Below are 60,948 nucleotides of genomic sequence, written 5' to 3'. Positions count from 1 at the left end.
CACAGCACCACTTCCGGCTTTTTTTCTTTTTGCTTATGTGGCGCTGGGGAATCGAACCCAGGGCCTCAGGCATGCAAGGCAAGCGCTCTACCACTGAGCCACCTTCCCAGCCATGATGACTGAATTTTGAACAGACTGACCTGTGTGTATGAAGGAGGGCAGCCTCATTCAGGTAAACTTGAACCACATTAGGTCAGTTTCTGGAGCTTGTAGATTTTTCTGGATAGTCCCTCCTGTGGCAGGTCAGGGGTCATGAGGAAATTAGTATCACAGAAGAGAGGAATGAGTATTGATTGGTGGTAATTTTATCATTGGAAAAAAAAAATCTTACAGACTTCTACCAGGGCTGTCTTTGAGCCTCTATCCTCAGATCTCAGCTTCCTGAGTATCTAGGATTACAGGTGTAAAGCACCAGCACCTGGCTGTTTATCATTTTTGTAACCCCAATAAAGTAAGAAAATAGACCCCCCCCAATCTTCTAAAGAAAGAAGAAACTTCTGGAATCTGGAAAGAGTGATGTCATTATGTGAGTTGCTGGCAGCTTCTAATCTTGGTCCAGTCTTTGCAGTGACTAAGTTCTTCCACCTGTGACCCTCCAAGGCATGATGTTTCTTTGCTTTTCACCCCAGGAGTTAGCTGCTCAGACAGGTACAGTGAGCTATCCAAGGTCCCACGGAGCATGAAGGTCTTAATTTGCCTCCAGGGCAGGTCACCCTGGAGGCCGGAAGACATTGTTCCTTGGCAGAGCCTTCCCTCTGCTCCCCTCGGGCCATGGCTCTGCTTCCCTTCCCGGTTCTGTTCTGTGTTCCACCACTCCCTTAGACTGTGCCCTTCCCAGGGAATGCAAAATCAGAAGCTGGAAGGAAATAAGGGAGGATGAGGAAAGTGAATCTAACCTTGTGTGGACATGGGTTGTTCCTGGAGAAGCTGGAAGGGGAAAAGGAGCATCTCCAGGAGACCTCACACCAAGAGAGCCAGGCGAACCCCATACTTACAGCAGGCTTGGGTGGAACATGCCTCAGTGGTCAGACATAATGCCTCCCGGATCTCTCTTGCTTGATCCTGTAGAAGAAAAGTATTTTCAAATGTTAGCGAGAACAATTTTATTCTTGGAGATACAATGGTTACTTTATGTTCCTTCCACCATTGAAAGTAGACTATGAGGCTGGAACCTCTGGCAGCCTGGAAGGCAGAGCCTCAAGAGGACTGACAACTGAGGGTCATCTTCCTTTACCTCTTCTTTCCAATGCAGTGCTTGTATAACCACTAAAATTTACTGATCAATTACTATGGGACAAACAATAAAGCTTCTATGGTCTGCTCATTTCAACCTCACTATTACTGTTTCCCTCTTGATGAGGAAGCTGGTACCCAGAGAGGTTAATTTGTATGAGGTCACTCAGCTAAGAAATGGTAGAATCAGAGGGCTGGGCATGGTGGTATACACCTGTAATCCCAGTTGCTCAAGAGGCAGAGATTAGTAGGGTTTAGTGAGACTCCATTTCAACAAATAAGGCAGACATGGTAGCACGGTGTCTGCAATCCAAGCTAACCCATCGGCATAGGCAGGAGGATTACAGTCCAAGGCCAGCCTTGGACAAGAAACTGAAGAACCTACTGGAAAGTTAAAGCAAACAAACAAACAAACAAACTTGGGACAAGGCTCAAGTGGTAGAGTTGCTGCCTCATAAGCATGAGGCCCTGAGTCAAACACAAAACTAAAACAACAAACTAGAAGAGCCAAGATTTGAGTCTGGGAAGTTAGCATTAGACCCACACTCATCACTCTACATTTTTCTTTTTCTTCTTTCTTTTTTTTTGTCTGTCATGGGGCTTGAACTCTGGGCCTGGGCTCTGTCCCTGAGCTCTTCAGCTCAAGGCAAGTGCTCTACCACTTGAGCCACAGTGCCACTTCTGGTTTTCTGAGTAGTTTATTGGAAATAAGAGTCTCATGCACATTCCTGCCTGGACTGGTTTTGAACCGAGATCCTCAGATCTCAGTCTTCTGAGTAGCTAGGATTACAGGCATGAGCCACTTGTGCCCAGTTCTCTACATTTTTCTTACATGTAGGGTACTCTGTTGCTCAGGGCAAGGACTACAAGAGAGAACAAGACAGTTAAAACTCTCAAGAAGCTCTTTGGAGGAATCTCCAGCTGTGGGTTTTCTGACAATTTGTCTGGGCTTCAAAAGGCAAGAACAAACCATTCCCATTTTAATTCATCAGAAAGAGAAAGGCAAAAGAGAGGAGTTGTCTGGCTAAAGGCGATGGGAAGATGTACTCACACCCCAGACTGTGGGCCACACATCTCCTCAGCCCTCAGATGGTCTTTCTCTGTCCCAGAGTACTCTCTCTTTAGAAGACTCAGAGTTAGTGGCAATATCTAAACAATCAGCCACAGCTTCTCTGGAGCTGGACTTCCAGATCCTAAGAACACTGGGGAGCTCTAGATAACACTTGGTGAATCGAGAACAAATAAGACTAGAGGACAGATATTTCCTTTGGGGTTTGGTGACTCTTGTATGTCCAGATACAGTGTTCCAGGCAGGCCCAGGGGTAAAGGTAGATTGTGGGGTTGAAGTGGGAGGAGCATTTGTGGGTGTGTACCGAGAAGGAGATTCACAGACATGGTGATAGAGAATGTGCAAGGTAGATTGGGAGTGGAGGAGAGCTCTTTGAATCAGAACTTCTGAGGGAAAGTATCTTTGCTAGAAAATGCCATCACCTTGCAAGAGCAATAGAGAAGACAAAAGAACCATCCTAGTAGTTGGTGATCAGGACTACATTGGGGAAGCTCCTCACTTTTTGATTCCTTGGAACTTATTTAATGAGCAGACGATTCCACAGTAAGCAGAGCAGCACTGAAGATTTTCTGGGCATTCCTCCTGTGTTGTACAGAAGTGGAAACAGTTCTCCGGTTTCGATCTGCAGGGTGGAGGTTCCAAAATCTGCCCTGGAATGGAGAATAGGGAAGTGAAGGGCATAAACACCAGGCTGGAGTAACAACAGTCAAAGCCCTGGAACCTACCGCCCTCACCTCCCTATACACTGCCCTATGTGGTTCCAGTGAGGAGAACCCTGTTCTGTTCTGTTCTCAGCTACTGCCTTCCGATGAGTTCTGAATAGAACATCAGGATTTATGTACTTGATCAAAGTACAGCAGCATCCTGAACCCATCGGCTATTCACCACCCTTGTAGGTCAGATGCTATGTCCCTGTAGAACTTAGGTCCATTTCAAGGGTAGGTATGGCATGTGTGTGTCTCAGTACTGACTCACAGTGTGGCCTTGAGCAAGTCTTACAGCCTCTTGGTAATAATTTATCCTACAGACAACCCAGGTTGTTTGTGTATAGGAAGAAGTGGGAGTTTTGGTTAACAATGAAGATCTCCAGTAGCCAGTGGCTCACATCTGTAATCCTAGCTACTCAGGAGGCTGAGATCTACTAGCCCAGTCAGGAAGTCCATGAGACTTATTGTTAATTATCCAGAAAAAAGCTGGAAGTGGAGTTGTGGCTGCAGTCATTGCCAGGCTTGAGCGAAAAAGCTAAGGGACAGCATCCTGGCCTAGAGTTCAAGTCTCAACATCAGCTCTCGCTCTCTCTCTCTCTCTCTCTCTCTCTCTCTCTCTCTCTCACACACACACACACACACACACACACACACACACAAGCCACACAACTAATTGAAGGCACTAGGTTAGAAAGCAACAGGTGAGTTCTTCAAGTGGCTCTTTCATCGTGAGAAAGGTAAGAATTTCAGAATGGGATATAAAGATTCAGCTTTTCCTTATTCTCCAGTGCCTCACTTCCTTTCTATGGTTAGAGAAAAATAAAAATAGTCCTGTTGACAACCGATAGTATTTACAGTAATTCTTTCTAGGCACTCACCATGGCTTATAAGAGTGCTCTATGTCCATATACATCATTTGGTTCTTCTCCCAACTATCTTCATAGCATTCTATCCGTTATGAGGCTAAAACCTAAGCCCCAGACACTTTGCCAAAAGTTATGCAGTTATCAAACACCAGCTCTAAATCAGAACTAAATCTTGCTGACTATAAAGCTTTGGACATTTTTTTTTTTGTTGTTGGTTGTGAGGCCTGAACTCTACCACCGAGCCACCTTCCTAGCCCCAGGTTTTGACTGTCTATTTTTCTACAAAATGTTCTGGACTATTGAATCCTCTCCTCTCCACAGAGCCTGCTTCCTTCCCCTGGGCCCAGACCCAGAACCTACTCAGAAAGTACTGCTTGAGACTCCCAAGCACCAGCTGTGGTGTTAGGCTGAGCACCAGCAGGATCTGGAGAGATGGCATGGGCATCATCGTGCTATCAGGGTGAGTGGCTGAGTCCTGGCTGAGAAGTGCTGGCTTTGACCAAGCCTGGCTGTGTGAAGGAGAGAGGGAAGAGGCCCCAGTGCCCGGGAGGGGGTTGGCCTTTGTCTCTGTTCTGATCTAGGAGGGCCTGGAAGAAACCCAAGCACCTCCCAGCCACATCCACTACCGGACCCAGTAGGCTTACCAAACCCATCCTTATCTTGATCTTGTTGTGTTTCTCATCAATATAGAGGTCTCTCTCTCTCTTGTCTGTCTGGGAATGGAATCCAGAGCCTTTGCATCAGGCAGGTACTTCATGGTTATTTCTTTTGGGTTGTTGCTAAAGGAAGCACACATGTCTTTTGGTCTCAGTCTTTACCTAGTTAGCATACTCTCCTTTCCCATTGCTGAGCATTATTTCTTTGGTGTGTTTTCTGGTCTTATCATCTGTAAATAATAACTTGTACTTTTCCTCTTCAACTTGATGCCATTCTCCTTTTTTTTGTTTCTAGTCCTGGGGCTTAAACTCAGGGCCTGGGCACTGTTCCTGAGCTGAAGGCTTGTGCTCTGCCACTTGAGCCACAGCGTCACTTCTGGCTTTTTCTGAGTAGTTTATTGGACCTAAGAGTCTCACAGACTTTGCTGCCTGGGCTGGCTTCAAAGCATGATCATCAGATCTTAGCCTCCTGAGTAGTTAGGATTACAGGCCCGAGGCACTGATGCCATTGTGTGTGTGTGTGTGTGTGTGTGTGTGTGTGTGTGTGTGTGTGTTGCCAGTCCTGGTCCTTGAACTCATTGACCCTGAGCTTCTTTTTGTTCTACCACTTGAACCACAGAGCCACTTCTGGCTTCATTCTGTTTACATGGTACTGAGGAACTGAACCCAAGGCTTCATGCATGCTAGGCAAGCACTCTAGCACTGAGCCACATTCCCAGCCTTTGATGCCATTCTTAATGCTGGCCAGCCTTCCCTCCCCCCAAATCCCACCCCTTGGGGGCATTGAGTAGAAGTGGTAATGGTCTTCATAGATGGTGTTGAATATCAGCCCTTTATCAATTTTTATAAAAGTTTTGTGTAAGATAAAGATAACTAGGCCCAGTTTTTATATTCTTTTGAAGTGACGTCTACATCGATTAAAATTAGATTATTTGAGTCAAACACAGGTGGCTCACACCTGTAATCCTAGCTACTCAGGAAGCAAACATTTGAAGATTGAGATTCAAAGCCAGCCAAAGTAGGAAAGTCTGCAAGATTTCTAATTGCCAATTAACTATCAAAAAGCCAAATAATGGCGGTATGACTCAAGTAGCAGAGCATCAGCCTCAAATGAAAATAGCTCAGGGACAATGCCCAGGCTCTGAGTTTAAGCCCTACTACTGGCACACAAAAAAATTTCTTTTTTTTTTTTTTTGGGTCCGGTGGTGGGGCCTGAACTCTGGGCCTGGGCGCTGCCCCTCAGCTCTTCAGCTCAAGGCTAGCGCTCTACCACTTGAGCCACAGCGCCACTTCCGGCTTTTTTTGCCTATGTGGTGCTGAGGAAGCGAACCCAGGGCCTCATGCATGCAAGGCAAGCGCTTTACCACTGAGCCACCTTCCCAGCCCCACAAAAAAAATTCTGTTAACAAGAGAGGAGGTGACACCTCTCAGATCAATTCCACATAAAACAGGGCAGGGTTAAGTAGGAGGCAAAGGGCAAGAAACACGGAGGCTCTTACTTTTTCTAGGCTTGGTCAGCAGAGGCAGCAAAGAGCTAAGGTCAAACTCTTCCATCCCACTCCATATCCAACTACTCAGGAAAATCTTTGCCCCCTTTGCCAGACCTCCACTCACCGTTTTAGTCACCACACCACTCTAGACAGGTCCAGAGAGGGCACCATGATTAGAGCAGATGCAAGGTAGATGATGGGCTGGACGGGCATACAGGAAGGGGCTGAGCCCAGACTAAGGAGGCCCTGGGAGTCCGTACCTTTCTGTACACTGAGCATTTCCCATGGCATTGTTCAGATTCCAGGCTGTGCCACAGCCAGAGACCCAAAATGAAGGGTGACACGCTGTGGTGAGAGGTGGATGGAGCAGGGCTGAGGGAAAGAAGACAACTGTCCTCTGGTTTATGAACAGCCACAGAGGCTCCCAGGGCAGACACAGGCGTAGAAATGCTGTGGGTGTGGGAAGGGGCACTGGACAGGAAAAGGATGACATAGGGAGGCAAGTTGATGCCATCACGGCGGGGAGCAGGAGGGCGTGGGAGGGAGCTCGCTGAGCAGGCACACGGAGGCCAGGCCAGTGGGGAGAGCAGACAGGACCATGCTGAGTCCATCTTCCCCTCGCCCCTACAGGTCCAGAAGGTGGAACGGGGGGGGGGGGGAGGCATCTCGGGGTGCTCTGAGCTCTCAGGCTGTGAGTATAGAGTGAGCAGGTTGCCTTCACCAGGTCTTGTCTACGAGGGAAGACAGGTCCTGGGTACAGGAGTGTGGACAGGGTCCAGGAAGGGCAGCAGGGCCCATTGGGACCTAAACACCACCCATGCCAAGGGTTTGGCCAGGGGCCCAGAACAATCCCCTGGGGGTGGTGGGGTGCTGTGAGTGGACCTGCATCCTGGGGGCTGGGGCAGCATCAGTGGAAGGAGGATGCTGTCCAGGCAGAGGGCCCCATCCCCCAACTCCCACCCCTTCTCAGAAACCCAGACAACCAGCTCAGAAACCCAGGAGCCTTCCTCAGGAATCAAGAGGTGTGAGAAGCGCACCAGCATCTATCTGTGCAAATACCCCTGTGAAGTCCAAGAAGACTGTGAGGCAAGCAACGTGTGCTGTTCCACCTTCTGTGGGAACGTGTGCATCAACACCCTGTGAGTGGCCGGGGCTGAGCTTCCTGGGACTCCCGGTTCATCATTCCAAGGTGCAGTGCCCCCAACCCACCCACAGCGGAAGCAGGAAGACGTCCACTGCAGGGCCTACCACATCACCAGGCCAGACGCCCGCTCTCTGTGGAAACCCTGTGTTCCTGTCCAATAAACCAGAATGAAATGCCGGGGGATGCGGTCTGTGTGAGTCCCACTGCTTGTGATCAAAGGACCCACAGAGCTCCCCACTGGCCCCCACTCCTCAGCCTGCTCTCCCCTCCCTCCCTCCCCCTTCCCCCTCTCCCTCTTTCCCCCTCCAGATTTCTCTGCTTTCTCCCTTTGGTCCATGAACCCATCGGCCCCCAGGAGGCTCCATTCTCTGGCTCTGCTCTCTGAACCAGCTCTCCCTGGGGAAACTGCCCCAAACAGCAGGGCACAAAGCTCAGGAGAACATTGCTCAGCCTGGGCTCAGAAGGATCCGGCCAAGCATGAGAGTGGTGAGGGTAGATCCTGCAGCACATGGAAGGCCTGGTTGTCCCTGCCCCACCTCCCTGCACTTGGCCTCAGTACTTTATTCTCCCACATGTGCTCCTGAGCTTCTGATTGGTTCCAAGGAGGATCAGGAACCCATGGAAGTCCAGAGATGCTCTAAAGGCCACAAGCAAGGGAAGCAGTCTGGAGTGCCCGGGGGAGGATGTTTCCTCACTGTGTCCATCACTTGAGGCCTGGGGCCTGCTTGTGAGAGCCTGCCTACACCTCCTCCTGTCCACCACCACTCAGAGTGGCCACTCTGATGGTGGGGCCTGGGTTGGGAGTAGGCATTGGATTGCCCAGGGCCTTCTATGAGCTGAATGTCCCCTCTGTCCCCAGCCCTCTTCTTCACAGTCTCACTCTTTTTTCTTTTGATCCAGAGGCTCTCAGTTTCAGAGGTGTTACTCCATCATGGCAGGAGCCTCTGGAGTCAGACTGATTTGAAGTCACAGGGTCAGTCGTGGAGCTGGGGTCCAGCTCTGGGGTCTCCAGGCAGGGTTAGACGCTGCATCTATTGGAGTACATGCTTATAGGAACCAGCTTGGAAGGTTGGGCTGCAGGTACTGGTCTAGCATTGGACAGGCCTGGAGGACTGAGTCGGCCTGGGATAGGCTGAAACCTCAGGGCATTGGTGATGGCTTAGAGCTATGTGGGCCTGTATCCTGTCTCTGCAGGAGCTAGCCTGTAACCCTAAGTATTAGCCTGATAACTAGGGGTAGTAGGGTAAGCCTGATTCTGAGGTAGGCCTTCAGCCTGGGGTTATGGACAACAATATAGTACTGAGAACAGTCTAGGCCCTGGGTTTAGGGACCCAATGGGCCCTTTAATGGACCTAGAACCTGATTCTCTGGGTGCCAGCCTGACACAGCCTGAAGCCCAGGGCCTGTGGAATTATCCAGGCAATGTAGCAGATTTGGAAATACAGTCCTGGGTCCGGAGGCTAAGGTATCTACCTGGTTCCAGGACAAATTTAGAGGCTCAGTCTGAAGGTCCTGACCTAAGACCACAGGGGGCTGTTTTGGCCTGCTGGATAGGCCTACAGAAAGTGTCTGCATGGGGCATCTGAAGGCTAGGTCCACAGGTGCCAGCCTAATGAGTGGGGCTATACAACCTGGCGCTGAGGGTCACCTGAAGCCTGAGGTCACTGGGGCTGGCCAGCACCGAGGAAACTCTGGAGCCCAGAGCTACCCAGGTTGACATCATTGCACCACCACCACCAGCTAAAACCTCAGCTCCTCTCCTCTATCAGCTGTTCACAGATTAATCTCATGTTCATGTAAAGTCCTTTTAGAATGGTTACAAATACATCCAGTAAGGAACATCTTTCCCAGAGGGCTGCTCTTTAGAAATGAAATGCAAAAGGCTGCTTGCCAGTCTTCACGTTAAAATGATACATGAGAAATGAACTCCGAGGGATGAGAAAAACTGTAATCTTGTACACATTGCAGGATGGAAACAATATTAGGAGTTTCAACAAGAGCAATCAAGGATTAGTATTAAAGAAACACACACACACACACACACACACACACACACACACACACACACACACACACACACACACACACACACACAAAACCACCCAGGTGCCAGTGGCTCACGCCTGTAATTCTATTCAAAAGGCTGAGATCTGAGGATTGGGGAATTGTGGTTCAAAGCCAGTGCAGATATGGAAAGTCCGTGAGACTCTTGTCTTCAAAAAAAAAAAGGAGGAAATGGAACTGTGGGTCAAGTGGTAGAGTGCTAGCCTTGGGCAAAAAAGCAGCTCAAGGGGGCTGGGAAGATGGCTCAGTGGTAGAGCGCTTGCCTTGCATGCATGAGGCCCTGGGTTCGATTCCTCAGCACCACATAAACAGAAAAAAAAAAAAGCCGGAAGTGGCGCTGTGGCTCAAGTGGTAGAGTGCTAGCTTTGAGCTGAAGAGCTGAGGGACAGCACCCAGGCCCAGAGTTCAGGCCCCACAACCGGACCCCCCCCCAAAAAAAAAGCAGCTCAAGGACAGCACTCAGATTCTGAATTCAAACCCCAATACTGCCCTTTCCTACCCGCCCCCCCCAAAAAAAAAGCCAGACTCCCTGTCCCTCCCCCCCAGGAAAAATAGACTAATGTTCCCAAATGCAGACCCACAGAACTGCTCTGATGGCTCTTAAACATCTCCCAGCTACCACACGTGGTCTCTCAGTGCGAATTTAGAGTTCTAGCTTTCTATGTTGAGAAGCATTTGGTCTGCCTCTGAGTTCTGGGACATTACTTCTCAACAACTGTATCTACCTCCGATTGTGTCTACTCTGAATCATATCTATAATAGCCCATTTAGAACAGGCAGACACTCTAATTGCCTGGTAGATAGGATGGAGTCAAAAAGCCACCTGACTCTCAAATCTTGGTATTCTTCTCCCTCAAGATGGCAGCTGTGGAAAGCTTCTGTTGCAACGTCAGTACCACTGTTCACCTAGTCTGAGATACACTTTTCTTCCTGTTTGTGTCATTCTTTTTTCGAAGAGTGGAGTCTATATGATTTTTTTGTGGAGGGTCTCTGTAAGAGAAAAAAAATGTAGGTGTCTTAGAGACCAGGGAGCTCTTGAGAAACAAACATTCAACCCACCAGCCCAACCAGGAAGAAATATCTTAATGGAGCCAGGAGCTGGTGGCTCACACCTGTCATCCTAGCTACTCAGGAGGCTGAGATCTGAGGCTCATGTTCAAAGCCAGCCCGGCCTGGAAAGTCTGTGAGACTCTTATCTCAAATTAACCACCAGAAAACTGGAAGTGGTCCTGTGGTTCAAGTGGTAGAGCTCTCTCTTTGAGCTGAAGAGCTCATGGAAAGCACCCAGGCCCAGAGTTCAAGCCCCATGATGGACAAAAAAAGAAAAAGAAAAAAAAGAAATATCTTAATGGACCAACATATGTTGTGTGGTTCTGAGCGGTGAATAGTTGATTCATTAAATGACCTGCCAGAGCCGATTGGGCCCACAAAAAACATTTGACTATGGAGACAGTGTTTAGCAATATGGACAAAAGTTAGGAAAATAGCAAACTATGAAAGTACTATGTACTTTTCATAATACTTAACTACTATGCAAAAAGGACAATGCGAACATTCACTGTGTTATGACAGCAATTGTAGGCTCTAAGCTGATGTGTTGGTTTTATTTGCCAGGAAAATTTTCGAGGTTTGGAGAGTCAGTTGTTTTCTGTTCATTTTTGTCTCTCGGATTTGAAAAACCTCAGGCTTCTATTTAGGAATAGTCTCTGTGTAGAGGACAAACATCTATGAAGCTACAGCCTCGTGCAAACTCGTCCATCTTACCTCGTTATATAAACAGATGAAACCACAATCGGTCCAGCAGCACACATGAGTTTTGAGGAAACATCGAAAGGTCCTAGAACACTTCTGGGAACATTCATCCACCTTTGGGTATTTCCAGCACTGCTCGATGAATTTACCCCCTGCAATTGAGATAAGACCATAAGTAGCTGACAAGGCCTCACAGCCAGCCACAGGAAGAGAGGCCCTTCGTAAATTTAACAGCATCTTCTAGAAGCTGAGCCCTACATCCCCACCAAGGCATCTATGTCTGCCTTCTAAGAAAACTCTCTTGCTGAGCTTCCTCAAATTCAAGCTACTGCACTGTCACTGCCTTCTCTGCTCCTACAGGACTTAGCTGTGTTGCAGGCTCCTGGGTTTCCTGTAGCCTCCCAGCATTCATGGACCCTCCTGTAAGACCTAGACTTACTTAACAGGAGATCCGAGGCCTGAGATATAGCCTCTCCCTTCATTACAATACCCATTTCTTTCCTTTTCCTTCCTCCCTCCCTCTCTCCCCCTCTCTCTTTCTTTCTCTCTCTTTCTCTTTCTTTCTTTCTCTCTTTCTTTCTCTTTCTCTCTCTCTTTCTTTTTCTCTCTCTTTCTTTCCTTCTCTTTCTTTCTTTCTCTCTCTTTCCTTCTTTCTCTCTCTCTTTCCTTCTTTCTCTCTCTTTCTTTTTTTCTCTCTCTTTCTTTCTCTCCCTTCCTTCCTTCCTTCCTTCCTTCCTTTCTTTCTTTCTTTCTTTCTTTCTTTCTTTCTTTCTTTCTTTCTTTCTTTCTTTCTTTCTTTCCTTCTTTCCTTCTTTCTTTCTTTCTTTCTTTCTTTCTTTCTTTCTTTCTTTCTTTCTTTCTTTCTTTCTTTCTTTCTTTCCTTCTTTCTTTCTTTCTTTCTTTCTTTCTTTTTTTTCTTTCTTTCTTTCTTTCTTTCTTTCTGTAATGGAGCTTGAGCTCTGGGCCTGGGCACTGTCCCTCAACTCTTCAGCTCAAGGTGAGTACCCTACCACTTGAACCATAGTGCCACTTCCAGTTTTCTGAGTGGTTTATTGGAGATAAGAGTCTCACAGACTTTCCTGCCCAGGATGGCTCTGAATTATGGTCCTCAGATCTCAGCCTCCTGAGTAGCTAGGATTATAGGCGTGAGCTACCATGCTCGGCCTCTTTCTCCTTTTCATTGCTAACTCCAATTGTGTACCTCTTTGACTCTCAATTTTGGGAGTAACCAAAGTCCTCAGGAACAGCACCTGACCCCTCCAAAAAAGAAAGAGAAAAAAGAAAGAAAAAAAAACAGAGTGATTTATGTTGGGGGTGTTGCTTAAATGATAGAGCATCTACTTAGGAAGCAGATGAGCTCTGATTCAAAGCCCAGTACTGCCACACACACATTAAAAAAAAAAAAAGACTAAAGAAATATCCATTTGGCGCCCATCAAAATAAACACAGAGCACAGAACTTTTAGATGTTTGGGAAGGTAGGAGAGCTCTATATTGGCACCCAAACCCCAAGGACATTGGGGGAAAATTACATCCTTATAGCTATGGAATTTGAATGAGTTGATAAATATTCATTGCTATTTTCTCTCTCTCAAAGAGAGAGAGAGAGAGAGAGAGAGAGAGAGAGAGAGAGAGAGAGAATGTGTGTATATATACTGGGGTTTGAGCTCGGGGTCTGGGTGCTATCCCTTAGCTTTTTTACTTCAGGCTGGTGTTCTACCACTTGAGCCACAGCTCCACCAGTGCCCAGCACTCGTCGCTGGGTGAAAAGGGCATTGAGGGCTCATCTCGGGAGCTGTTGGATTTGGGCATGCATACTGAGGCATGTCTTCTCCTTCCATGGGTAGTCCTGAGCAGGCAGGCCCTAAATCAGATGCATCAGACATGATACCTTCTTACGAATCCAGAAACTAGCAAAGCCCCCTCTCTCTTGGTTTTCCCAGGGCCATCTCACCACCTACTGAAGTATTTGCTCTTCACTCTGCTCAGCACAGACGGCAGCAGCAAACAAAGGAACACCATGCTCAGGGTTATCCGGAGATTCATGGTGCCACCTGCATGCATCTGGATGCATCTGCACAGGCAGTGGGAGAGACAGTTCTCTTCCCAGACACCGCTAGAGATCAAGAGACATAAATGGGGAAACAAAGAGGCTAAGCAAGAGGATGTCTCGCTACAGAATGCAGAATGCCCTCCACTTTTTTTTCTAGTTATGATCTCTTGCCCTGGTCTACCCAGCACCCAGCACCCAACACCCAACACCCAGCACCCAACACACACCTAAGTGGGCCTCTGGCATTTGCCAAATGCAGCTTTTCCATCTCGCACATCTTGTTTTCCTTTTTCTATATAAAAGATTGTTTTTTCATTTTAATTTGAACTCTTTTGAGGCAGTTGTAGTGGTAAAGAGCCCTTCAAATTTTGCTTTGAATTGGGGCTTAAACTCATGGCCTGGGTGCGGTCCCTGAGTGTTTTTTTTCCACTCAAGGCTGGTGTTCTACCATTTGATCATTGCTCAATGTTTTTTTTTTTTTTTTTTGTGGCTCATTGGAGATAAGGCTCACAGACTTTCCTGCCTTGGCTGGCTTCAAACCACAATCCTCTGATTTCAGCTTCCTGAGTAGCTAGGATTACAGGCGTGAGCCACTGGGACCTGTCTTCAATTTATTTATTTATTGTCAGTCATGGGGCTTAACTCTGGGCCTGGGCACTGTCCCTCAGCTCTTCAGCTCAAGGCTAGCGTTCTACCACTTGAACCACAGCACCACTTCCAGCTTTTTCTGCTTATGTGGTGTTGAGGAATGGAACTCAGGGTCAGGCATGCAAGGCAAACACTCTACCACGGAGCCACCTTCGCAGCCCTCAAGCCTTTTATTTTTTAATTTATTTTTTTGAGTTAGGTCTTACAGTTTAGCTTAGAATGGCCTTGAACTCAATGCTCTTCCCTCCACCTTGCAAATGCTGGGATTATATACATACACCACCCTCCTTGGAGTTATTCTTTTATCTTTTGATTGACATATAATATTCGTATGTATCTATAAAATACAGTTCATATTTTTCGCTTTATTATTTATTTTGTGTGCCAGTACTAGGGCTTGAATTCAGGGTGTAGGGGCCATCCCTTAGGTTTTTTTGCTCAAGGTTGGTGCTTTACCACTTGAGCCACAACTTCACTTGTAGTTTTTGGTGATTAATTGGAGATAAGAGTCTCACAAACTTTCCTTCGCAGTTCATGTTTTGATTCAGATATGGTGCCGGGCACCGGTGGCTTACCCCCTGTAGTCCTAGCTATTCAGGAGACTTGAGATCTGAGGATCACAGTTCAAAGCCAGCCAGGGAAGGAAAGTCTGTGAGACTCTTCTCTCCAATGAACCACCAGAAAAACGGAAATGGTGCTGTGGCTCAAGTGGTAGAGCGCTCACCTTGAGCTGAAGAGTGCAGGGATAGTGCCAAGCCCAGAGTTCAAGCCCCATGACTACCCCCTCCCCCCCAAAAAAAGAGTAATTGGTACAGCCATCAAATTAATAATGGCAAATAATAATGGCAAATAATGGTAGATTCCTCTCTTCTAACTACTCTGAGATATATAATGTATTTTTTTTTTTTTTGTCGGTTGTGGGGCTTGAACTCTGGGCTTGGGTGCTGTCCCTCAGCTCTTCAGCTCAAGGCTAGCGCTCTACCACTTGAGCTACAGTGCCACTTCTGGTTTTCAAGTGGTTTATTGGAGATAAGAGTTTCTCGGACTTTCTTGCCCGGGCTGGCTTTGAACTGTGATCCTCAGATCTCAGCCTCCTGAGTAGCTAGGATTACAGGCGTGAGCCACCAGCGCCCGGCTGTATTTTCTTTTTTGGGGGTCCGGTCGTGGGGCCTGAACTCTGGGCCTGGGTGCTGTCCCTCAGCTCTTCAGCTCAAGGCTAGCACTCTACCACTTGAGCCACAGCGCCACTTCCAGCTATTTTCTTTTTGCTTATGTGGTGCTGAGGAATCGAACCCAGGGTCTCAGGCATGCAAGGCAAGCGCTCTACCACTGAGCCACCTTCCCAGCCCTGTATTTTTTTTTTTTTTGATTGTGGGGTTTGAACTCTGGGCTTGGACACTGTCTCTGAGCTCTTCAGCTCAAGGTGAGCCCTCTACCACTTGAACCATAGTGCCATTTCTGGTTTTCTGGTGGTTAATTGGAGATAAGAGTTTCACTGGCTGGCCCAGGCTGGCTTTGAACTGTGATCTTCAGATCTCAGCCTCCTGAGCAGCTAGGATTACAGCTGTGAGCCACTGGTGCCCAGAAATAATGTATTCTTAACTTTGCGTAGGGCAACAGAACTTGTCATCCTCTTGAATAACAGTCACACTGATTGACAAGACTTTATCCTCCCCCTCCTCTCTATTCTCCCATCCCCAGATAACTACTCTTGCACTCTCAACTTCTATGAAATAAACTTTTTAGATTTCACTTTTTTGTGTGATGGTCCTGAGGCTTGAACTCAGAGCCTAGGTGCTGTCTCTGAGCTGAACTCTGGGCCTAAGCGCTGTCCCTCAGCTCGTCAGCTCAAGGCTAGCATCCTACCACTTGAACCACATCTACCACTACTTCTTCTTCTTCTTCTTCTTCTTCTTCTTCTTCTTCTTCTTCTTCTTCTTCCTCCTCCTCCTCCTCCTCCTCCTCCTCCTCCTCCTCCTCCTCCTCCTCCTCCTCCTCCTCCTCCTCCTCCTCCTCCTCCTCCTCCTCCTCCTCCTCCTCCTCCTCCTCCTCCTCTTCTTCTTCTTCTTCTTCTTCTTCCTCTTCTTCTTCCTGCTCCTGCTGCTCCTCCTCCTCCCCCCCTTCTCCTCTTCCTCTTTCTTTTGTGGTTTATTGGAAATAAACTCATAGACTTTCCTGTGTGGGATGGCTTTAACCTCAGATCTCAGCTTCCTGAGTAGCTAGGACGCCACTGGCATCCAGTTTAGATTTCACTTATGAATAAGATCAGGTAGTATTTGTCTGTTTGTGCCTGACTCATTTCACTTAAAGATGTTGAGAAGATCCTCACATGTTATTACAAACGACAAAATTGCGTGTTTATATGGCTGAGTAATGCTCCATCATGTATATATACCCTCATTTTTGTTATTCATTCATCTGTTGATGAGGTAACACAATATCTGACTTCAAAGTATACTACAGAGCCATAGTAACAAAAACAGCATGGTACTGGCACAAAAGCAATGCAACAGAAGACCCAGAAATGAATCCATATAGCTACAGCTACCCAGTCTTCAACAATGGATCCAAGAGCACATATTGGAAAAAAATACAGTCTGTTAAAACAAAGTGGTGCGTGGGCTGGGAATGTGGCTTAATGGCAGGAGAGCTTGCCTAGCATGCATGAAGCCCTGGGTTTGATTCCTCAGAACAACATAAACATAAAAAGCCAGAAGTGGTGCTGTGGCTCAAGTGGTAGAGTGTTAGCTTTGAGCAAAAGAAGCTCAGGGATAGTGCCCAGGCCCTGAGTTAAAGCCCCAGGACTGGCCAAAAAAAAAAAAAAAAAAGTGGGCTGGAAAGATTGATTATCTATGTGCAGAAGGCTAACAGTAGACCCCTACTTTTCACTCTGAATAGAAATCAACTCCAAATGAGCCTAAGATCTTAACGTAACATCTGGAACTTTGAAACTACTACAGGAAAACATAGGTGACACACTGGAAGACAAAGAGACACAAGAATGTCTTTCTTTTTTGAGGGGGCGGCTTGAACTCAGGGCCTGGGCACTGTCCCTGAGCTTTTTTTTGCTCAAAGGCAGCACTCTACCTCTTGAGACACAGCACCATTTCTGCCTTTTTCTCTTTAGGTGGTACTGAGGAATCGAACCCAGGGCTTCATGTATGTTAGGAAAGCACTCTACCACTAATCCGCATTCCTATCCCAGAAATTTATTTTCTGAAAGGATTCCAATTACCCAGCAAATAAGAGCAACAACGAACAGATGGGAGTTAAAATCAAGCTAAGAAGTTTCTGCTCAGCAAAAGAAACAAGAAACAATTACTAGAACCAAGAGACAACCCACAAAATGGGAGAAAAATGTCACTAGCTATTCATTCAATGGATAAAGGGTTAATCTCTAAAATATACGGAGTAAAAACAATTCTCAGAAGCCACATAAATGACTAATAGGACATAAAGAAATGATCAACATCCTAGCCATAAAGGAAATGCAAATAAAAATGACACTGCTATTTCATCTTATCCTAGTCAGAATGGCTATGGTTAAGAAAACAAACTAAATAGAGACTGGCAAGAAGCAGGAAAAAAAAAAATCCATACACTGTTGGTGAGAATGTAAACAGTGCTTGAGTCTCAACCCCAGCATTTACCTCATCACATTATGTGACTGGCCAATCTCAGAGCCTCAGGTTCTCTATCTAGGATATGAGTTATGTTTGTACCCACATTGAAAACACCAAATATGTGAAGCACTGAGCCTCACGCCTAGCATACAGTATCTGTCAAATAAATACTGGCTTGAAGCTTAGCTGTCCTTTTCTCTTTCAGGTAGGGAGACAGTTACTAAAGTACACTTTGTTGTGGTCTCTTTTAGCGATTTCAACTACCTTCTCTACTTGAAATTAATTCTTGTGGTTAGGTGAGGTGCTAGCCGCCTTCTTCTTTTTTTTTTAGCCAGTTCTGGGGCTTGAATTCAGGCCCTAGGTACTGTCCCTGAGCTTCTTTTGCTCAAGGCTAGCACTCTACCTCTTAAGCCATGGTGCCACTTGGCTTTTTCTGTTTAGGTGGTATTGAGGAATTGAACCCAGGGCTTCAAGCATGCCAGTCAAGCATTCTTACCACTAAGCCACCTTTCCAGCCCACTAGCCTTCATTTTTATGTGAATCTCTCTCTGCAAGGGAACAATGCTCCCACAAAGTTTTTCTTTGCTTCATTTTCAGTCAAGCAAAAGAAAACCCTTGTGCCTTGATTGAAATCCCTTCAAATGTTCAAAATCTGGAATTGTACCTGTGGACAGTTTACAAGGTGTAAAACGAAGTGAGCTAAACTCATTTCTCTAGCACAGATGCAAAATTATAAAGCAGAAAAATAGTAACGAGCCGTATGCTTGTTTAGTTCTCAGGGGGGAGGGCCTTTCACATTTTGTAAGCTATTATTTGGAAATGAGTTCAAAGTTACAAGAGTACAAATAGTACAAAGATTTAGGCCATTTGCCCATTTACCCAGATTCATCTATTTTAAGAGTTTACCTCAGCTCTTTCATGTCTTTCTGTCTGTCTTTGTCTCTCTTTCCTGAATGACTAGAGAGTAATTTTTATTTATGATGGCTCTCATTTCTAAATACTTCAATATTTCTTAACAAAATGGTAATTCTCTTACATGAACATGGCACAGTTATCAACTTCATTTTAACATTGATTAAAACATATCATATTTTTATTTACTCTGCCATGAGTATTCCATCTTATCTACTCGCTCTAAAATGTTTTTGTCTTGTGACATTTTGTTTTGTTTTGTTTCATTGACTTTGTGCGTGTGTGTGTGTGTGTGTATGCTGATACTAGGGCTTGAATTCAGTCCTGGGCACACTATTCCTTAGCTTTTTTTGCTTAAGGCTAGCACTCTACCACCTGAACCATAGCTCTACTTCTGGCTTTTGGGTGGTTAATTGGAGATAAGACTCTCACAGACTATCCTGCTCAGGCTAACTTTGAACCACAATCCTTAGATCTCAGTCTTCTGAATAGCTAGGATTACAGGGGTGTACCACTGTTAATTGCCACTAACATTGCATTTTTTTTCACTCATGATTTCTCACTTTTATTTTCCAAGTGATTGACTTATAAAATCCATCTGGTTTGCAGTAATTCATAATTTTAACATGCATCTTCTGCAGCTACGTACCATGAATACTAGAACAAACTTGTATTTGGTCTTTATGTAAATAATGTTTTAAAATTGCCTAAGTATCAGTTTTGAAGACTGCAGTCAATCTTTTTCGTTGAACATTCCTCATTGGGAGTTTATCTGAGAATTCTCTGTTTGATTCATATTCTACATTCTCACTACTTGGTAGATGGCGTGCTGTTCTCAGCATTTTGTATTTGGAGTTCACAGGCTCATCCATGTCTCCTTTCTCTAGCTCAGTTTCTCTATTTGAGCAATAAAGATGATCATTTATTCCATTGCCAACATTGGACCCATCTAAGCAAATAAGCTTTTATGGATTGGCACTTCCAGCCCCCAAATCCTGATACCCACCTACCTCTGCAGATGTCCAAGTTGGTGGAAATAATAATTCTTTGTCTGGTAGCTTTTTGGAACCTCTGCCTGGCAAGACAGGTGACCAGCAGAACAGATTTCAGTGACTCACCCTGTAATCATGCTTCAGCTGTGACAAATCCGGGAGTTCTGTCCAAAGTCATAAGTGGGGCATATACAGAACATTGTGCGTAAGTTCCTCTTGAAGGAGTGTCTTATTTTTCTTACTGCAGGCAAAACACAGAACAGCACGTACCTGTGTGACCTCTCCTTCCCTAGCTCACAAGTCACAAAGACTGTGGGGGTCAGGAGCAGATTCATGGATCTGTTTTTCTGTAGTGTTCTGTAGTAAGCTTTGTGAAGTCCCATTCACCTTTATATGAATTTCTCCACTATTAGCATCACCCTGACAATGCCAGTCAAGAGATCTTGTCCAAGAAGGCTTGGAAAAGGCTACAATAAAAATGGATATTTAAAGCAGATTTATATTAGATGTAAATCTTAGTTCCCACATTCTTTGGGCAAGTCATGGATCTTTCCTGTGCCTCAGCTACCTATTTGTAAAATAAGGATAATACAGCACTTTCTCCAGAGACCTCTTGTGAGGAGCTAGTGAGATATTTCCTAGAAGCTGATAGAAGTGTGGTACCATAATTACAGGCATCAGGATCTTCAGGTACAGATTTGAAATCTGACTTGCTGTGTGATTTTTGGTTAAGTCATTTCACCTCTCTGAAATGCAGCAATAATAATAATGCAACATGGCAACAATAATAGGCTTCATTCCATGGGGCACTATAAGAATGCAGTGAAGCTGGGCGCTGGTGGCACATCCCTGTAATCCTAGTGACTCAAGAGACTAAGATTTGAGGATCCCAGTTCAAAGCCAGCCTAGGAGGGAAAATCCAAGAGACTCTTATCTCCAAATAACCACCAGAAAACTGGAAATGGTGCTGTGGCTCAAAGTGGTACAGCACTACCTTTGAGTATAAAAAGCTCAGGGACAGTGCCTAAGCTCTGAGTTCAAACCCCATGACCAAAAAAAAAAAAAAAAAAAAAGAAGAAAAAAAAGAAGTGAGCTGGAGTACGGGAATCTTTTCTTTTCTTTTTGTCAGTCATGGGGCTTGAACTCTGGGCCTGGGCACTGTCCCTCAGCTCTTCAGCTCAAGGCTAACACTCTACCACTTGAGCCATAGCACCACGACCAGTTTTCTGGTGGTTTATTAGAGATAAGAGACTCATAGACTCTCCTGCATGGGCTGGCTTTGAACCTTGATCCTCAGATCTCAGCCTCCTGGGTAGCTAGGATGACAGGCATGAGCCACTGGTGCCCAGCTATTATACTTTTAATCAACATTTTGTATTTTTTTTTGGTCTGGTCGTGGGGCATGAACTCTGAGCCTGGGCACTGTCTCTCAGCTCTTCGAGCCACAGTGCCACTTCCGGCTTTTTTTTCCCTTCTGCTTTACATGGTGCTGAGGAATCGAAACCAGGGCCTCATGCATGCAAGGCAAACACTCTATCACTGAGCCACCTTCCCAGCCCATTGATCAACATTTTTGATTCCCTTCTCACACCCCTCCCTAGCTTCTGCTAACAATCATCCTAGTCTCTACTTATATGAGCCTGACTTTTGTTGTTGTTATTGTTGTTGCTGTTGTTTTTGAGGGTTTTTTTTTTTTTTTTTTTGTGGTACTGGAGATTGAACTCCTTGAGCTTGACAAGCACGTACTCTACTACTTAAACCACACTTCCAGCAGAGCTTGGCTATATTTAGGTTCTGTATATTAATGAGGTCGTATCATATTTGTCTGTCTGTGCCTGGCTTATTTCATTTTGAATAATGTCCTCCAAGCTGTTGAAAATGATGGGATTTCCTTCTTATTCAAGGTTGAATAGTATTTCATTGTGTATATTTTCTTTATCCATTCACTTTATGCAAACAACCTACGTTTGTTTGCTAGTCTTGGTTATTGTGAATAATGATGCAACAAACACAGAAATGTAGGTTTCTCTTTGACATACTGCTTTCAATTCCTTTTGATATATACCCAAAGTGGGATTGCTGGATAATATGGTAATTCCATTTCTAGTCTTCTAAGGAAACTCCATGTAGTTTTCCATAATGACTGGATGAATTTACCAGTTTACATTGCTAGCATTCATGTGCAAGTGTTCATTCGCCTTCTCCAAGTCCTAGCAACACTTGCAATTCTTTTCATAATCATCTTGGTAACAGGTGTGGGAGATATTTTGTTATAAATATGACTTGCGTCACCTCAATCATTAGTGATACTGACCATTTTTACATACCTGTTGGCCTTATGTACATCTTCTTTTGAGAATTTAGGTTCTTTGTCCATTTTCTTTTTTTCTTTTTTGCCGGTCATGGGGCTTGAACTCTGGGCCTGGATGCAGTCCTTCAGCTCTTCAGCTCAAGGCGAGCATAGCACCCTACCACTTGAGCCACAGCCACCACTTCCCACTTTTTCTGCTTATGTGGTGCTGAGGAATCGAAACCAGGGCCTCACACATGCAAGGCAAACACTCTACCACTGAGCCACCTTCCCAGCCCAGTCCATTTTATTTTCTGAGATAAGGACTCACTGTATAGCCCAGGTTGGCTTCAGACTGGCGGTCTAACTCTTGTGTAGGTGGGATGACAGGTATGAGCCACGGCACCTACTCTCCTTGGGTTTTCTCCTAGGAGTTTTATGTTTATATTTACATTTCCTGAAAATCTACTTTGCATTGGTTCTTGGCTAAAGGATGAGGTAGGGTCTGGTTTTCTTCTGCCTGTGGGTTTTCAGTTTTTCAAGTGTCATGTATTGAAGACACTGTTCTTTACCTCCTTGTATGGGCTTGACGCCTTTGCTGAAAGTGAATTAATCATAAATATGTGGGTTTGTTTCTGGGTTCTCTAACATTTTCCTTGACATACATGTTTTTATGCTAGCATACTGTTGGAATACACTTTGATATCCAGTAGTGTGATACATCTAGCTCTGCTCTTTTGATTTTGTCAGTCCTGAGATTTGAACTCTGTGTTCTATGGTTTAGGGTCAATCTAGAATGCAACCTGAAGAGCTAGTTTGCTAGACAGACAGTTCCTTGAATGAAACCTGGAGATTCTGTGCCACGAAGTGCACGGAAAACTCCTTCCAGGAAAAATAATAAATGTGGATTTAGTCCTGGAGCAAACACAGAAGAGAGACTTAGCAAAGGGCAAAGCTCCAGGCTGCTAAAGTGCTACTGTTTATCTATCCCATTTCCTCTCCAGTGAAATCTGATTAGAGCAGGCTATCAAATAGCTCCTGGGGATACATGTTTAGTAAACCCTGCCAGACAGAAAATAGTATTGTACATTCCAGTCACTTTTCTGTGCTGCTCCAAGAGGCATAGATCTCTCTCTCTCTCTCTCTCTTGCACACGCACACGCACGCACACACACACACACACACACACACACACACACACACACACACACACCTTTCCCTTTGGTCTATGATCTAGGTGGACTTACATCTTTCTTTTTTTCTTTCTTTTTTTTGTCGGTCATGGGGCCTGAACTCTGGGCCTGGGCGCTGTCCCTCAGCTCTTCAGCTCAAGGCTAGTGCTCTACCACTTGAGCCACAGCGCCACTTCTGCCTTTTTTTTTCTGCTTATGTGGTGCTGAGGAATTGAACACAGGGCCTCGGGCATGCGAGGCAAGCTCTACCACTGAGCCACCTTTCCAGCCGGTAGACTTACATGTTTCTAAGTTCTCATTTGCAACTTAGAGGCCAGGGCACAGGGTGGGCAATAGAAGAATTTGTCATAAATCCCTTTAGGAGAGGAAAAAAGGAGCTGCATTTTTGCAGAGGGAAGACATGCACTCAGTTACAACCAGTTGGGCATTTCTTCTGGCAGCCATATGCTGTGTAGAGCCTCTGAGTTACCTGGGCGGGGGGGGGGGGGGGGGGGGGGGAGGAGGTAGCTGTCCAGAGAGAACTGGAATGACAGCTCTTATTACAAGGCAGCAGAGCAACTCTTCCAGGAGAGTTCATGCTCCACAGTTCATGTATTCACTCCTGGAGAGTTCATGCTCCATGGTTCATGCATTCATGTGGGAAGAGCCTGGCACACAGGGACTATTTAAATGGTGGATGGCACCAGCTTTGTGTGGGGAGGGTCAGTCTCTGTACACAGAACTTTAGAAACACCAGCATAAACCTCAAGCTTTCCACTGTTTAGTGATCCTCAGGATCCAAAGAAAATTAGAGGGTTGGGGACAGAGGGGACATTCAGCTCATGGAAGGCCCTGGGCAATCCAATGCCTACTCCCAACCCAGGCCCCACCATCAGAGTGGCCACTCTGAGCAGTGGTGGACAGGAGGAGGTGTAGGCAGGCTCTCACAAGCAGGCCCCAGGCCTCAGGCGATGGACACAGTGAGGAAACATCCTCCCCCGGGCATTCCAGACTGCTTCCCTTGCTTGTGGCCTTTAGAGCATCTCTGGACTTCCATGGGTTCCTGATCCTCCTTGGAACCAATCAGAAGCTCAGGAGCACATGTGGGAGAATAAAGTACTGAGGCCAAGTGCAGGGAGGTGGGGCAGGGACAACCAGGCCTTCCACCCTGTGCTGCAGGATCTACCCTCACCACTCTCATGATTGGCCGGATCCTTCTGAGCCCAGGCTGAGCAATGTTCTCCTGAGCTTTGTGCCCTGCTGTTTGGGGCAGTTTCCCCAGGGAGAGCTGGTTCAGAGAGCAGAGCCAGAGAATGGAGCCTCCTGGGGGCCGATGGGTTCATGGACCAAAGGGAGAAAGCAGAGAAATCTGGAGGGGGAAAGAGGGGGAGGGGGAAGGGGGAGGGAGGGAGGGGAGAGCAGGCTGAGGAGTGGGGGCCAGTGGGGAGCTCTGTGGGTCCTTTGATCACAAGCAGTGGGACTCACACAGACCGCATCCCCCGGCATTTCATTCTGGTTTATTGGACAGGAACACAGGGTTTCCACAGAGAGCGGGCATCTGGCCTGGTGATGTGGTGGCCCTGCAGTGGACGTCTTCCTGCTTCCGCTGTGGGTGGGTTGGGGGCACTGCACCTTGGAATGGTGAACCGGGAGTCCCAGGAAGCTCAGCCCCGGCCACTCACAGGGTGTTGATGCACACGTTCCCACAGAAGGTGGAACAGCACACGTTGCTTGCCTCACAGTCTTCTTGGACTTCACAGGGGTATTTGCACAGATAGATGCTGGTGCGCTTCTCACACCTCTTGATTCCTGAGGAAGGCTCCTGGGTTTCTGAGCTGGTTGTCTGGGTTTCTGAGAAGGGGTGGGAGTTGGGGGATGGGGCCCTCTGCCTGGACAGCATCCTCCTTCCACTGATGCTGCCCCAGCCCCCAGGATGCAGGTCCACTCACAGCACCCACCACCCCCAGGGGATTGTTCTGGGCCCCTGGCCAAACCCTTGGCATGGGTGGTGTTTAGGTCCCAATGGGCCCTGCTGCCCTTCCTGGACCCTGTCCACACCCCTGTACCCAGGACCTGTCTTCCCTCGGAGACAAGGCCTGGTGAAGGCAACCTGCTCACTCTATACTCACAGCCTGAGAGCTCAGAGCACCCCGAGATGCCTCACCCCCCCCCCCCCCGTTCCACCTTCTGGACCTGTAGGGGCGAGGGGAAGATGGACTCAGCATGGTCCTGTCTGCTCTCCCCACTGGCCTGGCCTCGGTGTGCCTGCTCAGCGAGCTCCCTCCCACGCCCTCCTGCTCCCCGCCGTGATGGCATCAACTTGCCTCCCTATGTCATCCTTTTCCTGTCCAGTGCCCCTTCCCACACCCACAGCATTTCTACGCCTGTGTCTGCCCTGGGAGCCTCTGTGGCTGTTCATAAACCAGAGGACAGTTGTCTTCTTTCCCTCAGCCCTGTTCCATCCACCTCTCACCACAGCGTGTCACCCTTCATTTTGGATCTCTGAACAGTGTTGTGGGAAATGCTGAGTTTGCACAAAGGTATCAGAACCCAGGTTCTCCTTAGTCTGGATTCAGCCCCTCCCGGCCACCTCCCCTTCCACCCATCCAGCCATCACCTACCCTCAATCCTCCTCCGACTACGGGGCCCTCCGTGAGTCTGAGGCAGCCACAGCAACACCCAGAGGAGCAGCATGAGTGACAACACAGCCCTAGGTCGCATGACTCTGACTGCAGTCATGAGTCTAGGTCTGGGGAGGATGGCAAAGACTTTCCTGAAGAGCTGGGTGTTGAGAGGGAAAGAAGGAAGGAGACTGTCCTCTTGCTCTTTGCTGCCCTTGCTGGCCAAGCCTAGAAGAACAAGAGCCTCTGTGTTTCCTGCCCTTTGCCTGCCCTTCACTGGGGTGGAATTGGCCCTCTTCAGGGACGTCACCTGCTCTCATAAAACCAACCCTCTTTTCTTGCTCACAGAATTTCTCTTAAGAAATTTGTCTTCCTGCTCCAAACTCAAGGCCTTTCCTAGAAAAATGCAAATACGTAATTTGAAATACCTCACTACTGATAATTGACCCAGATTTCATAGTATCGTGTTTAGTTTCTCCATCTGTCTAATACAACTATCTCATTTTTTTCCCTGTCAGTCATTTTTGTTACCTACTTTCTGCCAGTCTTATTTAATCATGGAAGTATTTCACAAAGATGGGTTTCTATAACTGCATCATTCTTGGGTAAACTATAAATACTGTCAGTATCCTACAAGATGTCATATTGAGCATTTTCTTTTTCTTTTCTTTTTTGCTGGTTGGTGGGCCTTGAACTCAGGGCCTGGGCACTGTCCCTGAACTATTTCGCTCAAGGCTAGTGCTTTATCACTTTAAGCCACGGAGCCGCTTGTGGTTTTTGGTCACTATATCTGGTTTTCTAGTGGTTAATTGGAGATAAGAGTCTCATGACCTTTCTTGTCTGGGATGGCTTTGAACTACAATATTCAGATCTCAGCCTCCTGAGTAGCTAGGATTACAGCTGTGAGCCACCAGTACCCGGTTAGCATGTCCAAAAATTATATTATTATTATCTTTGAGTTGTTGTATAAAGGAATTCCAATCCAGCTTGTCAGTGTATAAGAACAATGCACCTTGATCAGTATCATTCCTCTCACCATTCTCTCCCATCCCTCCCAACCCCACCATCCCCTCCATTTTCCTACTTTTGTAGGAATATTCGTTAAATATTATGACAGATTGCCAATTAAAACTATTATGACAATGATGATGACAATTGAATATTATTCAATATACATTGAATTCTATTCATACATTTTCACTCTTCTAAAGTAAAAGGTAGTAAAAGTGGCTAAATGTACCAAGTATAAATATAGAAGAACATGCAAGCATATATTAAATAGATACGTATGTAAGTACAGGTTGAGCATCCCTAATCCAAAAGTCTGGATTCCAAAGTCGGAAACACTTTTTTTGAGTGCCAGCATGATTCCACAGGAGAAAAGCTGCTGCCTGACCTCACTTCATAATCACAATCAAAATGAACGTGCACTCACAACAGGAAGTAAATTTGTCTATAAAGTAAATGGGAAACACAATAGATTAGGTGTCTGTCTATGAACAGATAATGGATAAAGAAAACATGGCATATAGACATAGCAGAGTTTTACTCAGCCAAAACGGATGAAAATGCGTCATTTTAGGAAAATGAATGGATCTGGAGATCATTGTGATAAGCCAGATGCAGAAAGAAAAATATCAAACTTTTTCTTACATAAAGAATCCATTTTTTTAAACAAAAGGACAAAAGGACCTGTGTGTGTGTGTGTGTGTGTGTGTGTGTGTGTGTGTGTGTGAGAGAGAGAGAGAGAGAGAGAGAGAGAGATGTAATGGGGATAAATACAATGAGAATACATTGAATACATGTCTGAAATGTCACAATGAAACCCATGAAAAAGTACAAAAAAGTACCTATAAACCATAAATATTGTCCTTGATGTTTGGTATATATGTGTGATACTCTATGTATATCATACAAACACATATGGTATAAATTAGGTTGTGGAATGCCCCTTCAGTGGCCTAAGTTTTAATGGCCTGTGGTGCTAGGAATAGTGGTGGACGTTTTATTTATTTATTTTTTTGGTGGTGGGGCTTGAACTCTGGGCCTGGGTGCTGTCCCTGAGCTTTTCAGCTCAAAGCTAGTGGTCTACCCCTTGAGCTACAGCGCCACTTCCAGTTTTCTGGTAACTGGAGATAAGAGTCTCACGGACTTTCCTGCCTGGGCTGGCTTTGAACCATGATCCTCAGATCTCAGTCTCCTGAGTAGCTAGGAGTACAGGTATGAGCAACATGCGCCCGGCTTAATGGTGCACTTTAAAGTGATGGGGTCCAGTGGTAGATTTAAGTCATTGAGGAGATGCCCTCAAAAAGTTTAGTGGGACTCTCTTTCTCTCTCTCTCTCTCTCTCTCTCCCCCCCCCACCATGGCTGTGAATTGAGTGGTTTGCTCTGCAGCAAGCTCTCACCCATGATGTATTGTCACTCAGCGTAATGAGGTCAACCAGAATTGTTAGGCAAAATAAACTGTTCTCTCTACACTTCAAAGAACAAGCCCATGTCAAGATCTTGGTGTTCTTCGATCTGATCATTTCATTTCCTTCACTAGGATGGTCATTAGCTTTTCTAAAGGGTTTTCTAAGTTTATCTAATCTCTATCTCCATAAAACTGGAAGGTATTGGGTGAGAGGTAGTGTTGCAATGTTATTGGCAAAGGACAATCAACACCGAGAAGATGTCCAGAGTATGTCTTGACTCCCTGCCTGTGGGAAATTTGGGGGTCATGTGACTTGGGTATGCAGTGGGTAGCAAATGCTGTAACCCAGGTCCATTGTGTTCTTCCAAGTTTATCAGGAGGTACTACCCATATCAGAAAATCTAGTGCTTTTGGATGGACTTCAAGAGAAATCGTTTGTCATATGGCCCACATGTAGTTCCTGTGTGGAACTTAAAGATTTACCACAACCCAAATCACCCAAGGTTCTAGGCCTTTGACCTTGATTTCCTGTTGGTCTGTGCCCTGTTCCAGGCCCCCACTCAAAACCTAGTAATAACAGGGTAGACAAAAGAGCTGTCAGCCAGCTACCACTGCCACTTTCGGAGGTAGGTGAAGTAAGGGTCTTTAGATGTGAGCTTTTATTTGTGGCTTGTTCAGATGTGCCTGGAAGCCATCAGCAATTTCTAGGATATGGGAATTTTTGTTGTTGGTGGTGGTGGTCGTGGGGCTTGAACTCTGGGCCTGGGCGCTGTCCCTCAGCTCTTCAGCTTGAGGCTAGTGCTCTACCACTTGAGCCACAGCATCACTTCTGGTTTTCTGGTGGTTTATTGGAGATAAGAATCTCACAGTCTTGCCTGCCCAGGCTGGCTTTGAACCTTGATCTTCAGATCCCAGCCTTCTGAGTAGCTAGGCGTGAGCCACCAGTGCCCGGCTTAGGATATGGGAATTTATTATTCATTAAGAAAACTGAGGGAGACATGGCACGACCTGTCTGAGGTCCCAAAGGTAAATGGAAGACAGATGAAACAACACAGCAGTATCCCTGGCTCTATCACTAGCTTCTCTTTTTTTCTTCTTTAATACAATATGGAAAACTCACAGTCTTAAGTATGGGGGAGGATGTAGTAGTTTGATGTCTTTCTGATGACTGAGGGCCTTTTAACCGGCCTATACTTTTTCATAGATGACCAAAAGAATTCACTCAGAACTCTGGGTGTGAGGATACTCTGAGAATGATGTAAGAAGTATCTTGAACATGATGTTGTTTTTCTTTATTGGGATTTTTTTTCATGTGTGTGTGGCTGGGGGGGGTGGGGGGGTGGCAGGAGGTGTGTGCACGCGTCTGTACTAGACTTGAACTCAGGTCCTGGGTACTATCCCTGAGCTTTTTCATTCAAGATGAGTGCTCTTCGACTTAAGCCACAGCTCCATGAATCCTCTTTGGCTTTTTGATGGTTAATTGGAGATAAGAGTCTTCCAGACTTTGTTGCCCTTTGTTGGATTCAAACCGTGATTCTCAAATCTCAGCCTCCTGAACAGCTAGGATTACAGGTGTGAGCCACCATCAACCAGCTTCTCTCAGATAATTTAATAGGCCTCAAAATGAACATATCTAATGATTTATGCTTCTAAAACTTATTTTTTTGTCTGTTTTTGGTGCCCGTCCTGGGGCTTGGAACTCAGAGTTTAGGAACTGTCATTGAGCTTCTCCCCTCCCCCGCCCAAGGCTAATGCTTTATCACTTGAGCCACAGTCTGCTTCATTTTTTTAAAAAAATTGGTCATGGGGCTTGAACTCTGGGCCTGAGCGCTGTCCTCAGGTCTTCAGCTCGAGGCTAGCACTCTACCACTTGAGCTACAGTGCCACTTCCGGTTTTCTGGTGGTTTATTGGAGATAAGAGTTTCCCGGACTTTCCTGCCCAGGCTGGCTTTGAACCTTAATCCTTAGATCCCAATCTCCTGAGTAGCTAGGATTATAGGCATGAGCCACCGGTGCCCGGCTGCTTCAAGTTTTTGGTGGTTGGTTGGAGATTAGCTCATAGACTTTCCTGCTCAGGCTGGCTTTGAACCAGATCCTCAGATCTCAGCCTCCTGAGTAGCTAGGATTACAGCCACTTGTGGCTGGGCTATTGCTTTTCATTACAATGAAAGTGACACATCTTAAAAGAAATAATTTCCCAAAGAAAAAGTTATAAATGTGAGATGGGAAGATGCCTGGAGTGGTCCATGGGTAGTTGGGGAACTGGTGGGTTCTGGAGGACAAATAAGGAAAATTAGGAGAAAGAATAACAAGCAGTATTCACAAGCATTTCTCTCCTTTATCTTCTATTCTCCTCAAGCCCTTTTCCACCTCTAGCAATACTGGGACCCAGTTTCCTGCCTGAACTCAACAGAGACACAAAGCAGAGACTGCCATGAAGCTCTGGACTCTCCTATTCGCCATGTTCATCTATGGGATTGGGATGCGTCTGCCTGTGTTGGGAGGCTTCAGGTTCAGAACTGGTATTAGTCGTCCTGGGGCAAGGGAGAGGAGCCCCTGGCCCATCCAGATATCTCCCACTGCTGTCTGTCAGAACTCACAGGTCCAGGGTCAGCCCTGAATGGGTGGGAAATGTCCAGCAGGTGGCTATCTAAAGCCTATAAATAATTTGGTACCTATGGGACAGATATGTATGCTTCTTTTTGGCTCCCCTCAGCCAGTTTGCTATGTTGATAATTTCATGTGGCTGCTGAATGATATTACAAATATCCAGATGATCATTGGGAGAAACAAAGACTCCCCACCCCTGTGAGGATCAGAATTCTCCTTAAGCAGAGACATCCACAAGATGAGATGCTCCCAGTCCAGTATCCCTTGTAGCGCCCTCTCTCTCCAGACTTTGAAAGAAAAAGTGAGTACAGGAAAGGGAACAAAACTAGACTCTGTTCACACAAGCAGGAATAATATCTTCCAATGCCAGCTCATCTTTGGCAGAGGAAACTCCAACACACAGTTTCCTGCTGAGCCCTTATCTTCAGAATTTCTGTTTCTCACCTGGGCGAACATTTGATAGCTACCAAAAGGATGATGGTTAACACCTACATACATCTGTTCATTGGAAGGGCAAAAACCTCTCAGAGTGAAAAAACAGAGAAGACAATTAAGGGGTTCTTGGTCGATCACATGGAGAAATTGTGGGCAGTAAAGGAATGGAGGGGGAGGTCTGCAGGACCGTGGAAGACACACACTTAGAGGAGAGGGAGAGGGAATCGTTTGTGTTTTCTTGGTTCAGTTTTCTACAATTCTACAAATAGAGAATAGAAGGTCCCCAAACAAAAATTCAGTGAGAGTGGGCTGGGAAGGTGGCTCAGTGGTAGAGCGCTTGCCTTGCATGCATGAGGCCCTGGGTTCGATTCCTCAGCACCACATAAGCAAAAAAGAAAAGCCGGAAGTGGGGCTGTGGCTCTAGTGGTAGAGCGCTAGCCTTGAGCTGAAGAGCTGAGGGACAGAGCTCAGGCTCAGAGTTCAAGCCCCACGACCGGACCCCCCCCAAAAAAAAATTCAGTGAGAGTAATTTTGGTGGGGGGTGGTGTCCTGTGTGGTGAAGCTCTCCCAGGTTCTGTTTTCAGGACTCAGAGGAACTTTCTTGGAAGGTAGAGATATTGTGGTTTGAAGTCCAAGATCCAAGGAATTGTTCAGCTTGAAATGTTCTTTCTTTCTTTCTTTTTTCTTTCTTTCTTTCTTTCTTTCTTTCTTTCTTTCTTTCTTTCTTTCTTTCTTTCTTTCTTTCTTTCTTTCTTTCTTTCTTTCTTTCTTTCTTTCTTTCTTTCTTTCTCTCTCCCTCGCTCCCTCCCTTCCTCCTTCTCTCCCTCCTCCCTCTCCCTCCCTCTCTCTATCTCCCTCCTTCCCTCCCTCCCCTCTTTCTTTCTTCCTTCCTTCCTTCTTTCCTTCCTTCCTTCCCTCCCTCCCTGCCCTCCCTTCTTTCCTTCCTTCCTTCCTTCCTTCTTTCTTTCTTCCTTCCTTCCTTCCTTCCTTCCTTCCTTCCTTCCTTCCTTCCTTCCTTCCTTCCTTCCTTCCTTCTTCCTTTCTTTCTTTCTTTCTTTCTTTCTTTCTTTCTTTCTTTCTTTCTTTCTTTCTTTCTTTCTTTCTTTCTCTTTCTTTCTCCAGTTGAGAAGTGAATGGGCCTTACTAACTTACAGCATCTCAATTCCAGATGAATTAAAAGAAACTGAGCAATGCTGGGTCCAGCCTCCGATACGGCTTTGTGACACCAGGTGCACCATAGAACAACAGTGTTTCAGTCCAAATGCTACATGCTGCTGGACCTATTGTGGGAAAATTTGCTTGGACAATGAGTGAGTTGCTTGGACTGGGGAAGTTAGGGCTTGGTTGGTCTTGGTTGTTGTATTTATCCCATTATTCAGAAACTGTGACCCCTGAAAACAGAGTTCAGTCACCCGACACCAGTTAAAGAAACAGGTAGTCTAAGACAATGGCCTCCTATCTGTAATTAGGACATTCATGGCAAAATAAACCAAGATCTCAAGATGAGGTTTCTGATTTTTTCCTCTATTCATACCCAGTCTCTTTGCTTTCCTCAAAATATCTCCAATCAGTTTTTACATCCCTCCTTTGTTTAATAACTTGATTAGCATGCCTTTCCTTCTCAGCCAGACCCAAGATTTGTTCCCTATCTGTTCAATTAGTGAATTTCTTGGGAGGTGGGAAATTAAAGTGGCATTTCTGTTCTTATTTGGGACCTAGGGTGTTATTAAGTTTGGAATGGATTTCTCCCAGGATTTTGGTTTCTGATTGCCAGATTTTTCTCTTCCAGAGAGCCCTTTAAAACAATGATGACTGAAATATACTATTAGTGTGGGCTGAAGGATGACTCCGTGTTCTAGGAAGAGTGCTACCGGGTTCTCTTTTGGGACACTTACTTGCTCCAGCTGAAAAAAGAAAAATCACTCTGCCCTTTGAGCAGCCTTGACCTTGAGAAGGCTCAAATTTTTGCCCAATAAACAAATACATGAACCCCTGAGACTCTGTGTTTTTTCTCTACCCCTTTCTCTATGATTTAATTTCCTTTGTTTCAATCCTTAACAGTCCATTTCATATGGGCACAAGTACTCAACTCTGTTTTCCCTGTTAAACCTATGTATTAGCCAGGTTGGCTAATTGAGGTAGCAATAATACAGAGATTCGTAAAAAAAAAAAAAAATAGAATAAAAGAAAGGATTGTGAGTTTGAGGCCAGCCAAGACTACATAGTGAGACTCTATCTTAAACAAACAAACAGAAAGAAAAAAATGCATGGAGTTAACAAATAAGAATGTACTTCGTTTCATTATAACAAATAAGAATGTACTTCGTTTCATTACTTTGTTGTATACATTTCACCAAGGGTGTTCAGTCATCCGTCCATAATTCAATGACCCTTCCACCTGAGAGTCTGTCAATTCCTGCATCCTCTGTTGGTTCCTCTACATCCAATCAACAGATGGAAGAGGAAAAGTAAAAGGGAGCAAAAAGGAAATGCAAAAGGGGCTGGGTCTAGAAGTTGAGTTCACTTTTGTCTGCATCCCATTAGCAAACACATCCTCCGTTTTGCAAAGGATGCTGGGAAATGGAGTCTAGTCATAGTTCCGAAAATAGGATTTGGTGAACACATGACAGTCTGTGACCTGTGTATTCATGCAAAATCAAACTCCTTAATAAAGGCTGAAGGCCAGCCTATCACTCTGCCCAACAGAATAAAAAAGCATTCTGCCTTCTGGAGAGAACACATGAGCTTCTAGAATGGGATCCTCCTGTTATTCTTAGTTTCTTCGTACTTCTTTTAGGTCAGTTCTGACTGTCTGGTAGTTTTACTCAGGTAATAGCATTCAAATCCATCAGGTAATACAAGGCAAGCTTTGCTGCTCATACTGTTTTCCCAGATTATGTCTGTATTTCTGCCATTTGTCGTTATTATCTAGAAGATCAGTTTTAAAAGTTTGCTTCCTTGCCAGGCACCAGTGCTCATGCCTGTAATCCTTGCTACTCAGGAGGCTGAGATCTGAGGATAGAGATTCAAAGCCAGCCTGGGCAGGAAAGTCCATGAAACTCTTATCTCCAATAAATCACTCAGAAAACTGGAGTGACGCTGTGGCTCAAGTGGTAGAGTGTTCGCCTTGAGCTGAAGAGCTGAGGGGCAGCACCCAGGCCCAGAGTTCAAGCCTCACAACCGACCAAAAAAAAAGTTTGCTTCCTTTGGATGAGGATATTATAGAGCACTATCCATATATCAAGTCTTGTGTCTCTTCTTGGAAAAGAGGACAGAATATTCTCATTTATATTGATGAGTTAGAATATTGTAGACAAAACATTATAGAACAAGAAAAGGCTTTTTTTTTTAATGCTGGTTCTGGGGTTTGAACTCAGGGCGTAGGTGCTGTCCCTGCGCTTTTGTGCTCAAGGCTAATGCTCTACCACTTAAGCCATAGCTCCACTTCTAGATTTTTGGTGATAATTGGAGATGAGAGTTTCACAGACTTTCCTGCCCAAGCTGGCTTCAAAACACAGTCCTCAGATGTCAGCCTCCTGAGTAGCTAGGATTACAGGCGTGAGCCACCAGTCCCTGACAAGAAAAGGCTTTATAGTATGACACAGCAAAGATCAAGGTAAGACAAAGGCTAGGGCCCAACAACATACTGGCTAGTGGCTTCAAGTTCAGATGTACAGGAAGGGACAGTGGTTCAGAGATGCTGTAAAATGCCCTCAGGTGAGAGGAAATCTTAGTGTCGTTATGATTTGCATTTTTATGGCTAAACATTTCTTCATGCCTCTATTTAGTCATTTGTATTTCTTTTTTTTGAGAACTGTCTGTTTAATTCACTTGCCCATTTTGTTAATTGAATTGTTTGTTTGCTGTTTACTTTTTCAAGTTCTTTGTATATCTGGGATATTGATCCTTTTGTGAGTTGAATAGCTGGCAAAGATTTTCTTCCATTTCCTGGGGGTAGACACATTCTTAGTTCTGGTAATCTTTTCTTTTTCTGTGCAGAAACATTAATTTGATGTAGTCCTACTGTTTCTTTGTAATTGGAATTCTATTCAGAAAACAATTAACTGTGCCTACAACTTCCAGAGTTTTACAGATTTATTTATTTTATTTTTTTGGGTCCGGTTGTGGGGCCTGAACTCTGGGCCTGAGTGCTGTCCCTCAGCTCTTCAGCTCAAGGCTAGCACTCTACCACTTGAGCCACAGCACCACTTCCGGCTTTTTTCTTTTTGCTTACGTGGTGCTGAGGAATCGAACCCAGGGCCTCTTGCAAGGCAAGCACTCTACCACTGAGCCACCTTCCCAGCCCCCAGATTTATTTTTTTTGTAGTGGATTTAATGTTTCAAGGCTTTCTAAGTTCTTTGATCCATTTGGAGTCGATGTGTGTATGTGTGTGTGTGTGTGTGTGTGTGTGTGTGTGTGTGTGTAGGTTGTGGGGCTTGAACTCTGGGCTAGCGCACTGCCCCTCAGTTCTTCAGCTCAATGCAAGTGCTCTACCACTTGAGCCGGTTTTCTTTTTCTTTTTTTTATTGTGAAAATAGCGTATGGAGGGGTTACAATTACATGGGCAAAATAATGAGTACATTTCTTATCAAGCATTGTTGCCTCCTCCTTTGTTTCCCCTTCCTATCCCTTTCCACACCCCCCACCCAATCCTCTTCCCCCTCCCGCCCCCCCCACCAAAGTTGTAAACTTTGTTTTTCGACATAACGACTTGTACAGCTCATTGTTGCAATGGGTCCACCTGTATCCCTAATTAAATGATTTGTTTTTTCCCTTTCCCTCCACAAATTATACCAACATCAAATACAGTGAAAGCAGGGGTTATACCATGGGGGAAGGACATACAAAGCAACAAAGAAATACTCTTATAAATATGTTAGAAGCAATCGCATGAAAGAAAAAAACATTTGAATACTTATCTTGGGGTTCATTTCTCTAACATCGACTTATCTGACCTTTCTGTTTGACTTAGACATCTGGTTAGCCAGTTTTCTAGTGGTTAATTGGAGATAAGAGTCATGGACTTTCCTGCCCAGGCTGGCTTTGAACCTCTATCCTAAGATCTCAGCCTCCTGAGTAGCTAGGATTACAGGTAGTAGCCACTGGTGCCCAGCTTGGAGTTGATTTTTGTACAGAGTGAGAGATGGGGTCAGATTTCAGTCTCTTGCAAGTTGAAAACCAGTTTCCCGGGTGCAATTTGTTGAAAAGCCTGTCTGTTTTCTGGCATATGTTTTCGCCTCTTTTTATTAAAAAAATAAGATGGCTGATTTTATTACTGGGTCTTCTATTCTGTTTTATTGTTTTCGTGTCTGTTTTTGTGCCAGTTTGAAGCTGTCAGGTTACTGTGGCTCTGTAGTATAATTTGGTTATTTGGTCTAGTATTATAATACCCTTTTACTCAGAATTCCCTTTTCTATCTGGTGTCTTTTATGGTTCCATATGAACTTTTTTTTTTGTCTTTTCTTTTTTGGTACTGGGGATCGAACCCAGGACGTTGCACTTGCTAGGCAAGTGCTTTGCCACTGAGCTACATCCCAGCCTTCCACATGAACTTTTGGCTTGATTTTTTTTTTTATTTCTGTGATGATAGACATTGGGATTTTGGGTAGTGCGTTGGATCTGTAGATTGCTTCTGGTAGTATGACCATTTTCTTAATAATTTTATGAATCTATTAGCATGGGAGGTCTTTACATTTTCTGGTGTCTTCTTCAGTTTTTCCCCAAAGTTTTCTTTTTTTTATATTCATTTTTGTATGTTTTTACAAAACATACTGTACAGTAGGATTACAGTCACATGAGCAAGATAATGAGCACATTTCCTATCGAGCATTGTTGCCTCCTCCTTTGTTTTTCCCCTATCATCCCTTTCCTCCTATCTCCACAACTACCTCCTCCCTCCTCCCCCCCACCGAAGTTGTAAATTCATCTTCAACATAGTGTCTTGTACATCTCATTGTTACAATGGGTCAACCTGTATCCCTAGTTAAACATTTTGTTTTTTTCGTTCCCCTCCCTTTGTAGGGCTTAGTTAATAACTAAGTATTTTGTTGATTAAGCTTTGAATACTGGTGGTATGTAGCTTACCCCATAACTCTTTAAGTTAGGAATAAAGCTAAATAATATAGGAATTGATTGTGCACCATTGCAAGAGGTATGGACACCTTAGCAGGTGGTAGAAAGGAGAATTCTGAATGAATTCTGCCAATGAAGAGATCCACCTATAACTAGAGGCGTGTGACTTCAGCCAGTAACGTTGAGTCTGAAAAGAACTGGAAATAAGAACTGGAAATATGTATTTTTGACTCATGATTGGTTGAAACCATAGCTATATAGCTCACAGAGAGCTGACTGTACATACAAGCTCAATGTCTTATGTGAAAATATTCACAGAGTTGGGCACTGGTGGCTCATGCCTGTAATCCTAACTACTCAGGAGGCTGAGACCTGAGGATCACGGTTCAATGTCTGCTTGGGAAAGAAAAGTCCCCATGAGGCTCTTATCTCTGATAAACTACTCAAAAAAGCCAGAAGTGGCTGTGGTGGAGTGCTAGCCTTGAACACAAAGAGGCTCAGGGACAGTGCCCCGGCCCTGAGTTCAAGCCCCAGGACCAGAAATAAAGAGCTAAAAGTAGAGCTGTGGCTCAAGTGATAGAGCACTAATCTTCAACAAAACAGCTCAGCGATAGTACACTGGCTCTGAGTTCAATCCGTAGGACCGGCACAAACAATATACTCATAGAAATATGTTTTTTGTTTTTTGGGTTTTTTTGTTTTGTTTTGTTTTAGTTGGCCGTGGGCCTGAACTCTGGGCCTGGGTGCTGTCCCTCAGCTCCTCAGCTCAAGGCTAGTCAAGGCTAGTGCTCTACCACTTGAACCATAGTGCCACTTCTGGCTTTTTCTGCTTATGTGGTACTAAGGAATGGAACCCAGGGCCTCATGCATTCAAGGCAAGCACTCTACCACTGAGCCACCTTCCCAGTCCCATTGAAATGTTTTTTTTTTTTTTTAACATTCTACTTTGGAATAACCTAAATATCTATCAAAAGCAGAATGAACAAAGTATATTGTACCAAACCAGTGAAATATTATGCAGTAATAGACAAAATTCACAATATAGACAAAATCTTCAAACACAAGGAGAAAAGAAGCCAGATGCAAAATAATATATACTACATTCATTCTTCCTCTTACAGACAGTTTGAAACAGGCAGATCTAGTTTGTGGAAATAAAATTTAGACTACTGATTTCTGTCTGTTGAGATAATAGAAGAATAGTATGCAGTTCTTTTCATGAATTCAGCACTAAGCTAGTTAGGTTGCACTAGCCATACTGAGACTGTATTCAACTTTATTTCATCCATTGCAGTGCTGGGGATCTAACCTAGGACCTTGTGTGTACAAGACAAGTTCTTTATCACTGAGTGCGCATCAAGTACTGGTCTTCTCTGTCTTAATCTTAGTAATGCTTACATGAGTATGTTAACTTTGTGAGACCTCACTCAGGATTAGTGGTATGGTCAAGGACAATATGTGGTACTTGCCCCAAAATTATAGAAAATACATGATATCCAAAATATTTGCTTAAATTTTAAAAAGTGTCAGAAACAGTATGTGCAATTGGATACCAACATTGAAAAACATACATATATATATAAATGTAGATTGCCCAGGGTAATAGTAGATATAAATGTAGAAAATCAATATACTGATAGAGTATAAAGATTGAAATTCCATGCACAAAAGTATCAACAGTTGTTATGGCTGGGTAATGAATAACTTACACTTTATCACTTTGTACTTTCCTGGCTTTTCAAACTCCTAAGGTACAAGGCGATGGTGGGAGCAAACCTGCATTCCTCTAAGGAGAGGAGCGTGAAATGCAAGTGAGGGAAAGCATTTCATGAGAAGACAATGTCCCGTCTGAGTGTGGCAGACTGAGAAGGAGACGATGCAAAACCAGATAGAGCAGTGGCCAGCCAGTCGGGAGCTCCCAGCTCTCCACCCAGACTCTCTTTCTACCCTTATCAGGGGACTGGTCAAGTCCTGGGTCTCCTGCTGCCTTTACAACTCAGCTGTCCAGAATCAAAATCATGAAGTGGTTGGTTCTGCAATGGCTGTTATTCCTCTGCTTCTTGATTGTCCCTGTGGGCGGAAGTTGGAAAGGGAGAACTTTTTTCGACCTTGACATCCCTGAGTACCGTAGGTATTTTGCCTGGGCTTTCAAATGAATCATGAATAGAAACTAAAAGGACTTTTTTTTTGGGGGGTGGGTGGGTAGTTTGATTGTAAAGAGGAGCCAGAGGCTAGCTATAAGACAACAATAACAAAAACAAATGATGCAAAAACCTTTATTGGGTCCTTTGTAAGGTTAGGATGTGCAGGAGAAACGAAATGGTTAGATCTCAACTTTTGAGCACCTCCGGATGTTATGAGTAGAACGATGCTTTTATTTATGTATGCTTGGGCCACCGTCAGAAGGCTAGTCAGCTGACAGCTTGCATGGAGGGATGTGAACTCAAGCTACTCGGTGAGAATTATCCGGGTATTTTCCTTGTAAAATAAGGGTGAGGGATGAGATCTCTTAGGACTCTTGGTTCTGGGAATTGGATTTAAGTTCTGGGGATTTAAAGTGAGGTGATTTTATTATCAGAGTTACGGGGAGTGGATCTTTACTCTCAAGAACCAAAGAGACCACTAGGTCCTTGGGCTGGGAGAGGAAGGAGGGAGCTATGTGGAGTGGGTATGTGGGCAAGGGAGGAGCTGATAACAGAAATGTTCTTTTGAGGGCTGCTGTGTGTACACCTTCTGTTCCAGTTATCAGTGGGCCCATACTGGAGCCCTGCAGGAAGAGACCCACGCAGGATCAATGCAAGCCCAACTGCATGAAGCATGAGCACTGTGCCGGCGAGCATCATTGCTGCCATTCCTACTGTGGAAGTGTCTGTATGCCCCGCAAAGAATTCGGTAGGATCTGAAAAGCAACTTTCCCCTCTTCATCCAGTGTGGAAAGACTGTGGCCTAGCCAGAGTCTTCACTCTCCACCCCCACCCCCACCCAAGTCAATCAAACCTTAGGAGGCCTGACATCCCCTCCCACTTGTGCTTCTAGGATGTATTCACAGAACTCTCTCTCTCTCTCTCTCTGGAGGTGCTAAAGTTTAAACTCAGGGTTTGTACTTGCTAGAGAGGAGCTCTACCACTTCTCCCAGTCCATTTTACTCCTTCCTTCCTTCCTTCCTTCTTTCCTTCCTTGCTTTCTTTCATAGGGTCTTGTTCTTTGCTTGGACTGGCCTGGAATACCATTCTATTTACACTTCCTGGTCTAGCTGGCATGAGAGCTAGATGCTACACCCGGTTTTTTCCTGTAGAGATGGGGCTGTGAGAACTTTTTTGTCCAGTTGGCTGGTCAAACTGTCAGTTCCTTTTCAGCCTCCTGATCTCATCCTCCTGAGCAGCTGGGATGACGAGCTCATGCCGCTGCATTGTGTGGTCATTTTTAAGCCACAGAAATTATCCCCCAAGTGTAGGGAGCCTGGTTTAAAAGCCCTCTCTGTGACTAAATCCCTATCCCTTTTCTTTTTCCAGAGAAAGACAAATAACATAAAATCAGCAACATCATGCTCAGCGCTGGACCTTAACCCCACAATGAGAGCTGGAGGACACATGGAATGTTTGGGAAGACCACTACATGACTTCCTGTGGAACCATCTTTTTGCCCTAGGTGGGAGTTGGGAGTTGGAGACATGTACCCAGGACAATGTCTCTCTTTCCTCTCTCTCCTCTTCTTTTAGCTAGCACAGTCATAGTCTTAGGTCCTTGCCAAATATGTAGAGTAATCAAGGGTTTCCATTTCTTGTTTCTTGGTCCCAGAACTATTTGCTGCCCCAACTATTTGTTTTCAGCCTCCCTTCCTCCTAGTTTGGATCTCTCTACCTTCCTAGCTTTCAGAGGTTTGGTCTTTTTTAAAACCAAGGACTTAATTAATGTCCTATATATGATATGGTATGTTCTTTTGGTGATTGAAGCTATGTTCTCTCTGTGTTTCCTCATATCTGGATTTAGTTTTTCTCACATAACGTCAGACTTGTCATCCAAGTAGGTCCCCCACAAGCTACTTCTTATTGCAACTAATGTCTGGAAATAAAATCTTGCATAAAGCGGATGGCACCCATGGTCTATCATGGAAGGAGATGGCATAGCCTCTTTCACCATGTCCTTTGCTCAGCAATGACTAATGTATTACTGTCTTTATTCAGTTATTTGGGATTTAGCAAAGTCTTTTCTATGTAAGTATTGTGGGAAGAACAAACACCCTTCAGAGGGCTATAAAACACCCAGATTATGGGCAAAAGCTACTTCACACGCGAGAGTTTATCACTGTTTATCTTGCTGGTACAGAGACCAAGGAAGAGTTAATTCAAATGACCCAAACAAATGGAAGCCAGGGAGGGGCACGAGGAGAAGGGACAAAGGATACAGATAATACCTTGATGTATGAAGGAGGGGATGGTTAGATGGGCTGCACATCAGAGTGGTTTTCCTGGAACAAGACATACTTGGTCCTACCCTGAAAGATGAGAAGGAATTGCTATACCTCAGGGTGAAAATGATGTCTTCTTTCCTGGTGGGATTAGACAAAATGAGGGAAGGAAAAGGCCAATCTGAATGTAATGAAAGGCTGATACCCTATCCCACTACACAACAATAATTGAAGCCACTGATAAGATTGATCATGAACTTGGGTCTAAGCTCTAGATTGTAGTACATGCTGATGTGCTAAGCAAAATCATTCATTATAGTGCTAGAATATGGTTTTGTTAAAAATAGCAAAGGAGAGAATGAATAGACACAGATTGGTAGTTGAACTTCCCCAAATTCACTCGGCACACTGAGTGAGCATACAGAGCTTTTTCTCTAACCATGTATGTACAGTAGTGTTTGAGTTGTCTGAAATATGTGTATCTCAGGGGTCAGAGATAGGTTTAAAATACAGATTTGGAAAACAACATTGAGATATCACCTCACTCCAGTTAGATCGGCAAAAATCAAGAACTCTAATAACAACAGATGCTGGAGGGGATGTGGACAGAAAGGAACCTTACTTCATTGTTGGTGGGAATGTAAACTTGTTCAACCACTTTGGAAAGCAGTATGGAGGTTCCTCAAAAGACTTCACATAGAGCTCCCCTATGACCCAGAAATCCCACTTTTGGGCATTTACCCTAATGTTTACAAACAAGACCACACTAAAGCTACCAGCACAACTATGTTTATTGCAGCATTATTTACCATAGCTAAGATATGGAACCAACCCAGATGCCCCTCAGTAGATGAATGGATCAAGAAAATGTGGTATATATACACAATGGAATTCTATGCCTCCATCAGAAAGAATGACATTGCCCCATTTGTTAGGAAATGGAAAGGCTTGGAAAAAATTATATTAAGTGAAGTAAGCCAGGCCCAAAGAAACATAGGTCCCATGGTTTCCCTTATTTGCAATATATAGTATATGTATGAGTCAAGCGGAAAAGGTCAGATAATGTGATGTCAGGAAAATGAATCCTTAGATGTGTATTTTATTGTTTTTTTTCTTTCATGCATGTGTTTCTAACGCATTTATAAGATTATCTCTTTGTTGCTTTGTATATCCCTCCCCCACAGTATAACCCCTGCTTTCACTATATTTGATGTCAGTGTAACTTGTGGAGGAGATGGGGAAAAACCAGTTGTTTAAGGATACAGGTGGACCTGTTGCAACAATGAGAAGTACAACTAGCTTTACAACGTCGGTGCTGGGGGGGGGGGGGGGAGGGGGGGGAGGAGAAGGATTGGGATTGGGGGGGAGGGGGGAGGCTGGGAAGGGATGTGAAGGGTAAACAAAGGAGGAGGCTGCAATGCTTGGTAAGAAATGTACGCATTATCCTGCCCACGTAATTGTAACTCCTCTGTACAGTATGTTCACAAATAAAATTAAATTAAATTAAAAAAAAAAGACTTTAAAAAAAAATAAAATACAGATTTGGGTGGGGAAGAGTATTATGGAGGAGCACTGGGCAGAAAGAGTGCTAACATGGCCTTTGAGAATAAATGGTTAGGGCACTGGAGTGGAAATGACCTCTCATTTGCCCCCTGGGTACACAAAGGTACACCCAGAGCCTTTGTTTCCGGTTGTCTTGCTTCACAGCCTGGAGTTAGTCTTCTCTGGAAGCTTCAAAAGTGGCAGGAGATTGATCTTTAAAGGCATGGGCTGAGATCCTCCAGGGGTCTTATTTTGCTTTTACTGGAAGGATTGGTCCAAAGTAAACCGACATAGAAGTTTGATCAAAGTTAAGCAATTTCAGCCACAGAATAAGAAGACAAAAAAAATCAGCAATCATAGACCAGATTTCACAACACAAATAAAACGGTGACTTATCAACATGGGTAGAAAGTATTCAGAAGTACTGTCAAGTTTAAGTTGCAGTATAATTAAGCTAGAAATAAAGTAGCTAGAAAAAAATTTATGTGATTAGAAATTAAAACACCATGGGGGGGCTGGGAAGGTGGCTCAGTGGTAGAGTGCTTGCCTTGCATGCATGAGGCCCTGGGTTAGATTCCTCAGCACCACATAAGCAAAAAGAAAAAAGCTGGAAGTGGCGCTGTGGCTCAAGTGGTAAAGCGCTAGCCTTGAGCTGAAGGGCTGAGGGACAGAGCCCAGGCCCAGAGTTCAGGCCCCACGACTGGACCCCCCCCCCAAAAAAAAACCACTAAGGAATCACAAATCAAAGATGAAATTATAAGGGAAATATTTTTAAGTGAAAAATAAAACTGGGAGTTACAAAACATGTAGATATGAGGCAGGCTCAGGGACACATGCACATAATTCCATTGCTGGGGAAGTAGAAGCAGGAGAATCATGAGTTCAAGGCTAACATGGGCAATATAAGTGAGCTCAAGGCCCACCTGGGCTACATGGCAAGACTCTATCTCAAAATCAACTAACCAACCCAAACTCACAAAAACAATGGATAATATCTAAAACTAGAGTAAGAGCTCTAGCCTTACTAATACGCACTTTTAAAGAGAATAAATCCCCCCCAATAAATGATTTTACCTTTTATCTAAAAAATTAGAGAAGTAATGTTAAATAAAATAGAAAGACTAAGATTAGAACTGAAAGTAATAAGTAGGAATAAACACAAAATATGGAAGATTAACAAAGCCCAAATTTGGTTCTGGAATACTCTAATGAAACCAACGACTCTTAATGATTCAGTAAACGTGGGAATCAGAAATAACAGATAATCAACCTGACCTCATAGCAATAAAAACCATTTGGATTACCCACCAGCTGCACTGGATATTGATGAAAACGAACTAAGCAACTCAAGGGCAGCGATGGGAGGGAGGGAATGAGAGGGAAAGAGGGAACAGCTGACACTAAACAAACGGAAAGAGATGGACATATCACCCGATGCAGAAAAAATAGTTATGTTGTCAAAGCTCATAGAATTCACAAACTTTATAGACCACGATAATGACAATTGTGAAGGTTAAAATGTGTTTGTGACTTTAACTAAGTATCACTATCCCACAATACTGTGAAATTTATGTAATTAATCTCAATAAAATTATTAAAAATTTTTGGATTAAAAAAAAAGAAACGTGCCTGGCAATCGTGACACACGCCTATAATCCTAGCTACTTAGGAGGCTGAGATCTGCATCAACAGAGCCGAGGACTACAGAAACCATGAAAACCTTGGAAACCATGAGCAGAAATAAGTAATTCTTCCATTTGAGGCATTTGCTCCAGTGGAGTATTTTTGCACGTTACAGAAAGTTAACTAACACAACAGTCTGGAGGTTCTGGTTTTGCTAAGGGGGAAAAATAGTGACAAGTACATCTACTCCATTTCCAGAACTCTCTGTTCTTTATGGTAGGTGAAAAATAACACAACTTAGAAGAAAGATAGGAAGGGCTGGAGGTATGGCCTGAGTGATAGGCCCTGAGTTCAAATACCAATCATATCCCCTCTTGCCCCTAAAAAAGGAAAAGGTAGGAGGAAAATCTCATCTTTTTAGCATTGGAGAGAACTTCTTAAGCAAGAAATGCAAAAATCCTAAAGGAAAACTATGGCTAGTATTGGTTACATAAGTTCTGGAATCTCCTAGATCAAAGCACATGCTAAATAAACATCAAAGGATATCTGAAGGGTTCATTTGCACACCAGGTTTGCCATCAGATCAGTTGTGATGAAAACCACCACTACACGGAAACCAAAAATGGAAAAGGAAAAGGCTTATACTAACATTTTGGTTATTGGACATGTAGATTCAAGCAAATCTACCATTACTGGCTGTCCAGTCTACAGATGTAGTGAGATCATCATCATCATCAAGAACAATAACAAAAACCATTGAAAACTTAGAGGAGCTCCTGAGATGGGAAAGCTTTCTTTCAAGTATGCCTGGGTCTTGGATAACCTCAAAGCTGAGCATGAATGCAGTTTCACTATTGACAGCTCCCTGAAAATTTGAGACCAACAAATCTTATGTGATTGATGGAAAAAAGGACTTAACCTAAAGCTCCCCTTCCCCCCCTCCCGCCCCCCCCCCCCCGCCCAGCTGCTGCCACCTGACAGCTGTAGCTTAGAACTGTCCTTGCTGCTGAACTCACTGAAGAATCATCTTCCCTCCCCGTCCCCTTGAACAATGTACCACCAGTGGTCTTGGGAGAGAGCCTGAGACCAAGGCCCATTAGATGCCAATGCCCCTGATGAACACAGAGGCTATTGAGACCTTGAGACTCCTCAGTCAAAATAGCATTGCTCATCCACCCTGTCTCCATCTCACCCCATTTCCATCTGCCCCCCTCCACTTCACTGTTCTGCCTAATATTTAAAGATCCCTAGTTGTAAGGGGGGTGCTCCATTTCCTCTTCAGCCATGCTGAAGGAGACTTGGCTGCCCTTCCCAGGCTTCATTCCTGAATAACGCCTCTTGGTCTGAGTTCACTTTCTGCCCTATCTTTGTTCTGATACCCTCGTGACTCAGTTTCCTTATAGTGATAGTCCTTGGTGCCCCAGAACACAGAATTTTTAAATTCATCTCTGGTCATGTTGAGAGTTCTTGACAGTCTTTTCTCAACCACTGAAAGGTTAAAAGGGGAAAATTTTTGGAAGATTTAAGGTGATTGAGAAACATGTTATGGAAATGTGTGTGGAGTACTTCACACTGGACGTTTACCTACTTCCTTGCTTCAATATGAGGGTACGCAGCAAACTAGGAGTCATTTGGAAACAAAATGCTCTGGAGGAAGCTTGTTTACTTACTCTACTTGAGCTTAGGGCAAGGTATATTAGAGAGACCTATAGAGCTAGCTGTTCTCCTCATGGTCTTCTGCCCAGGCTACAGGCACATTCCTGGTTAACTGGCCATGCAGTGAAATGTACCATGTCCCTGGAATGAAGAGCGGTGTGAACAAGAAGCTCTCAGCCGTGGAAACAGGGTAGAAAGCTGGGTGCTTCCTGCGTGAGAGCCAAAGTGGGTGGTACTAGAGTGAGAGTAGGGTCTCGCCTGTAGTTCTTCATGGTCGGAACCTGGAAGTTGACACTGGCTTTCCCTTTCCTGGCCATATTTAGACCTTTCAGTCACAAAATGCTCCTCGGTTTGCTACCAAGAGCAACCACTGTCATTTGGAAAAGCTGGGGAAAATGGTAGGTTGCTGGTAGTATGGATATTTGAACAATATGAAGTCTTTCAATCCATGAACATGGGATATCTTTCCATTTACTTGAACCTTCTTCAATGCTTTTCATCAGTGTTTGATAGTTTTTATTGTATAGATTTTTTTCTACCTTGGTTATAGTTGCTGACGGATATATTTGAATGCTAATTAAATTAGTTTTTAAAATTTTCTTTTATAGATTTTTTAAGGTGTAGAAATGCAGCTGATTTATTCATGTTGATTTTGTATCCTGTAACTTTACTGAATTCATCTATTAGTTCTAACAGGCTTTTGAAGTAATCTTTTTTTTTGGTCGGTCATGGGGCTTGAACTTAGGGCCTGGGCGCTGTCCCTCAGCTCTTCAGCTTGAGGCTAGCGCTCTACCACTTAAGCCACAGCGCCACTTCCTTTTGAAGTAATCTTTAAGGCTTTCTATATAAGGATTACATCAACAAACTGGTTATTTCGTTCTTTCTTAAAGAACTCATTTATTTATTTAATTATTTATTTTTGCCTAATCGACACAGGACTTTCATGCTAAGAAAATAGATGAAGGAACAATGTCTATGTGCCTCTGATCATATAAGATAACATTTATTGAAATGAACTAAAAGAAAATGAATGAGACCAAAAAGCCAGAAATGGAGCTGTGTCTCAAGTGGCAGAGAACTAGCCTGGAGCAAAAAAGCTCAGGGACAGTGCCTGACCCGGAGTTCAAGCTCTTGAACTGGCATAAGATAAGGATGAGAATGGGCATCTTTTTTCTTTTACTAATCAGTGAGGAAAAGCTTGCATTTTTCTCTCTTATGGGTATAATGTTAGCTATAGGTTGAGATAAGACCTTTAATTGTCTTGAGGTAATTCCTTCTAAATCTAATTCATTGAGTTAAAAAAAAACTCTTTATTTAACATGTGTATTACGGAAAACATATACAAGCAAGGAACAAAGTATTAATGCCAAAAGGAGTTCAGTCGGACATGACTGTCTCAATTCTCCATGCAGAGATTTTTTTTTGGTTTTTTTTTTTTTTGGTTTTTTGGTCCGGTCGTGAGGCCGAAACTCTGGGCCTGGGCGCTGTCCCTCAGCTCTTCAGCTAAAGGCTAGTGCTCTACCACTTGGGCCACAGCGCCACTTCTGGCTTTTTTCTTTTTGCTTATGCTGAGGAATTGAACCCAGGGCCTCAGGCATGCAAGGCAAGCGCTCTACCACTGAGCCACCTTCCCAACCCCCCAGAGATTTTTTTTAATCATGAAAAGGTATTGAATTTTGTAAAATGCCTTTTCTCCATCTGTTGAGATGATCATATGGGCTTTTTTGTCCATAATTCTGTTAGTTTTTTGGGGGGGAGGGTGGGCATCGGTCATGGGGCTTGAACTCTGGACTTGGGTGCTGTTCTCAGCTCTTCAGCTCAAGGCGAACACTCTACCACTTGAGTTACAGTACCATTTCCAGTTTTCTGGTGGCTTATTGGAGATAAGAGTCTCATGGACTTTCCTGCCCGGGCTGGCTTTGAACCCCGATCCTGAGATCTCAGCCTCCTGAGTAGCTAAGATTACAGGGGTGAGTCACTGGCGCCCAGCTAATTCTGTTAATATTGTCTGTCATACTTATTGGTGTGCTTAATATGAACCACCTTTGTATCCAGGGCAAAAGTCCTACCTTATCATGGTGAATAACACCTTTTCAAATTAATATTTATTTTTATATTAACTAATAGAATCTTTATGGAGTACAGCCTTATAATTTGGTATATTTATATAAGGTATGATGATAAAATCAGGGCAAACAGCATTTCCATCACTTTGAATATTATTATATCTATGTGTTACAATCTTGTAAACTCTTCCTTGGTTGTTATTTGAAATGCAGAATTCATTTCAGACATTAGTTAACCTACTATATTAGAGCCACTTTTCCTCCAACTGTAATTTGGTCTCATTATCCCCTCTTCTTCTAGTCTCCTTCCCTTTTGCCCTTTCCTTTCTCTACTGACCTCTATTCCACTCTGCATTTTCATGAGATCAACTTTTTAAGCTTCCACAAATGAAAAAGTACAAGTAGTATTTGCCTTTCTGTGTTTGGATTACTCTACTTAACATAATATCCTTCAGTTCCAGCTGTGTTGCCATAAATGACAGTATTTTATACTTTTTATGTCTGAATAATATTTGGTTGTATATATATTCCCATTTTTAAAAAGCCATTCTTCTACCCATGGACTCTTGATTTCATAACTTGGCTTTGCAAATACTGCCACAATAAACATGGATACAGGTATCTCTTCAATGCAACAATTTCATTGCCTTTGGCTACATATCCAGTAATGAGATTGCTAGATCATATGTATTTGCCCCCTATGCACCCGTGTCTTATAGGATCTTGCCCAATTAAACTTCCCTCCTACCAAAACAGATCAGTCTGTGCTAAAGTTGCTAGATTTAACAAATATAAAATACATGACTAGGGCTGGGAATGTGGCTTAGTGGTAGAATGCTTGCCTAGCATGCATGAAGCCTTGGGTTCAATTCCTCAGTACCACATAAACAGAAAAAAATGGAAGTGGTGCTGTGGCCCAAATGGTAGAGTGCTAGTCTTGAACAAGAGCAACTTAGGGACAGTGCCCAGGTCCTGAGTTCAAGCCACAGACTGACAAAAATAATACATGATGAAGAGCTAAATTGGAATGTCAACTAAACAACAAATAATTTTAGTATAACTGTCACTTGCATTGCATTAGGAAATCCATAAGCAAAATTATAACTGAACATCCTTTATTTTCTGTATTTCTTCCTCCATGCCCATCCCAGAAACTCTGATTTCTACTAAGACTTTCTGATTATTGTTTTGGGCCGTAGGCTAATTCAATCAACTAATTTTCAAGACTCCAGTTAATAGATATAACTATGTTAAATTTTAAGCCAAAAGGCTGGCCTGATCAAATAAATTTAAAGTACTGTAGGACCTTTAATCTTTTAGGGGAATTGAAGTAATGACATATACCACCTCTGACTGTAGACTCAATAGTTAAAGGGTAATAGGCACTTATGGATACATTCACTAAGAGTCTTACAATAGATGGTATCGGAGAAATGACTTTGTTAACTCAAGGTCATTCATCCGTGATCCTATTTGCTTCTTAGGAAACCAAGAGCTGATATGGTCTATGTGGGACCTCCAGAGAAAAACTCATAGGATCTGTTTCATCAGTAAAGCACTGAAAAGGTATACATTAGCAGCTGGGATTGCCCCAGGAATGATTGCAAGCAAAATAACCCTGCCCTGGTTCCAAACAAACCCCTGTTATCATTCAAGTATGGTCGCTTAGTCCAGAGTGCAGTAATGGGCGAGTGTTTCAGAAGGCAAACAGAGAGCCAAGACAGCGTATAAAGCCCCTGGGGAAGCCTGGTAATACATTTCCTCCACCTGTCACTCAACCTCAACAAACCCTTCCTTTGTCTAGATCTCAGTTTTCTCATTCATGAAGTAACAGGACTTGGGAGAATCCTCTGGAAAGCTCTTTGTTTTTTGAAAAAAAAAAAAAGTATTGTTATTTTTATTGTTATTGTAGAGTTGATATACAGAGGGGTTACATTTACATGAATCAGGTAATGAGGTAATGAATCAGGTAATTCTTTTTGAACCATTGTCTCCTCTTCCCTCGCTCTCTCTCTGTTTTTCCCTCCCATCCCTCCCACAAGATGTACAGTTCATTTTCCACATAGTGCCTAGTGAGTACCACTGTTGTATTTTTTCATCCTTTGTTCTACCTTTTCTGTGACCACCCCCAACCTTAACCTTCCAGATACAAGCTAACCACCAGCATAACCATGTTCACCGTAGCATTGTTTACCATAGCCAAGCTATGGAATCAACTCAGATGCCCCTCAGTGGATGAATGGATCAGGAAAATGTGGTTATATAGACACAATGGAATTCTACTTATCCATCAGAAAGAATGATATTGCACCATTCGTAAGGAAGTAGAAAGACTTGGAGAAAATTATAGGAAGCAAAGTAAGCCAGAGCTAAAGTAACACAGGTTGCATGGTTTTCCTCATTTGTGGTAACTAGAATGTGCCTACAAATCTGGAAGGCTCTTCTGCACATGCTATATTCCTTCTCTGGATTGTGTGTTCCCCTGCCCCATCTTGTTCTCTTCCTCTCCACAGCTCCGCCTTTTCCTGGAGGAACAGAGCTCTCCTGCTGCTTTTCTCCCTCTCTTTGGAGCAGACATCAGCATCACAGAGCAACAAAATCCAACGTGGGTTCCAAAAGGCTCTGGCCTTTCTGTTTTGAGAGGCTGTCTTGAGAACAGAGACGTAGACACGAGGCAGCGGCTGGTGCTGTTTGAGGCCTCTGCTGCTGGCTGGATTCAAAGACATAGAAAACTACCCTTGTTCACCATTTCCCCCTTGCTTGTCCCTCCCAACTACTTATCAGTTTCCTGGTTTATTGTTTTAATATTGATAAGTCACTGGGAATGAGCCTGAGAGACAAGATGTGTGAGAACCATAGTATAATAGTTGAGAGGAGAGATGGGATGAGGTCAGGCGCTATAAAGTAACAGTAAAGAGGGAGAGAAGATGGATTTGGGGAGAGATTTAGGAGATAGAATTGATCAAAATCCTTGATGAACAGCATGCTGGGGTTCATGAAGAAAAGGGAATGAATCTCTGGATTTTAACAACACTGAAAACATTGGTGCCAAAGGTGAAGATTGGGAACAGAGTATAAGCAGGTCTGATTTAGGCCAGGAGTGACACCGTTCTGTTTTAAACAGGGATAATGAGATACCTGAATTTTTTTTTTTTTTGTTTCTCAGGCAGTTGGAAATAAGGATTATTTTTTTTAGCTTGGAATAGAGGGTAGGTTTGGAAGAAAATGTGGGAATCAGAGCTGGGATTGTGGGAATAGATGAGACCTCCCTGTATGCTCAGTAATGCTGGGAGAGACCAGAACTCTGAAAGTGTCCCCAGGAATCCCTCTGGGTATGTGTACCAGGGAAAAGACTATATATAAGGTAAGTGGCTATGACCACGTGGCCAGGCTACAAGGAGGGTTCTAATTAAGACTGTCTTTGTCATAGCATCCAATTCATTCTTCTGAACTATTCTCTTTTCAAAGAACAGAGAATTATAACACAGTTGAAGGAAGATATGTTCCCATGATTATCTACCTGGTTAATATTGGAGGTAGGCTGCTAAGTCAGATCTGTCTGGCAAATATGATTCTACCCCACCATTTCCTCCGCTCTTAGAGGCAACTCAAAAGTTACACAGTTAAACTCAGACTGCAATCACAAAGAAGTTAAGGACCAATGTTGAGTCTTGATTTCTGTTTCTATGATGTTTCCACTACTTCTTAGTCCCCTTTGGACAAAGTAGCTAGAGGCAGAGAAGTTAAGGATTAAAAATACTAGCTTTTTGCTGGTCACTGGTGGCTCACACCTATTGTAATCCTAGATTCTCAGGAGGCTGAGATCTGAGGATTGTGCTTTGAAGCCAGCCCAGGCAGGAAAGTCCATGAGATGATCTTCTTCGTCTCCTCTCCGTCTCCGTCTTCGTATCCATCTTCATCTTCATCTTCTTCTTCTCTTTTGGTTGGTTGTTGGGGCTTGAACTCTGGGCCTGGGCATTGTCCCTCAGCTTTACAGCTCAAGGCGAGTGCTTTATTACCTGAGCCACAGTGCCACTTCTGGTTTTCTGGTGGTTAATTGGAGATAAGAGTCTCACAGATTTTCTTTCCCCGGGCTGGTTTTGAATTGCTATTCTCAGATCTCAGCTTCCTGAGTAGCTAGGATTATAGACTCCATGAGATTCTTAACTCAAATAAACTACTCAGAAAAAACCAGAAGTGGCTCTGTGACTCAAGTGGTAAAGCACTAGTCTTGAGCACAAAGAGGCTCACAGACAGCACTCAGGCCCTGAGTTCAAGCACCAGGACTGGCAAAATAAAAAATAATATAAAATAAAATACTAGCTTTCAAGAAAAGAATGCCTCAACTTAAGGCAGGGTCTTGTTCTCTACCTTATTTCATGCCTTGGAGTCTAAGGTACATTTCTGTTTAGTTTTGTTTGGGACAAGAGGTTGTTGACTTATCTTTTTCATTAGAATACAGCAATGGCACAAAGGTAAGGGTTTTGTTTTTGAGACAGGGTTTTACTATATTGCCCAGGTAGACCTTGAACTTGCAACCCTCTTGCCTCAGCCTCCTAAATCTTACATTTATAAGAGTATACCACTACATTAAACCCAAGATACTTTCCCTTTAGTCATATCTGAGCACAGATTTCTTGGTTCAGATCTATCTAGATAGGCCAAGAGTGTTAAGGAACAGATTTGGCCCCTAAATATATTGCAGAATAAGAACTGAGAATTGAAGGTACAGGATGATGGGGTTGAGAGATGTGATCTATTCACCTTTGCCAGGGGAGAAAAGTCAAAGTTCTCGAGGTATGTGTTTGTCCAAACATTTCTTTCTTGCAGAGAAAGCAGGAAAGTGCCCCAAAGAGAGGTTCCAGTGCAGAACGAAAATTGTGGATCTGTGCAAGACAGATTACAACTGCAAAGCCTACCTGAAGTGCTGCCCTTTTGCCTGTGGGAAAAAGTGCATGGATCCGTTTGTGGGTAATATCATCTGGGCTGAAGGCGACGTTGCTCTCGGGGCTTTCCACTTCTTTACCCACAACTGACCCACCCAGAACCAGGGAAAGCAGGACAAACAGGCCAGATTTCATGCTTTTCTCATTATCTGATTTAATTCTCCACCCTCAAGTATAAATCCTGAGTCATGACCCGGTGCAAAATCAGCCAGATGTTGGTCTTCTTTAGTCCAACATGCATTCATTCACAAATAACTAATACCTTTTTTTGTTTTTGGTCCAGTCATGGGGCCTGAACTCTGGGCCCAGGTGCTGTCCCTCAGCTCTGCAGCTGAAGGCTAGCGCTCTACCACTTGAGCCATAGCGCCACTTCTGGCTTTTTTCTTTTTGCTTATGTGGTGCTAAGGAATGGAACCCAGGGCCTCAGACATGCAAGGCAAGCTCTCTAATACTGAGCCATCTTCCCAGCCCCCAACTAATACCTTTTGTATGTTCATGACAACACGTCGGGAGACTATCATTAGCACTGTGATTAAAAAAAAAAATCAAACTCAGTCAGCTGAGATGTTGGATCATTTTTTTACTCTTTGATCTTTAAGGAGTTTTTTTTCCCCCTTGCTTAGTATTTAGCATCTATTATATATAGGAAACTGTGCCTTCCGTAGTGATTCATTTCTTCAGTTATTTCTTCCACAAATATCTATTGTCAGTGACCTTTGGGCAAAGTCTACGAGGAACACATTTTTAGGTGGACACGTTGAATTTAACCCATTACAGTGCAAGGCTCTACTGTAGGCCACTGTGAGGCCTTGCTGTAGGAATTTATTGTAGCATTTGGGCTTGGGTTGGATAATTTGGAGGGGATCCACAGAAATGGGGGGGGGGTTGCCTTGGATTAGGCATTTTCAGAAAATGGAGCACTTCTTTTTTTTTTTTTTGACCAGTCCTGGGACTTGAACTCCACTATCCGTGAGTTTCTTTTTCTCAAAGCTAACACTCTACCACTTGAGCCACAGTGCCACTTCCAGCTTCTTCTGTTTATGTGGTAATGAAGAATCATACCCAGGGCTTCACGCAGGCTAGGCAAGAACTCTATCACTGAGCCACAGTCCCAGCCCCAATGGGGCAATTCTTTGGCTCAGTAGTTGAATCTTCTCTGTAGGAAGAGCAGCTAGAATGAGGCTAGAGCTGTAATTGTTAATAAAGTGAAAGTCACTCGTGTTAGCCGGTAGAAGGAGGTGTTTGCTATTTTATTGTTTCAGGGTTAATTTTTGTCTCACTTTATTACAGCATTAGAGTGGCCTTGAACAATGCTGGTGTCCTATGAGAACTTTTATGTCCAACAGACAAACAGCAGACCTCGGCTATGTCAGGTCAGCTTTTGGACAGGAGAGGTTGTGTCTTTGCTGTCATTGTGCCAACTACTTTGTTAAGCACTGTGGATACAGTTGTTGACAGGTCTGGTTCTCTCAACACTCAGTCTTGGAGAAGAAAGATAAACCCCAAAGTACTTTCCCATGCTCTTCATAATACCTTTTGTAAGAAAGCAAGTGATGCTTATAACATCAGACCCATGGCATACACATGCAGTCTCAGCACTGGGGAGGCTGGGGCAGAAAGATCATGAATCTGAGGACAGCCTGCTTGACATAGTAAATCTCAGGCTAGCTTTGACCACTTAGTGAGACTCTGTCTCAAGAACAAAACAAAAACCAATGAAATTCAGAAGTGTTCCCTGTATAGATAAGACTAGAACCTTTGTCTTATTTTTCTTTTCTTGACTGTGGCTCTTTCTGTGACTTGGCCAATGGCATTGTGAATTATGACAAAGACTAAGAATCCAGGAACCTTTTTTTTTTTTTCTTTTGGGTGCCTGTCTTGGGGCTTGAACTCAGAGCCTGAGCTCTGTCCCTGAGCTTCTCTTTAGAACTCTACCACCTGAGCCACTTTCCGCTTTTGTTTCTGTGTCTTATTGGAGGTAAGAGTCATAGGGACTTTCCTGCTTTGCCTTGGTTCTAACCAAGATCTTCAGATCTTGGATTCCTGAGTAGCTAGGATTATAGGCGTGAGCTACCGGCATTTGCCTAAAGGCTTGGAAGTCTTTTTTTTGTTTTGTTTTGTTTTGTTTTGTTTTTTTTGGGGGGGGGGTGTCTGGTCATGGGGCCTGAACTCTGGGCCTGGACGCTGTCCCTCAGCTCTTCAGCTCAAGGCTAGCGCTCTACCACTTGAGCCACAGCACCACTTCTGGCTTTTTTCTTTTTGCTTATGTGGTGCTGAGGAATTGAATCCAGGGCCTCATGCATGCAAAGCAAGTGCTCTACCACTGAGCCACCTTCCCAGCCCAAGCTTGGGAGTCTTTTATCACTAACTTTTATGTTCTTCTCTCTTTGTTTCTTGCCATCAGAACCCTGCATGCAACCTTTAAACATAGGAAGCTGTGCTAAGAATTTGAGTCGGTGGTATTTTGACTTTAAACAATATCAATGCAGATTGTTTACGTATGGTGGCTGCATGGGGAATGCCAACAACTTCCTCAGCAAGGAAGATTGCAGGAGTGCTTGCCAGTTACTTGGTAAGACCTTTATCACTAGCAGTGGGAGGGCCTGGTTTAACTAGAAATGGTATATGAGTATGGTTTTAGACTCATCTTTGAGATTGATCTTCCTTGATTCAAGAGGTAGCTCTGTTAATTCACTGGTTGGGAGGTGTTGGGCTAGTGAGCTAGCTGCCTTTGTAAGTTTCAGTTTTCTTATCTATAATATGAGGATAATAACAGCATGTACTCAATAATAGATTTGTCATGACCAAAAAAAATGAGATCATATGGGAATCTTAAGGCAGGGAACTGAACGTTTAAATAAAAATGACTAGAAGGGGCCTCTGGGAGTCAGGCCAGGGATGGAAGTACCACTCTGGGATGCTTCCTTGGAATGTGGGGAGCCGGGGCGGGGAGAAGAGCCAGGGATATAAAACTTGATCCTTCCTTCTCCAGGTCATTTCACATTCATATGAGCTGATTTCCCTCCATAGCTTCTTCCATAATGCCTTTCCTCCACCCAGGCTCCCGTTCCCTACAAATAAGTAAACTCTGGCAAGATTTCCAAGGCTCTTCATTGCCTCCCAGTAACAGAGAGCAATGCCCAAGAGTCGCCTGATCCTTTTTTTCTCTTCTGAGCAAATGGGTGGCCCACTCTCTGCTTCTCAGGCCCATGACTGCCCCTGACTCGCACTCAGGAACTTTATTCTTCCAGAGCTTGCTTTTATGCCCTCTCCATCTACAATGTTTCTATCCTTAAAGCCACCGCTCCTACACAAAAAAAATGAGATAGTATGAATAAAGTATTAATGGCCAATGGGGCCAGCTGAGAACCAGGTTTACGCCCCTCGGTGGGTGGTATTCTTCACAACCTCAACTCTGTCCAGAGACTTCTGAGAGCCCACCCATGCATGACAATACACAGGCAAGCTCTGCAGTGCTGTGAAGGCGGTGGAAAGTAGGTGCGGTGAAGGTGAAAGGCTGTGTCCATTCTTCAGTGTAGTGCTGGGGGACAGTGTCCCTCCTGCTCCTGGGTTATTAAAATCCTCCTTTTCTAGCTTACTGTGTTTCTTCATCTCAGTTCCCTCCTCTGTAATGTTGGGATCATGGGAACCATCTTGCTGAATTGTTGACAGGATTCCACGTGATCAGAGACACCAAGGCTTGACAGGGTGGCTGTCCAGGGTGTGGGCTCACTAAATGGTAACCATGGTAATGGTGAACAGGGACCTTGAAAATGCAGCACTGTACCCTTCAAGATACCTGGGTACATTCACCTGGGTACATTGGATAGTATGACCAGATTCAGCCATCCTTTGCTCTTCATTCATCTGCACAACATTTAAATGTATTCTCACTCACCTATGGTGTCCCTGATACGGACTCCAGGTATATCAGAGAGAATGGAAAAGAAGTAAAACCACAGTAAGCATAAAAAGATAAAGCACTGCAAGAGGCTGTGGTAGGAGGATCACAAGTTGAGGGCCAGGGTGAGCTACATGGGGAGACCTTATCTCAAATAAAACAAAACAACAAAAACAAATCCTAAAGTAGGATTTAAGTTTTTTGATCAAGACTGGTGCTCTACCACTTGAACGTTAGCCCCATTTCTTCTGGATTTTTGGTGGTTAATTGGAGAGAAGAGTCTCATGGACTTACCTACCTAGGCTGGCTTTGAACTGCGATCCTCAGATCTCAACCTCCTGAGTAGCTAGGATGACAGGCATGTGCCACCAGTGCCAGGCTCAAATAAGGAAACAGAGTCAGACAGGTAAACTTCCTTGCTCAAGGACTCGTAGCAGGTCAGGGATAGAACTAGAATTTTAATCCCATAAATTTCTCTGAATAGCACCCAACTGGATGAAGCTAGTACTACTATAAGCTTCTATGTGTGGGAGGCTCTAAGGGATCATGATCCTGTGGCCAAGATGTCAGTCCTTCTTTTAAGGGCCAGCAGGAATAAGAGGCCATGGAGATGAGTTTGAGCTGGTTTGTGGGAAACTTCCGTAGGGACTAACCATTCCTTTGTGGTAGTGAACATGAAATCACTTAGCAAGTGACAGGAAGGACTAGGATTCCGTGCTGAGGCATCAGCAACAATATTTCAGGATGTGGTGAGATGTCTTGTTCTTCCATAGACCACTAGGAAGTGGACAAAGGGGATGCTGCATTCACAAAGATTAGCCTTGGCTGGATGCTGGTGGCTCATGCCTGTAATCCTAGCTTCCCAAGAGGCTGAGATCTGAGGATGGAGGTTCAGAACCAGCTCAGGTAGGAAAGTTCAAGAGACTCTTTTTTTTTTTTTTTCAGTCTGGTCGTGGGGCCTGAACTCTGGGCCTGGGCGCTGTCCCTCAACTCTTCAGCTCAAGGCTAGCGCTCTACCACCTGAGCCACAGCATCACTTCCAGCTTTTTTCTTTTTGCTTATGTGGTGCTGAGGAATGGAACCCAGGGCTTCAGGCATGCAAGGCAAGCGCTCTACCACTGAGCCACCTTCCCAGCCCCAAGAGACTTTTTAAAAAAATGTATATTTTTTATTGTAAAGGTACTGTACAGAGGGGTTATAATTACATGAATAAGGTCATGAGTAAGTACATTTCCTATCTAGAATTGTCAAGACTTGTATCTCCAATTAATCACACAAAAAAAGCTGGAAATGAAGCTGTGACTCAAGTGGTAGAGTGTTAGCCTTGAGTAGAAAAGCTTAGGGATAGTGCCTAGGCCCTGAGTTCAAGCACCAGGAGTAGCACACAAGAAAGAAAGAAAGTTAGACTGAAAGAAAGGAAGAAAAAAAGAAAGAAAGAAAGAAAGAAAGAAAGAAAGAAGAAAGAAAAGAATAAAGGAAGGAAGAAAGAAAGAAAAAAGGAAGAGAAAAGTTAGCTTTGAACAGGAAGTAAAAGTAGTTTCAAGGATGGAGGGATGAAGTGGGGGTTGCAGGAGTTCACGTCTGCTCTCATTTTAGTCAAGAAAGGACACTGCCCAATCTTCCCTCACGACTCGCGAATGGAGTGTCCACTCCCATGTAAGAATGACTTGGACTGCCTTGAGAAGGAGAAGTGTTGTGACTCCAAGTGTGGTTTTGTTTGTGCCAAGATCTGGAACGGTAAGGACTATGAGTATGACTCCAACACCCACTGGGTGTGTGCCAAGAATGCCATGACAGCCCATGGAATGTGGGGCGGGGGGCCCTGGGTGGTGGTGTTGTTATTGTTTGCCAATCCTGGAGCTTGAACTCCGGGCTTGGGCACTGTCCCTGAGCTTCTTTTGCTCAAGGCTAGCATGCTACCAACTTGAGCCACAGCCCCACTTCAGGCCTTTTCTGTAGGTGGTACTGAGGAATCGAACCCAGGGCTTCATGCATGCTAGGCAAGCACTCTGCCACTAAGCCACATTTCCAGCCCTGAGAATGTCTGTTTTTAAAGACAGGGTCTCTAGATGTAGCCCAGTCTGGCCTGGAATTTATGATCTTCATGCTTCAGTTTCCCAAGTGGTGGGATTATAGGTGTGAGCAACCACATCTGGTTAGATAGTGTCAGATGTCTCTTAAACTGACTGTTGACACAACTTGGGAACTTCAAATAGTTGTACAAGGGTGTTATAATTTAAGCTGTTCATTTCTGTGTGCACTGCTTCTCGGTCAGAGACACTCCTTCTATTATCCTCCCCCATCCCATCTGCCCTCCCCCCTTCCCACAGACTTATTTCACAGTTCCGACTTCGTTTATTGCATGTGTACGTTGAGTATTTGGACTGTATTTGTTCCTTGTCCCTTTTACATTCATCTGTTCCCCTCCAAGACTCTTCCCTATTCAAACTTGCTTCAACTTCTTGTATTCATTTTGTTAAACTGTCCATTAGGTGTTCAAAGGGTTAATCCATGGTACCACTCCTGCCCAGACTATAGTTAGCATAAATTGTGTGTGTGTGCATCTGTCCCTCAGTGTATTTACGTGGGAGGTTATATTTTGGGTCCAAAATCCATGTATGAAGGAAGATATGTATTTTTTTTGGACCTGGCTGACTTTACTCAGTATTATATTTTCCAGATCCATTCATTTCCTTGCAAATACTATTATTTCATTCTTTCTGATGGCTACATAAAATTCATATAGATATATATGTATATATGTATGTGTGCATGTGTGCAAGTATTGGGGCTTGAACTCAAGTCAGTGGCAATGTCCACTGATACCCCCCCACCCCCACACCCATTTTACCATTAGGTATATTCCTAATAATTCCTGTTCTGTAAGGTGCGCTAGGGAAAAGGCCAATAGTACATACTTTTGAGCTGGGTGTCAACTCTTTCTGTTTCTAAAGCAGAAGCTACAAACTTCTGTGTGTGGTGCAGGGGATTGTTACTGCTTTGAGGCACAGCATAGCATGGCGGAGAGAGGCAAAAGTTATCAACTGGCTTCAACTTGTATGTTTCTGTGTGGCTTTGGGCAATGCCCTTCCTCCAAGAGGCTCCTCCATTTCAACAGTTTATGAGACAAGGAAGTTCTAGATGCTGTCTGTATCCACTATTTCTTTGGGGGCAAGTGGGGACTCTTTTGAGACTTCATCATTCCAAAGGACAAGACCTCTTCTGTTGTTAACTATATCCTCCAAATTTGTGTCAAATGCGTCTTATTGTATCCCATCAAGTCAAACCAGGTTTTTGCCCACGTAAGCCGGCGGAGTGTAACAAGATTGATAAACCTAAGTGCCTGCAGGACAGCGACTGTCCACTCGAGGAGAAATGCTGCTCGCGTTGTGGCCTCAAGTGCTTTGAGCCTAAAAACTGAATGGTAAGTGGGAAATAGCAGCATCAAAATAATTAATTATGAGCAGCATAATTAAAAACTCTCGCTTTTTTTGTGTGCCTGCTGGTACTTGAACATAGGGCTTGAATTAGGGCCCGGATACTGTCCCCTGAGTTTTATTTTTCCACTCAAGGCTGGCACTCTACCACTTGAACTGCAGCTACACTTCTATCTTCTTGGTAGTTAATTGGAGATAAGAGCCTCACAGACTTTCCTGCCTGGGATCGCTTCAAAGCACAGTTCTCAGATCTCAGCCTAAATTGGAAGCCACTGGTATCCAGCTTTGAAACTATTACTTTTCAAAAATGTACACTACCAGGGCTATTAGCAGTTTGATTCTGATTTTGACATCTGTTACCCAAGCAATTGATTTATTTGCAGCTCAAGGCTAGCGCTCTACCACTAGAGCCACAGCGCCACTTCCGGCTTTTTTCTTTTTGCTTATGTGGTGCTGACGAATCGAACCCAGGGCCTCAGGCATGCAAGGCAAGCGCTCTACCACTGAGCCACCTTCCCAGCCCATCATCAAGAACTCTTGAATGTTG

General features: G+C 44.1%; 7 protein-coding genes across 7 annotated transcripts; 4 read left to right on the top strand and 3 right to left on the bottom strand.

Annotated features, from left to right (window-relative positions):
- Positions 1-1,025: 1,025 nt before the first annotated feature.
- On the bottom strand, positions 1,026-4,361 carry Wfdc13 (WAP four-disulfide core domain 13). Its single transcript, XM_042694665.1, has 3 exons — positions 4,236-4,361; positions 2,802-2,952; positions 1,026-1,062 (listed from the first exon to the last, which is right to left on the bottom strand). The coding sequence occupies exons 1-3, from the start codon at positions 4,321-4,323 to the stop codon at positions 1,026-1,028; spliced, it is 276 nt and encodes a 91-aa protein (XP_042550599.1). The 5' UTR covers positions 4,324-4,361.
- A 2,581-nt stretch (positions 4,362-6,942) lies between these two features.
- Positions 6,943-7,164, top strand: Wfdc10b (WAP four-disulfide core domain 10B). The gene has a single exon (XM_042694664.1). It carries the CDS (start codon positions 6,943-6,945, stop codon positions 7,162-7,164), a length of 222 nt encoding a protein of 73 aa, XP_042550598.1.
- A 1,218-nt stretch (positions 7,165-8,382) lies between these two features.
- On the bottom strand, positions 8,383-13,026 carry Wfdc11 (WAP four-disulfide core domain 11). Its single transcript, XM_042694663.1, has 3 exons — positions 12,942-13,026; positions 10,994-11,133; positions 8,383-8,394 (listed from the first exon to the last, which is right to left on the bottom strand). The coding sequence occupies exons 1-3, from the start codon at positions 13,024-13,026 to the stop codon at positions 8,383-8,385; spliced, it is 237 nt and encodes a 78-aa protein (XP_042550597.1).
- Positions 13,027-24,348: 11,322 nt separating this feature from the next.
- LOC122120423 (WAP four-disulfide core domain protein 10A-like) lies at positions 24,349-25,391 on the bottom strand. Its single transcript, XM_042694662.1, has 2 exons — positions 25,292-25,391; positions 24,349-24,521 (listed from the first exon to the last, which is right to left on the bottom strand). Exons 1-2 carry the CDS (start codon positions 25,389-25,391, stop codon positions 24,349-24,351), a joined length of 273 nt encoding a protein of 90 aa, XP_042550596.1.
- Positions 25,392-30,127: 4,736 nt separating this feature from the next.
- Positions 30,128-32,579, top strand: LOC122120422 (protein WFDC9-like). The gene is made up of 3 exons (XM_042694661.1): positions 30,128-30,216; positions 31,905-32,060; positions 32,540-32,579. The coding sequence occupies exons 1-3, from the start codon at positions 30,140-30,142 to the stop codon at positions 32,577-32,579; spliced, it is 273 nt and encodes a 90-aa protein (XP_042550595.1). The 5' UTR covers positions 30,128-30,139.
- Positions 32,580-38,600: 6,021 nt separating this feature from the next.
- On the top strand, positions 38,601-40,908 carry LOC122120340 (WAP four-disulfide core domain protein 10A-like). The gene is made up of 3 exons (XM_042694570.1): positions 38,601-38,950; positions 39,566-39,715; positions 40,336-40,908. The coding sequence occupies exons 1-3, from the start codon at positions 38,842-38,844 to the stop codon at positions 40,347-40,349; spliced, it is 273 nt and encodes a 90-aa protein (XP_042550504.1). The 5' UTR covers positions 38,601-38,841; the 3' UTR covers positions 40,350-40,908.
- Positions 40,909-46,338: 5,430 nt separating this feature from the next.
- Wfdc8 (WAP four-disulfide core domain 8) lies at positions 46,339-60,388 on the top strand. Its single transcript, XM_042694569.1, has 6 exons — positions 46,339-46,449; positions 50,631-50,722; positions 52,948-53,088; positions 55,468-55,635; positions 58,561-58,701; positions 60,246-60,388. The coding sequence occupies exons 1-6, from the start codon at positions 46,391-46,393 to the stop codon at positions 60,383-60,385; spliced, it is 741 nt and encodes a 246-aa protein (XP_042550503.1). The 5' UTR covers positions 46,339-46,390; the 3' UTR covers positions 60,386-60,388.
- The last annotated feature ends 560 nt before the right edge of the window (positions 60,389-60,948 follow it).

The sequence above is a fragment of the Dipodomys spectabilis genome, unplaced genomic scaffold, assembly GCF_019054845.1.
Source record: "Dipodomys spectabilis isolate Male_0828 unplaced genomic scaffold, ASM1905484v1 ptg000175l, whole genome shotgun sequence".
Classification (NCBI taxonomy): domain Eukaryota; kingdom Metazoa; phylum Chordata; class Mammalia; order Rodentia; family Heteromyidae; genus Dipodomys; species Dipodomys spectabilis.
The sequence above is the reverse complement of the archived record's forward strand: the minus strand, read 5'-3'. Positions and strand labels throughout refer to the sequence as shown.

Coding starts and splice junctions, on each gene's coding strand:
- Wfdc10b (XM_042694664.1), top strand. CDS start 6,943: ATGCTGTCCAGGCAGAGGGCCCCATCCCCCAACTCCCACCCCTTCTCA.
- Wfdc8 (XM_042694569.1), top strand. CDS start 46,391: ATGCTCCTCGGTTTGCTACCAAGAGCAACCACTGTCATTTGGAAAAGC. Junction 50,723..52,947: donor ACAGAGCAACAAAATCCAAC/GTGGGTTCCAAA, acceptor TCTTTCTTGCAG/AGAAAGCAGGAAAGTGCCCC. Junction 55,636..58,560: donor GAGTGCTTGCCAGTTACTTG/GTAAGACCTTTA, acceptor CTCTCATTTTAG/TCAAGAAAGGACACTGCCCA.
- Wfdc11 (XM_042694663.1), bottom strand. CDS start 13,026: ATGAATCTCCGGATAACCCTGAGCATGGTGTTCCTTTGTTTGCTGCTG. Junction 11,134..12,941: donor AGTGAAGAGCAAATACTTCA/GTAGGTGGTGAG, acceptor TCTCAATTGCAG/GGGGTAAATTCATCGAGCAG.
- LOC122120422 (XM_042694661.1), top strand. CDS start 30,140: ATGAAGCTCTGGACTCTCCTATTCGCCATGTTCATCTATGGGATTGGG. Junction 30,217..31,904: donor CCTGTGTTGGGAGGCTTCAG/GTTCAGAACTGG, acceptor ACTAACTTACAG/CATCTCAATTCCAGATGAAT. Junction 32,061..32,539: donor AAAATTTGCTTGGACAATGA/GTGAGTTGCTTG, acceptor TTTCTCTTCCAG/AGAGCCCTTTAAAACAATGA.
- Wfdc13 (XM_042694665.1), bottom strand. CDS start 4,323: ATGATGCCCATGCCATCTCTCCAGATCCTGCTGGTGCTCAGCCTAACA. Junction 2,953..4,235: donor TCTCAAGCAGTACTTTCTGA/GTAGGTTCTGGG, acceptor TCTCCATTCCAG/GGCAGATTTTGGAACCTCCA. Junction 1,063..2,801: donor AAGTTCCAAGGAATCAAAAA/GTGAGGAGCTTC, acceptor TTTCTTCTACAG/GATCAAGCAAGAGAGATCCG.
- LOC122120423 (XM_042694662.1), bottom strand. CDS start 25,391: ATGCGACCTAGGGCTGTGTTGTCACTCATGCTGCTCCTCTGGGTGTTG. Junction 24,522..25,291: donor TAGTCGGAGGAGGATTGAGG/GTAGGTGATGGC, acceptor ACCCCTTCTCAG/AAACCCAGACAACCAGCTCA.
- LOC122120340 (XM_042694570.1), top strand. CDS start 38,842: ATGAAGTGGTTGGTTCTGCAATGGCTGTTATTCCTCTGCTTCTTGATT. Junction 38,951..39,565: donor CCTTGACATCCCTGAGTACC/GTAGGTATTTTG, acceptor CTTCTGTTCCAG/TTATCAGTGGGCCCATACTG.